Here is a 72,089-nt window from a genome sequence, read left to right as displayed (position 1 = left end):
TGCGGTGCATATAGCGTGTCCATGGACTGATTTTTTTATTCTTAGAGAAATCATATTTTTGCAGTTATGAGTTGACAACATGTCCTACATCCGAAGTGGATGTACTAACTAGGTCTCGTTTATTTATTGGAAATAGAAGGTTGGTGCAAATGCAACGCCGGTTTCCCTATGTGCCGCTATAGTTTTCAAAAGTATAGTCGTGACCATTTAGTGCGAGGACATGGCCCCGAAATAATGGTTGTGTGAGAGTAAGTCTCGGAGCGTTCTTTTTGCCTTTTCACTTGAACGTGAGGAAGAAACAACGCTGCAGAACTGCAAGCAGCACATTTAATGTAATGTCCCGCAGGACGCAAGTTTTACAGCGATTTCATATTTCGCCACAATATTTATAAGCAATAATAAGTAAAATAATAAGTAAAAATAGATAATAATATAATAATATTATATTAATAAATAATAATAATAATAATAATAATAATAATAATAATAAATAAATAATAGATAATAAGTAAAAATAGATGCAAGGGTACCATGCAATGAAGTAGCTGGTACCGTAAATTTTAGACCTCTTCTTGGCGTGGGTGCTTGGCATAAAGAGTGACCTGCTAATAAACGTACTTTGGGATTTCTGAATGTGAAGATCATAGGAAGGCAAACAAATACAACAGAGGGTGCCATTCATTTCTAGCACTTCTGATTTCAGTTACTTATCGCTCTTGGTTTTCTTCAGTTCCAACAATTTGATAACCAGAATTTGCACTGTATATCCATGTGAATAAAAAAGATGCAAAAATTTCTGTGAGAAAATTTCACGGTATTTAAGAAAATGGCATTCTTAGGTTCCAGGGTATTCAAAGACCAGTGAAAACAAAGTGCTTGAAGTATTATGTCTAGATACATCTTTTGCAGCTTTTGTGCATGGCAAATCGTTGTCTAGGAAGGTGCGCGAATCAATGTGGATGTTCCTGAAATTAGAATCTTATTTCGTTACACTTTGAGATTACCGTATGCTGGTTACAAAAAATTAGGACCTCTGCTGACTCAAGTTATTCATCGGAGAGAAAATTGTTTTTTCTTGCAAACAAACAAACAATTTCTTCACGTTCATATGCAGCTTATTTGCAGAAATGCATTTCGAGAGTCTGTCCAGTACCTGTTCCCTGCGTTAATCAGAACGTAGGCTCACAAGGAAAACCACAGGCAGGTTCCGATTTCACGATTCTACGGTTCTGAGGCTGGAACACACACAAACACATGCAGACGTATAAACACAACACATCCACACGGTATCGGAATCAGGCTTTTTCGTCCATCGTCACTTTTCAACTCTACGACTTCACAACCAAGGCAGCTGCAGGAGAATGGCGATGTCCGCGACAATGTTCATAAAATAGCAGGTGTCCACCATAGCTGGGACCAACACCGGGAACTCATATAGTGACACCACACGAATTCAGATTTCGACATACTCAAGTTTGACAGGCGAGCAGCAGAACAAATCATTAACTGCAGTGTCAACAGAATCCTGATAGCCGGCGGAGAATACAGTAAACGATTCGTCCAGACTCGGTACTCTCGTTCCCAGCCAACCGCAAAAAGCATCACCCTGCGGGGAACTATTTTGAGACGCGGGAGCCAAAAGCCTTGGTGGTGGTTGTGATGCTGAAAGGGCTTGCTGTTGTCGGCCTCACGTATGTGGGCAACGTCACGACTGACGCCCTGGGGAAATATGCGTCCTGGGCCGACTTCTAGGGGAACTGTGCCGACATATGTCTGAAAGCGTCTGAGGAAAACCCAGGAAAAACCCCAGACAGCACAGCCGGCACCGGGATTCGAACCCGGGTACCTCCCAGTCTCGACGTGACATCTCGAACGTGGCATCTCGACGTGACGACGTCTCGAAGGCCAAAAGCCTTCGCTGCTCTGAGGCTGCCGTGCCTGTCGACCAATCAGAGACGATTTATTTTGAAAGTTTGAATCTGAAGCGTTTGTATCGCAAAAGCTGATTTTTACGGCTTTACCTTTACACCGTGGATTTTGCGTGATTTATTTCGAGGAGTTTATTCTCGAAGTTTATTTTGCGAAGTGTAAACCAGAGTGATCCCCTTATATTCACGGGGCTGGTGGCATTTTTCCCGATATCGGTTGTTTATTGGCGTAGGAATGTGATCGATGACTTATTTTGACGGGGAAAACATCCCCTTTGCGATAGCTCTGGTCCCGTCTTAGCGCGTCTTTCTGCTTTCTTGATAAAGCACGGGGAGAGCCGTTACAGACAGCGTCCTTGGAGTGCGCAGCGTGTCCCGCGTCCCCTGCTCATTCAAATTTCGTGTTAGGCGCGTTTGGACGTATGTTTGGAGGGCTCTCGCTTGGGAATCGTCTTTTGTCGTGTTTTTGGTGCCCTGGTGCGGCGACTGTTTATTGTGCCCTCCTAGTGATATATGTTTCTGTGTGTACCTGATGTCTCCGGGAGCCGTTGGACTTCGTGAATTCAAGGTTAGTTGTGTGCCTGTAGTGCTATGTTTCGTTCACCTTTTGATTGGTAATGTTCTTAGCATGTGGGGTCCTATAACTTTATCTGCGCAGTGTGGTTAATACTATATTGATTCATATTTTCTTATGCTCTAGCTGTTATCTCAGTGTGCTCGTTACCCTACTGGTTAACTTGTATCGTCACTTAGCGTCAGGGAGAAGATACCACATGTGATGCTCCAGTCACACTGTTGCTGATGTAGAAACTATTAATTGCAGACGATTTTGCCGGATTAATTTCGGTGAACAACACAGATGTGCCAACACGCACGAGACGTGGGAAAATCAACAGATACGTCGTGGAGATGTTGAAAGAGATCAAGTAAGTTAAGCTGAAGTGCGTTGCAGACCTCCATACTGACTTGTATTTCTTCCGAAACAGGTAGAGCATACACTTCACCCATGCGACTATATTATCCATGAAACGTTGTATGACGTCCGACACTATACCCTTCGCAAAAAAAAATTCGGACAAGACTGCAGAAGAGATTGTGCGAAGTATCTATAATCTTTGCATGCTCACTCTTTCAATTCCCATACTTTTAGCCACCAACTATTTTTCTGTACGCCGTTTGCACGTACAGTATGCGCCCCTGCTGGACAAAGAGCGGCGACTCTGGTTTAGTAGTGTAGCACAGGCTGCATAGTGGCCCACTGCTCCAGCACGATTTCTGCTGGTCCAGGTCCCAAATTACGTGTCAACTTGTCCTTCAGCGTCTGGTCTGATGGAATTTTTGATAGGGTATGCATATACGTGGCACTTGCATTATTCTCTTTCTCTTCTTTCACTGTTTGTTCTTCGTCAGGCTGTGAATAAAGTATGCACTCTCATTCTTGTTGCAGGTACACGTTTCCAAAGCTGTGGCTAGAGCCGGCATCCACTCTTGGCGCATGCACAAACAAGCATAGGAATTTGCGCACCTCCCGCAGTGTCCAAGCAAATGGCAATTTTGTGCCTCCCACTTCAGGTCAGCTGCCCCTGTGGAGGCCGGCTCTGGCTGTAGCTGAATTATTGCATCCGTTGCATCTGGCAGATCTCGGAAGTTTGTAAGCATCCATTCGTGCTTGTCATTCAGCTGTGGTCACATATTTTCACACATGGACACTGCAAACACCAGGGTGTAGAGCAAGCCGAAGGTGTAACATTACACCTAAAGGGAGTCAGCTAAAATACCATGGAATTACACCCAAAAGGGAGTTTTTCAGTTTACAGTGTAGAGCAGAAGAGCAGATTGAAACCTTGAAGAAAGTGGTAGCGCATCAGGCAAACGATCTTGGAAAGCTTCATCACCAAGTTAAGGAACTACAGTATAAAAATGTTGACCTTGAAGATAGAAGTAGAAGACAGAATCTACTTTTCTATGGCATTGAAGAGAACAACATGAGATCAGAATGAATCACCAATAAAAGAGATTTGTAAAGCAAACTTGGGGAGAGATTTAAAAACCATTGAGAGAGCGCATAGAGTCGGTCGTTATAAAGAACAATTTAAGCGACCAGTCGTTGTGAACTTTGCCTCTTACAAGGAAAAACAGGAAGTTATGCCTAAAGCGAGAAACTTCAAGGGAATGGCATATAGCGTCGACCAGGATTATTCCATTGAAACGCGACGCACTAGAAAGAAACTTTGGGAATATGCGAAAGCAGTGAGACGCCCGGGAGCGTATTTCGAAACCCTGACCGATACAGAATAGCGGCGGCGGCGGCGGAAAACCCTGAAAACCCGATGCGTTGCGTTGGCGGCGCAGGACGCTGCTTACATGATGGCGGCTGTAGGCGGTGTTACGTTTTGTGGTGTTGGGACAGATGGGATGAGTGAAAAGAAACAGATAGATTTGGCTTGCTGGTTGAGTACGCGTTAAGTAACGCTCAAGTTCTTCCAACATTTATGCTCCTTGTGGTTGAAAGCGTGAGTCCGCAGAGAGCCGGTGTTTTCAGTGTATGTGAGCGATGCTGTGCTGCTACTTGGGTGGTCGTTGCCATTAATACATGGCATGGAAGTTGAAAATGTTCGAATGTAAAAGTGGAACAGAAACTGAAAATAGGTCCATGTGGCGTGTAGAGAAGTTTGAAGTGAATCTGCAAAAGCAAAGGCGCCGTACTGAAGTCTGTGCGTAGCGCGTGCACAAAGACGGTGTGTGTGGTTCTGATTAGAGTCACTAATAGTGACTCTAGATCTGACGTTTTCAGGTTATATTCTTTTTGCCTATTTTTCTCTCGCAGAGAAAGTTGCATGTAGTGGTCTTGAGCGTCAAATCCAAATAATGTGCACCCAGTTTAGTTCATGATTGAAACGTGATTTAAATTCAGGGCGATACTTAACACGAACTCTTCAGACTCTGGGGTGGAATCGGGCATAACACGTAATCAGGCTGTATTTATGATGCATTTCAGTGCACTTCAGATATCTCTCTGACCAATATTTATAAGCTTTTATGACCATAGTGTTGATACAGCTTGCTTTTGTGGTTTCATGTTGGCAAAAAGTCAAGTACACTTGCCTTTCATTACTAAATGTTGTGGATAAATGTACACAGTATGACAAAGAATGTACGCAGGTTTTTATATTGCTATACTTTGTCTTTTATTCAGTGTTTCTGATTGCTAACAGGGAACTGTGGCCTGAACGTGAGAAAACATTATGCATAATATACACATGCATGCCTAAAGATAGAAAGTGCACCAAAATAGCAAGACTAAAACGAATGAAAAGCATACTTCTACAAAAGCTACCAGTAAAATGAAAAACAATAATGAAGTCGGTATCACTGCATTAGTCATCTTATGATGAGGAATCACATTGACATTGTTTGTTTTCTGGAGAGAGAGAAGAGATGCCTTGACGAGTTGGAACATTTAGGTATAGCTACTTGTGTCTCACTTGATATCACCCAACCAGAACTGACCAATTTTTGTCCCACAATTATTCCTGAAATGTGTCTTTTCTCATTTGAAGTGCTAGAACTGAACGAAAGTGTTAATTACGTTACTTGTTGTAGATTAGTTCATTACTACGCAGCTCAGGAAGACATTCCTTTGGTAACTTTGTGAATCACACACGTAACATGAAAAACGGTTAGGAGCAACTAATATTTATTCGAACAAGAACTTTCGTGCAAGAGACTGCACTTCTTCAGGTTACACAACTAAGTGCGACACGAGTATATATACCAAGTGAACAGATACAATAAAACAGGTTTCCAGAACTAAGTAAACACAAAACAACCAGACAGTAATACAATACATCACGTGAGCAACCGTCACATAAGAATCAGGAAAGAGAAGGTGTACGGGTAAATGAGACATTCGGAGAATTGGGGTTCAAAAGATTTGGTGGTGAAAAAACGGGGGCACAGGTGGATGTCTAGCCGTGTACGAGGGGAACACAGCTTTTGTTGAACTGCGTGGGAAGGTACGGGTGACCTTATGGGCTGAAGGGAAAATGGAGCTAAGAATGCTAAGAACAGAAGGTGAATGGAGTAGCTTAGCTGGATGATGGGTTGAACAACTGCAGTTCAACAAAAGCTGTGTTCCCCTCGTACACGGCTAGACATCCACCTGTGCCCCTGTTTTTTCACCACCAAATCTTTTGAACCCCAATTCTCCGAATGTCTCATTTACCCGTACACCTTCTCTTTCCTGATTCTTATGTGACGGTTGCTCACGTGATGCATTGTATTACTGTCTGGTTGTTTTGTGTTTACTTAGTTCTGGAAACCTGTTTTATTGTATCTGTTCACTTGGTATATATACTCGTGTCGCACTTAGTTGTGTAACCTGAAGAAGTGCAGTCTCTTGCACGAAAGTTCTTGTTCGAATAAATATTAGTTGCTCCTAACCGTTTTTCATGTTACGTGTGTGATTCCCTCTTCGCGGGCTCCTTGACAGTGTTTTATTTTTTTCACCTTTTCGACATAACTTTGTGACTTAGCAAATGCCCACGTTCCACGAGGAATATTGAAATCGCCATTTGTGGTGTAAATTATATTCTCTGATTTTATTTTTCACTCAGTATCCCATGGCTATGATGGTCTCTCTGTCTCATGGTCAACTCTCATCTCTGCTCATGGCTGTGATGGTAGTGGACAAAGAGACAAAAGTGGCTATCACCTCAGGACAAACGATCGTCAGTTTCACCCATCACCTGTTTATGGAATACTTCATGCACATACCAGATTCACCACGGAATTGTTCATTCCAGACAACCATTGACCATTACCAATCATAACTAGAATTGCAGCCCCAGAAAAACATGTCTAAGTTAATTTGGTTAGGAATCGTGACAAGATGTATTTGACATGGTCATGCGATGCCTACAACTTGCTTTTCATGTTTGGCTGGGACCACTGCTGGTTGAGTATTACTGGGAGCCCTCTGTTTTGTCAACTATCACATGACAGGTTGCTCTTCTTTTTATTATTTAGGAAAGCTGTCATACAATGGTTTCTACAAGGGGGTATATAGCAAACTTAGAAAGTTGTGAACTTATCAAACCAAGATGGAAAGGTGTCTAGGTTCACATGAGTAGTATAGAAAGAAGTCCTATAGCCAAGAGTTTTCTCTAATCCAATTCCAATCCAATTCTAATCCAATTCCAATCTAATTCTAAGCCATAATTCAGTTATAATCCAACACAATCCAGTTCTAAGCAACACAAGCCAAATCCAAAGCCATCTGATTGGCCGCCATTAGCTCCGCCCACTTCACGTTGATTGGCCCATGCTAAGCCTACTGATCTGATTGGCCGCCATTAGCTCCGCCCACTTCACGTTGATTGGCCCATGCTAAGCCTACTGATCTTTGATTGGCTGCCCGTAGCTCGGCTCCTTTATGCTAATTAGTTGGCTTGGCTCCGCCCAGTTCACGCTGAATTGCCCGTGCTAAGCCTACTGATCATTGATTGGTTGACTGTAGCTCCGCCCCTTTATGCTAATTACTCGGCTCTGCCCACTTCACGCTGATTGGTGCATGCGTATCGCTGAGCACAGCTCCGCCCCTTTATGCCGATTAACTGGCTCCGCTGATTGGTCCATTCGAAGCCTACTGATCACTCTCCACATTTTCCAGACTTTCTAAGCCCTCTGATTGGCCGTCCCCCGTTTAAGCCTACCGATTGGCCCCATTCTAAGCCCACTGATTGGCTGACTAAGCCCGCTGAACATAGCCTTCGTTAGCGCCCGCCAGATGGCGCACTCGGCAGCGACCCTGCTGCGGCTTTATCTCAGACATCCAAACTTACCTCATGCCACCAGATGGCGCGACTCAGGTGCATCAACTCCACGCTGTTCCACTTTGAGGCGTCACACGAGCGAGAGAACTTTGTCGAGATGTGCTGCCACATATTGCGCTCCCGTATCACCGCAAACAAGTTGCGGGAAATCATACGCGAAATCTTGGATGAGTACCTGTCGGCTTACAGGGAGCAATCACTGCGCGAGCTTCAGGAACTATGTCAGGAAGAAATAAGAGTCCTGGAGACGATCATCAATCGCGCTAGGAGCTATGGATGAAAATAAAGATGCATCACACCTCGCTACACAGTCTGCTCGAGTTATTCCACGATGCGCATGCAGTTCCAGCACCCCGCTCGAATTCTCATCTCCGGCGCCTCCATGTGTGGGAAGACGGTGCTCACGCAGAATATAATGAGACACTTCGAGTTATTTAGCGTTCCACCGCAGAAGATACTCTACGTACGAAAGTATGCAGCCGGCTGGGAAAAGGATTTCGACGGTGTGGAGTTTATGGACAGGATACCCGCAGATTGGGATGAGCGATATCCCACTCTCATAGTTATTGACGATCAAATCACGGAAAATGGGGTTCTATCGGAGGTAGAGTCGTTGTTTGTACGTGGTAGCCATCATAAGAATGCGTCCGTGATCCTGATCACACAAGCCTTGTTCTATCACAATGCCGCTTTTCGAACGATATCGCTGAACGCCAGTTATATCGTATTGTTCCGGAACGCTCGGTCCGTACAACAGATTGAAACCTTCGGACGTCAGGTGTTCGGGAAACAGGGGCTCGCCTATTTTCTCGACGCATATAACCAGGCGACGGAGAATGCGCACGGTTATTTAGTTGTGGATCTGCACGCGCAAACACCTCCCTCTCGTAGCCTGCGAACGGGTATTTTACCGCACGACCGGCAGTTCCTGTTTACGGCCGCGAAATGACGGCCGATCTTAGAAGACATCTCACGCTCCTCAAAGTCTTGGCCGCCAGCAAACTGACGCACCGCGCGGAGTTACTTAAAGAGCTCAGCTGCGACGACATTCGAATCCTTTCGGAAATCTGTCTGAATATTCTACGCGGAAATATCCCACTTTCGACGGAACTTCATAAAAACCTGAAGAAACACAAAAAAATCCTCCGCTTCCTTGCTTACAAGTCACTTCATAAGTGCCCCCGGCAGTTGAAGAAATATATTAGGGGACAACGAGGTGGTCTCATTCCCATACTTCCACTGCTCCTCTCAGGGCTATCAAGTCTCGTGGCGGGAGTCGTCGGGCGAGCGATATCCAAAGCCATCGGTCATGGCTCATAGAATAGAAATAGGTGAAGTTCTGAAATCTAACGATTCGGACGATGTAAAAGTGGGCAAAATACTGGAAGCCCTCTATTACTTGCTGAAGCGCGCTCACTATCATCCTCCTCCTCCTCCTCCTCCTCCTCTGGAACCTGTCCATTCGGAGCCTGAATCGGAACCCAATCAATTCGATTTTCATCTTCTACCCTCCGGCGTTGATAAAGCACGTGCGAAATCTGTGCTAAAAGAATTGAAGAAAGTTTTCACCTGGCAGGCAGATAATGTGCTAGTATATAGAGGGAAGCGAATCAATCGCTCAAACATTGTGGCTCTCGTGAGCTACTTAGCACGTCGTAGCGTGCTCATCAAGAAACCCCGCTGGTACAAAAAAGTATCGAAAATTATAAGCGCTCTGAAAATACACCGCATTGCTCGCTGGAGCAAATATGGGGCCCTATAGAAAGATCAAGGAGAAAGGGTTAAGTGGAGTGGATCGGTACCGACCTTATCACAAGCTCACGCGCTCAGAAGCCGTGGAACAGCTGAAAAAAGAAGATGCTTACACCCTTCACAAGCCAGTGAAGAAAAAATTTAAGCGGCGCTCCATCATCGCAACTCACGTGCGGCATTTATATCAGGCAGAGCTTCTGGATATGCGTAAATATCAGAAATTGAACAAGGGCTTCAGGTACATCTTAACGGTCATAAATACGCTATCGAGGTATCTGTACATGGTCCCCATTCACACAAAGCGCCCGCAAGACGTAAAGAAAGCCTTCCAACGAGTTTTCTGTCACGGAATTCCGAAGAATTTGCTCACGGATCGCGGAAGCGAATTTTGGGGTTCCCCCGTTCGTCAGTACTTTCAGTCGCTACTAAATCACTATAGCACGCAAAGCGGAATGAAAGCGGCCTCCTGTGAACGCGTGCAGAGAACAATTAGAGAAAGACTAGCCAGGCATTTCACTAGTACGGGGATGTTTAATTATATCAACACGCTGCCGAAGATAGTGGCCGATTATAACGACTCGGTACACTCCGTCACAGGCGAAAAGCCGAAAAACGTGAACGCCGGAAATGAAGTAGCTCTGTTCAACAGATTGAATCGTAAGACGATCCCACGCGAGAGCAAGTATAAAGCAGGGAACCAGGTGAGGCTCGCGTTAGATTCGTCAAAGGCTACGATCAAAGGTGGACGGCCGAAGTGTTCGAGGTGTCGCGAACGAGAAAGACCGATCCGCCCGTAGTGTACGTGAAAGATTCGACGGGAAAAGAAATACTGGGATCATTGTACGAGCAGGAGCTGCAGCCCGTCCACCATCTTTCCTCGTACGATAAGAGACTCATATCCGCGGTGATTAGAAAGAAGAAAATTAACGGGGTATTGCACTACTTGGTACGTTGGTTCAGATACGCCAAAGATCACGATTCTTGGGTGCCCGCCAGCGATGTCAGAAAATGAATTTTACGTGTATCTGCTCTCGAACGCCAGCATGGACCTGTACCCATCCAACACGCTGAATGACTTCACGATCGCGTTAGATAAGCCGCTACACCTGGATGATTCGTATGTCGTCGGTCTAGAGGGATTTTCCATTCCCAACAGCTTCCTGAACGTGAACCAAGCGCCTGATAACGTGATAACGCTATCAACGGAGAAGTGGCAAACAAAACAGCTCACGTTCGAAGACACGGACACGCTATTGAATAAAATATTCCCCGAATATGGGATAGAGTGGACTTACGAGGAAGATCACTACGTGTTTAAGCTACCGTCGCGCGTGAACTCAGTGAAATTAATCGACAGACCGCTGCATCTCGCCTTTGGAATCGTGGACATCGATGGAGATCATCCGGAGGGCGGTAAAGTACGCGCCGTCCCAAACGTGTTACCGCTCGCGGAGGAAAGAACCGTTATGATGCGAGTTCGCCGGGTGATAGTGATCAATAACGATCTAATTTTAGAACCCCGATCGCTAATTACCGACACATTCAACGAATTCTTCAGAGCGACGAACGATACAGAATCAAGGGTGGAATACAAAGACAACACTTACTCGCTCTCTCTCCCGGCGAATTTCAACTTGTCGACTGAGTTCCTGGACCTCATTCAGGTGAAGCACGTCCGTGTTGAAGGATCCCGAAAGCGCATCACGTGTAATCCCATAGTGAAGACGTACCGCATCCACATAAACACTCGAGAGACGGAAAGTCGGCGCATTTCACTTCCACCGAATTACTACGAAACACCCGAAGCTCTCGTGAGCGCCATCCATGAGCGTCTGCAGCCGGAGGCTTCCCTCACGTACGATGCATGGGCGAGGAAGTGTTCGTTGAGCTTGCGGGAAAACGTGTCGCTTACATTATCCGATTACTTTGCGTACCTACTGGGTTTCGGCGCAAAACCGTATTTGCCGAAAACGATACGGGCGTCGACGAAGTGACCATAGATCTTCCCATTAACTGTATTATGATATACACGGATCTCGTCGCGCCCTCCGTAGTGGGAAACGGGCGGCATCCGATACTGAAATTAATTCCATTCGTATACGATAGAACGAAAGAACAACTGAGTTTCAGCTTTCTTCTCGTTCAGTATTTTAAGTTAGTGCAGCGCGAAATTTCCTCAATCACCGTCTCCATACGCGACGACACGGGTCGCAAGCTACCGCTACAAAATCGCGGTAGATCGACGCTGACGCTGCACTTTAAGCATGTACACTAAAGCGGTACCAATCTACGGATTTGGCGTTCCGACGGTATACAGGTCGCACCTGTACCAAAGGGGAGGCAATTTCTTTTCTCAGCTCGGGCGTTTCGCTATTCCACTGCTTAAACGCGTATCGCCCTACTTAAAAAAGACGGCTGTTGCGGCCTCTAAGCGCGTGGCCAAAAATCTGTCGGAGGGAGACTCTTTCCGAAGTGCGCTTAAAAGATCGGCGAAAGATACGGGCCGTGAAATTCTCCGCGACCTCGGAGGGGCTGGCGGGCGAAGAAAGAGGAGAAAACCGGACGTCTTCGACGGCATAAATCACGCTGATTGCGCAGCTACAATTTAGTTGCGAGATGGACACGATTAACGTCGTACATCCCGACACTCCTCTGTTGGATAAGTCGGAAACGCAGTTATTTTCCGTGCCGGGAACGCAGTGGCATATACTGAAGGGGGAATATGAGGTATTCTACCCAGTCGCTGACATATCCTCCGTCATAGAGTTCCAGCTTTCGAATTTGGGGCATCACTATCTCGATTTGAACTCCGCGTACATAGTGACGAAAATCCGCATCGTACGTGACGATGGTTCGCTACCGGAAACACAGGCTGGCGATTGGACGACCTACGACGAGGTCTACCCCGTCAACGCGTTCGCCAGCTCGCTTTTCAAGAACGTAGCCGTCCTCTTGAATCAGACCATGATTACGAATAATGATTTGTATAGCTATAGAAGCTACTTGGATATTTTGCTTCACGGCAGCACCACGGAGCAAAATACCGTGCATAAAGCAGGTCTGTACACGCAAGAAGAAGAAAACAACATTCGCGCTCGTGGACCGACCGAACGACACAACCTCACACGTGGCGGCAAGACCATCGACCTGGTTTCCAAGATCAACTCGGACATTTTCCTGCAGCCTAAGCTACTCATATCGGGAGTGGAAATTAGGCTTGTTTTTTATCAAGGCTCCGACGCGTTCCGCATTATGAAGACCGATCAGGAGCAGCACATGCATAAAGTGGAAATCATGAGTGCCACCTTGTACATAAAGAAAATCACCGTGTCTCCCAGCCTATTCCTCGGACACGAAACGGAATTGCAGCAGCGCAAGGCTCTCTACACACTGGCCGGAAGTGAATCGCGTATTCATTCGCTACCAGTTGGCAACCTGGATGCATGCCTGGAAGATTTATTTCCAGAGAAGATACCGTCTAAGGTGGTGGTCACATTCGTGCCCACCCTAGCCTACCAGGGAGCATTCAATCGGGACCCGTACCGATTCGTGAACTGCGACATTGAGTCGGCGACGCTCACCGTGAACGGGACGCAGCGAATAGACACGTTCGACTTCAACAATAACCTGAACCACCGAAGTTACTTCAACTTCCTGGAGCAGCTCTGTGAGAAGCACGTCTCCTACGAATACGACCACTACGTTGGAAACAAGTTCCTACTGTACTACGACCTGGATCCCGATCAATCCTCCGTCCACCTGTCACCGATCAGGCGTGGAAACGTTCGTCTGCAACTCAAGTTCCGACGTGCCTTGGCCGAACCCACGACCGTATTGATACTGGCCGAGAGTGTGCGAATTATGTCCATCGATAAGAACAGGAACGTCACACTGGATTAGCGATGTTCGAGCAAGATATCGAGAGACTCCTGAAGTACAACGATTACACTTCGGCACTCTTCCGTGGTGTATACACTCGAGACGACCGTCTGCCCGCGCTGGATAGACCGGGTATAATCGTGGTGAACACCGATCGGCGACAGCAGGCTGGGGAGCACTGGATTCTGTATGCGAAAATGAAGGATGACCTCATCTACTTTGATTCCTTCAGATTGCCACCCATCGAACCTGAGTTGAAACGCCTTATCGTCGACGAATATAATGATGTCTGTATTCAAAGCCTGTATTCTCCAATGTGTGGTGTGTACTGTTGTATCGCGGTGACATTGTTGGCGAAAGGGAAATCACTGAAGAGCATTGTATCCCTGTTTTCCGATAATCTCGCCGCTAATGACCTAAAATCAATAAAGCTGCTAGAAAAGTTGTTTGTCGCTTAAAAACGCCTGGTGTCCTTTATTCTCTATAGCTCCCCCACAAACTATACTTGCTTAGTCAATGAATACACGCTATAGCTCCCTATCATATCATTCTATCAATACAGCTTCCCATCATATCAGCCTATCTTCCTAATCCATTACAACAACGCAACACTTAAAATCAGAAATACATGTATTTTTATTTTACTGCTGATTACATATGGGACGCGGACTTTCGCTGGTCTCGCGGTCACTTCTTCTTCGCGTGAGTAAAGATGATGTCGGGCGATGCGACTCTTTTACCATCCCTGAATCTCTCCTTCTTCTCTAGTTTCAGATCTGGTAATTCTCGCATTTCTTGCAAATCTTCATCTGTGAGTCGCTTAAAACGACTGGGTAGGTACACCTTTACGCGTTTATCGTTGTCCATCAGGAGTTCCACGTACACGGACTCCCCGTACATAGTATCCACTTTGCGCAAGTCCAACACGTCGAGCTTTTCGTTGTTCGGAACAGTGCTCATTTTCTGAATGTCCCCATCACCGGGTTTCTTTAGTTTATCCAGCTTCTCGAAAATAGATGACATATCTCTCAGCGCAAGTTTCTACGCACGCCAAATGAACTGAAAATGAGGACAACTATTACCTAACTTTCCTCATCTTGAAGACAATAGTGAAACATACCTTTCTCGTTGTGCGCTTCACCGAGAGTCAACCGACGGAAGTAGCTTCACAGACCTCAAATGAGTTGTATATATCAAAACTTTTATATAAAGCACCCCTGGAGGAGCGCAAGGGTGGTGCGATTCTGATTTATGATGCGCGCGCGCGCCCGCGAAGGACATTTGGAACTTCTTGGAAACCAAAGTGCATAAGCGAACCCTTTGTTTTTGGTTACAGAAAGCTTGCTGATATAAAACAGATGGCCCAACTTGTTGAAACATGCAGCGCCGCGGCCGAGGCTCCATGACCTCATTTCTTGACAAACGTGATTTACGACCTCCAAAGCATGGCAGTACGCGAGCTTTGATATAAAACACATGGCCCCAACGTGTTGGGATGACCGATGAAGCTCCGTGACCTCATTTCTCCTCCGTGACCTCATTTCTCGGAACACATGATTTACGACTGCCAAAGCATGGGAATATGCGAGCTTTGATATAAAACACATGGCCCCAACGTGTTGACACGTGCACCACGACCCCAAAGGCCCCTTGACCTCATTTCTTGGAACACATGATTTACGACTACCAAAGCATGGGAGTACCCGAGCTTTGATATAACACAGATGGCCCCAACGTGTTCTGACGTGCAGAGTGGCCGATGAAGCTCCGTGACCTCATTTCTCGGAGAACGTGATTTACGACCTTCAAAGCATGGGAGTACACGAGCTTTGATATAAAACAGATGGCTCCAACGTGTTGGGATGGCCGATGAAGCTCCGTGACCTCATTTCTCGGAACACATGATTTACGACTGCCAAAGCATGGGAATATGCGAGCTTTGATATAAAACACATGGCCCCAACGTGTTCTGACATGCAGCATGGCTGCTGGTTTATAAGCCGCGCGATCGCCTCAGCGGGGAACAGTCTGCTTTCACTCGCTTCAAAAGTAAGTTCTTCGCCTCACTTGTTGCACGTTTCTTGCGGATCCGTTTATTTTCAGTGCCTCGGTGTGTGTTCTGCTTTTTTGATCCTCACGATATCAAGGATGAATCGGATGAATCGGACGACGATTCTCGGGACGGCGCACCTCCTACACTGTCTGCTCACGTGATGCGATCGCACCCCGACGTGGATACATCTTTCCTGCCCTTCTTCCAGACTGACAGTGCATTTAGAGGTGTCGTTAAAAGGTACGTGCTATTGGCATCTGTTCACGATCAGGGAGTAGAGGATTTGCGACAATATTTAATGAGTCACTTTCACGATATGGTCGCTATATTGAGAGCGCAAAGAATACCCTTTAGGTTTTGCATTTTTTCGGATGTTTTAATGGTAAAGGAAATTCGTGGGGAGATAATCGCGCACATTGCCCACTTTATGGCGTTTGCTCGCGAAGTCCACAGCGACGGAGCCATCGCGAATACCCTGATGGATGTGATTCAGGAGTCCACGGGACGCGTAGAAAATTATCAGCGGGAAGGGAGCGGGTTCGTGTCCACCGACGTCCAAAACGTTCAAATGTGCATTTCCACCGTGAAAACGAAAAAATTCGGATGCAATGGGACACTTCCCGATCATTTGGCTAAGCGCAGGAACGTGCTAACAAATATTCATTTACCGGCACGTAAGGAGGGTGAGTGTTTTAAATACAACACGCTCGCCCTCCTGCATCCACAGAGTTGGAATACATGGTCAAAAAAATATGAAAATTATGCAGCGGAGTACTGGTGGCCTAGTCGCTTCCCCGTTTCCTACTCTGACCTGGACGAATTCGAAGACAAAAACATGATATCCGTGTACGTATACGAGTACATCGATCAGGGAGTGCACGTGTCGCGACCTCCAAAACTGGAGTATGAAAAGAAAATTCACTTATTGGCTATAGACCAGCATTTTTTTGGAATCAAGTCCCTCGAGCAGTTACTGATTAGGAAAGACAAGCGTTTCGTCTGCGAGCGTTGCACGCACTCTTTTAACAAGGAAGAGAGCATGGCGAAACATCGTCGCCTGTGCGCGGACGTAAACGAAATCATATTGGAATTTTGCGAACCAGGCAAAAACTCTGTAGAGTTTACTAAAATACAGTACAAGCAGCAGTACAACTACGTCGTCACGTTGGACACGGAGAGCGTACTCGTGCCCAGTGGTGTTGGCATGCAGCGTCACGTCACCTCGAGCTTCTGTGCCGTGCTCGTACGCACCCACGACTCGAAGGTGATGCGCATCAGGACGCACCACGGTGAAGATTCTGCGAGGCAGTGCGTCAGAGCTTTGATGGAAATGCGGGACGAGATGATCGCCCTGAACGCCTGCCCCGCGGAAATGGTGCTGAATGATGAGCAGCGAGCACGGCACAGAGCTGCCACCCACTGCGCGTACTGCGGGCCGGAGTTCGCGAAAGATCTACCCCGTGTCCGGCACCACGACGTTGTACTGCCGGCGAGACAAATTACATCGCGACGCTGTGCAACCCCTGTAACGTGGCGTGCACGACGCGGGAAAAACTGCCCATCATGGTGCACAATCTGGCCTACGATTTGGCCGGACTACTGCGGGAATTTCACCTTCTCGGGTGGAAGCGAGCTCCCTTCATCGTGGCCAGTTCCATGGAAAAAATCCGATCATTCGAAATTGGCACCTTCCTATTCAGAGATACCATGCAGTACCTAAATTCGTCGCTGGGAGAGCTCGTGGAAGCCGTCAAATCCATGGAGGGCGCAGAGGCGTTCCAATGCCTGAAGCAGGTATTTGGAGACGACTACAAAATTTTGCTTCGTAAAGGTGTATTCCCGTACAGCCACGTTAGCTCGTTCGCGGTCTACGACGAATTGGCTCTGCCGGCAAAATCCGCCTTCCAAAACGATCTGATGGATGATATAAGCGATGAAGACTATCAGTACGCGCTGCACGTATTTGAACGTTTTGGATGCTCGAATCTGAGGGATTATAATGCATTGTACCTGAAAACGGATGCCCTGTTACATGCTGACGTAATGCAGCACTTCCGACGCCTGTGCTACGACGCGCGCGCTTTGGAATTGCTTCATTGCGTTTCTCTGGCATCCTATTCGTCACAATGCGCTCTAAATTACACGCGGGCAAAATTGGAGCTGATCATCGACGAGGACATGTACCGGACCATCAAATCGGGTGTTAGAGGCGGACTCTGTCAGGCGAGCAGGCGTCATTTACGGGCTAACAACCCGCTGTGTAGTGGCTACGATCCCGATAAAGAGGAGGTGTACATATCGTACATAGATTGCAACAATCTTTACGGATTCAGCATGATAAAGCACCTCCCCGTCGGCGATTTCGAATGGGTCGAGGATTTTAGCTCCGTGGATTCTATGCGTCATCCCACAGATTCGGATGTGGGATACGTGTATGTGTGCGATTTGGAGTATCCAAAATCTATCCACGCGCTGACGCGGTACTTCCCCCTGGCTTCTGAGAAGGCGGTCGTCCCGAAGGAATGGCTCTCGCTATTCCAGCGAGGGCTCCTCGAAGAGTTAATGTATCAGCCGGCGAACAGCAAAAAGCTGCTGCTCACGTGCAGGGACAAGGTCGAGTACGTTGTTCATTACGCGCTGCTCGCTCTCTATTGTAGACTGGGCATGCGGGTGACAAAAATTCACCGAATTCTAAAATTTCGTCAGGCACCATTCCTGCGTCCCTTCATCGAGGACAATGCTGCCAGACGCGTCGGATCGAGCACGACGTTCGAGAAAAATTTCTATAAAATCTCAAATAATGCGGTCTTCGGGCGTACGCTACTAAATAAATTTAATATGCGGGACATTCGAGTAGCCTTCGATGAGGAGACGGCGAGTCGCCTCGGGAGCCAGGTGGAATGCGCGCGAATGGAAATTTTGTCCCCCGATTGCGTCATGTACGAAATGCGCAAAAGAAAAGTGCGATGCGATTTCCCCCTGCAGATTGGCTTCACGATTTTAGAACTGATTAAGTTAACCATGTACTCGTTCTACTATGAAACCCTGTTGAGTAAGCTCACTTGTCCGGTGATTACGTGCTACTTTGACACGGATTCTCTGATCCTCGGCCTATTCTGCAAGGACTATGAAGATCAGTTACGCGCGATCGCCGACGACCATTTAGATTTGTCTTCCTTCGATCGTGATCATCCACTGTACAGCGAGAGGAATCGCGGTAGACTTGGCGCGTTCAAAAGTGAAACGGGTAGCGTACCCATTGAGGAAGTAATATGCTTGAAAGCCAAAATGTATTCCATCAAATTAGCCGGGGGAAAACAAATTGCAAGAGCTAAAGGGGTCAAAAAGAACATTGTGCGCAAACACCTCCTCCATGATACGTACCGCGATACCCTATTCAAGCACGCTAGCGTATCGCACGAACAGGTGTCAATAGTGGGAAAGAAACAGTGCATGTACACCATCAGAAATGTGAAAAGAAGTCTGATGGCGTACGACGACAAATGATACCTCTACAATGACGTGGACTCCTACCCGTACGGAAGCTGCGAATATGGTAAGCTCGAGTGGATGACGTAGATAGCGAGATTTCACCTGGCGTTCTTTCCCCCCGCCGCACAGATAATGCAGTGGATGAGTAGGAGTAGCATCATTTGACCTGTGTCACTGGAAGGATGTGGCACCTCGTTCTCTTCTCGCTCGTCTCGTGCGCGCTGGCGCTGGACGCTGGCAACTGTACTGCGAGCATCAAGCTGGAGAAGGATAAGCACACGTACGCGCACGAATGCCCTGGTGACATCTTGGCCATCAGAGAGTGGCACGTGGTACCTATGCGATCCGGTATTAACCTGAATAGGAACGCTACTGGATCGCTGCGCGCGTGCCTTCACTCGCTGGACGTGAGCGACAGCTACGAAGGTATCTAGTGCACGCGGATGTGCCAGCTCACGGAGGACGAAATTTTTCTCAGCCACTGTCCCGGAGACGTCTACATGATCCGTCACTTCCGTGGAACCATGCCCAGCATCAAAGGAATCAATCTCTCCAAGACCGCCATGCTTTTTCTCAAACATGTACTCAATAAACGTTGAAAGGTATTTTTTCCCTGTCTGTCTGAGATAAAGCCGCAGCAGGGTCGCTGCCGAGTGCGCCATCTGGCGGGCGCTAACGAAGGCTATGTTCAGCGGGCTTAGTCAGCCAATCAGTGGGCTTAGAATGGGGCCAATCGGTAGGCTTAAACGGGGGACGGCCAATCAGAGGGCTTAGAAAGTCTGGAAAATGTGGAGAGTGATCAGTAGGCTTCGAATGGACCAATCAGCGGAACCAGTTAATCGGCATAAAGGGGCGGAGCTGTGCTCAGCGATACGCATGCACCAATCAGCGTGAAGTGGGCAGAGCCGAGTAATTAGCATAAAGGGGCGGAGCTACAGTCAACCAATCAATGATCAGTAGGCTTAGCACGGGCCATTCAGCGTGAACTGGGCGGAGCCAAGCCAACTAATTAGCATAAAGGAGCGGAGCTACGGGCAGCCAATCAAAGATCAGTAGGCTTAGCATGGGCCAATCAACGTGAAGTGGGCGGAGCTAATGGCGGCCAATCAGGTCAGTAGGCTTAGCATGGGCCAATCAACGTGAAGTGGGCGGAGCTAATGGCGGCCAATCAGATGGCTTTGGATTTGGCTTGTGTTGGCTTAGAACAGGATTGTGTTGGATTATAACTGGATTATGGCTTAGAATTGGATTGAAATTGGATTAGAATTGGATTGGAATTGGATTAGAGAAAACTCTTGGCTATAGGACTTCTTTCTATACTACTCACATATTTACTGATCAAGGCAAGAGAGTGGGTTAACTAAAAAAATCCAGTGCCAGTGTTTGCACCCACTTGACCCAATCTTGATCATACCCACACCATCACCAGCCGTATGCATGCATGCACATGGTAAATTACGCTTTAAGTACAACATGTTGCTCACAAATGCAAAGGCAGTGCAGCTCTGTAAAACAGTAGCATGCACTCCCAGGTTATGAAACAAAAAGGGCTCGACTAGACAGCAGTGTCTTCAATATAGTGAAGGTGTCGGGACTTTGGGCACCGAACACGAGGGATGCTGCCTTGGCGGCACTTGTGAAATTTGTTCAGAGCTGTGGGATGCATACAACCTTTTAGGATTCTCTCTGCATGATCCTGGGATAATTGTGAATAGTGGACTTCTAGCGAACATGTGGATAGTACACTGCTAGTGAACATATGACTAGAGGACTTCTGAATAGCGAACATGTGCATAGTGAATCGCAAACTTGCGAGCAGAGCACATGAGCAGTATTTTTAGGGAGTGGGGGGGAAGAGAATTTATGTTAGGAGGAGCAGAACAAGTTCATTTTCTCCCGTATTTTTTGTTTTGTTACAAGCAAACAAAAGGGATTATTTATTCATGTCATTAGAGTAATACTGCAATGTCGCACAGCAATGTCTTTTCCACGAAACCCCCACATGTTGCAGGATAAATTACTTGCTGTTGCAGTTGGACGGCAGCGAAGACCGTAATTCCGTGTAGTACAAAAACAATACAACTGTATACCCCATGTTTTGCCGCTAATATTGGCCATTTAATATTTCAGTGTGCTGTGCACAAACGACATATCAATTATGGTAGCACCATATCGCTAGAGTTACAACTTTTTTTCCCCTATAGGCTGTGTAAGCACCTGCCAGAGAGCTTTTTTTGAAAAGTATTGATTTTTCTGTGCTTAAGAGCATGGTTTTGATGAATTTTGGTCCCACTCACTGCTATAACGTCCAGATTGTAGGGGGAAACTCGAAGAACACACAGCCTCAACAACACAGACATCTATTGGTTAGTCGTATAAGGTCACCAGGGGGGGATATCTTTATTACATAAAAAAATAGGAGGGAAAGGTTAGCTTGTGCCATGGGGGGTTGCTATTCCCAGCAAAGAAAGGCAAACGAAAAGAAAAACAAACCACCAAGGGCAACGCGATGAACATGTACAGTACTATGGCTATCAGGTAACAGTTGTGTTAGTGAGCTTCAGGACATGTCTTTACGCGGGCCATCGTTGCACAAGAAAGAGTAAATATATTGCGTTTTATGATGTCTGGTTCTACTGCCAAACAAGTATAGCCCAGGCAAGTTCACGGCAGTTAATAAGATAGACCTCGAACAACCGGCAACAACTTGTCTGGTACCTGCTAGATTTTAATGTAGGTGTTCTCTCGTTACCTCGAGCTACGATAATTCGTACTTTTGCATACTTCGGACAAACTTCATGTCACCTCCATGCTTAGCCACAGTTTTCAGTGTAGTGAAAAGCTTATTAACTGAATGGCATTTTTCATGCCCTTGTGAAACCCTTCTACTGGAAGAAGATGCTTCCACATGTTGCTGACGCCACCTCTTGAGACACCCTTCTTTGAACATAATGTTCACCTCCAGGCACATAAGGCACTCTTACTGCTTGGGCTTTAGGTGACATCAGACATTTAGTTTTGAGGATTGACTTCTTAAGCTAGTAACCATTGACATGCTTCTTTTGAATATCTCTGCAGTTATTAACTCGTCTGCTTTTTTATTATTAATTAATCTTATTTTATTTTATAATTAATTATTATTATTTTATTTTTATTTATTATTAAGCCTGCTTTTTGTGTCCCCACTTATAATAGCACTTCTTTAGAGGAAAGTCTAAACAATGTCAGCTGCGACATACATTTTGAGTAATTTATGACAATTTAAACAAAAATATGTGATGACCTGGGGTTTGAATTAATGAGTGTACTGCAATTTGGTGTTCTACACAACGTCTTGCAATTATGCCCATATGAAAAAGGTTGTAAGGCCAGTCCATTCGTTTTGCTCCGTTATGCTGCTTCCTTCTGATTTGTTTATTTATGCCCTCAGGGCAGAGCAATGTGATACTTGATGAACTCTTGCTTTTGTACTGCAGCATTTTTTGAAACCCGCAAAAAGGTATTTTAGAAGTTTACGCTGACTGTTTGCAAGTCTTGTAGGTCATGCTTTGTGGTAAACAGACCTCATCAATGGACGTACTCTGAAAACAACATGACAGGATGCAGTCTTTTCGTGTTGTCTTCAACATTTGCCCATTGCTCAGGGTTGTTTACCATGCAGTTTGTCCACCAGCTTGCCTGCATTTATGCTGCTCTAGCAGTGATTGTAGGTCAAGTTATTGTCATGCAACCACATTATTGATGAAAGATGGAAGTAACTGAGAAGGCTAGCCACCTGTAGGACTCGAACCCAAATCTTCTGGATTACCTCCCCAGCGACTTCCAAGGGTCTGTCATCTGAAGGGACAAACCAGCCACTCTCTCTCACTCATCCCCCTTTCACACTTACATTTTTGCTGACCCATTCATACGATGGGATCGAGGCAAGCGGCATCAGTTGAACATGAGACAATTGATGTTCTGAGTCTGGAACACATAGAAAGGACAAATGCATAAAAATACATTATTGTTTGTTAGTTACTGTCATGCTTCCTGCATCTAATACCAGACACCACTTGTCTTTGCTATACTATCTGAAAGACAGATGAAGAAACACTTAAATGTTGTAACACAGTTGTGTTTAATAAAGCTCATGTCTTGCAGCCATAGCAACCATTTTGTTGAGTGAAATGATCAAGCCCACTCATGCTCTGTTATATTTGTTGTTTATTATTATACTATTATTGTTAAATTAATATTAATAATGGAACTAATTATATATTATTATGTACAGTGTTACTATTGTACTGCATAGTCTTATACGTGGTTGCAGAACCCAGCGCAGGTCTCATCCATCATACAGGCTATAAGGCACACTTTTCGTAAAAGCAAGGGATAGTGGTGTGTGTGTGTGTGAGGGGGGATATGTTTTTTATATTAAAAAATAGGAGGGAAATGTTAGCCTGTGCTATGGCAGCTTCCTATTCCCAGGAAAGAAAGAAAAGGGAAAGAAAAACAAACAAGTGGTGTAAGGTTTTTAACAAAAGCTCTGTCTTTTCAATGCAGTCAACTTTTGATCAAGCACAAGCATACGCGATGACAATGAAAACATCATAACCACCAGGTCTGTCAACACAACCTTTTTGTTTACACTGATATAATGTATGTCTGTATGTATGCAGGTGTTGGAAGGTGGGTGCAGGAGAAGAGACTTTCCTCTTGATCTCGGGGCTTTGGGGAAACGGTCCCCCTTTTCGTGCATAAGGATTAGACCTGATATTGTTTCATAAGGCATATTTTTACAGGATTTACATGCATTTTGATTACTACTGGTAATGTCTTTTAAATGAGAAGGATCTGTTATGTGTCATCAATACGTTTACTAATAGAATCACTATCCCTCTGATACCAAACATACCTAAATATGGCCTTACATCATGTGAGTCAGGTATAGAGAAGTCCTACCAGAAGTCTACTTACCACAATTTACGATATTGCAGATTAGATTTCAAAAACTGCAGCTCCAACATGGAATAAACTGCCAGAGTGTAAACACCCCATTTAATTGTTACTCCAGTTTTTGTTGTACACGTCCCATTTCTTTTGGACTTCTTTCGTTAAGGTCCCAGTCTGAATAATTCATAAAAATTTGGTGCTATTGGAGAGCTTTCTTATCGCTAAAGATGAGTTGTGCAGTGAGTGGTTTATTTGCATATGCTCACTAATTCAATAAATATCAACTTTTGGATTTTACTTTGAAGACTTTTGGGCAAGTACCTCTGCCTGCTTGCACTAGACTTCTGCTAGGGTCCTAACCTTGAGGAATTCCCTTTAGCGCAGCCTTGCTAGTGCTTGTATCACATGCTACTGACATAAATTTTCCTATAAGCGAAATGTACTGCGAGAGCTGTGTTAAAGGAAATGCCTCAAGGTTAGCATCCTAGCAGAAGTTTCGTGCAAGCGGGCCAGGACCTTCAGCAAAAAATATTCTGAGAACGAACTGCATTGACACTCAGTGACTTTTTCGAGTTATTAGTTGGATTCTGTTTATGTATTTCTTGCGTGAAGCACTGTACAAATGTGCTCTTGGGCTGCTGTGAGTTTTGTGCTCATCCGCGTGGTTCACAAATAGGGGGCAGAAATTAATGGTCAGATGGAAGATACACTTCGCTTTTCATTCTTCTTCTCTACCGAACTGGTGGACAGCACCCGTGCAGTCTCACCTGCGGAATGACATCATCACCATTGCTGTATACAAGTCAGGTAGAGAAGGATTCCAAAGCATGCCTTGTAGCTGATCCTTAAGCAGTGTTCACACAGACCAGCATCGAGGCGGTGCCATCTGCGTATACACAAGTACCAAACTAGGCAGCTCCGCAGACAAACAATCTCACATCATCTTATTTCACCAAGAGAACAACATTCTCTTAAGAAATGCCAATTGGGATGCTTCTGTGGCTTTGACCCTTTAACAACTATTATTTTTCAGCTACACCTGCACAATTCGTAACCAATACAATCTAATAATAGTATTATGGCACTATGAAACAAATAAAATTGCATCACCATTGGAAGTGAGGGCATACGTCATGAGACAATGCTCCTCTCGCTGACTTTTCAATGCACAACCAATTTCTGAAGGTTTCGTTCGGTGACAGATTCCCTCCAATTTGAGTCGGTCATGAATGTGCAGTTGGTGCAGAAAGTTGGCCTGTGTGAACGCTGTCTTATCCTTTGTTACCTCTGTTTGTGTGACAGACAAATGAACATGCGATAGATACATCAAGCGAGCTGAGTAAGATAGCTTTAGACACTGCTCTGTACAAAAAATGTGTAAACTGCAACCAACTGATAACTTGAAAAAATCAGCAGTTGCCAACATAGTTTTGTTTTTAAATATTTTTCACTGAAGGTTCAGAGCTCCGATACGTAAAACAGACGTCCCAAAAGTGTCCCAAGTAAAATTTAAATGTTAGAATTTATTAGAATTAATTAGCGAGCATATACAAATGAGCCATTGCCTGCACAGTCCATGGCACCGCACTCTCAAGTTTACGGAGGTCTAATCTGCACTAGTGCAACCCAGCCTAAGACATACATAATTAATTTGCCAGTTTCGATTGAAATACATGTGTCAAGTGTGAACAACACACACTTGTTTCCTGACTGTAGGTCCTCTATGCCCACTCCGAAGAAGAGCTCGATGCAGCGACAGCCAGCCCTCAAAGTCAGTCTCACCCATGCAAGTGTCAAAGCAATGCTGCTCGATTCCAATCTCTGTCTCTTTATTACAAATATCCAATCATTACATTATTCTGTATCCTACATTATTCTTTATTTGACACAATATCGTTTTCCTTCAATACAAGTCAGGCCACATCTGTCATTCGAAGTTTGTTGCTGTTGTTGATGTTGCAGAACATAACAAAACTTACAAAAATTTCCTAGAGTATAATAACTATTGGGACCTGTCTAAATGTGTGTGCTGACATTTGTAAGTACTTTGTATCCGTATGGAGATATAATTGCATTGAAATACAGATAGCCTGTGTGTTCCTGCCTTCAGTGTATGTCTCAGCCTTGGCATTACACACTCTACAGCAACACATAGCATGACACAGCGTATTGACAGTTCAGTACAGTGGATCAGATCTACGCACCCTGTTTATACTCACAGCATATGAATTATTAGTGGAGTCTCGTAAATGACAACTGTTTTGACGCAAGAGACTGTTTTGATGTGCTTCAAATGTGGGTCGAGGAACATACTAAATCAGACAGGGAAAGAACGACATTGACATTAACAGTGCGACAGGACATACTGTTCCTTCTGTGACAGTTTCCGAACGTTCAAATTAACAGCTGTTGCCATCTTGCTTTATATGGCGTAACACATTTTCCGAATGTTTGTGTGGTTTTAACTATAACTTCGTAACGTTCCGTCTCATCTACAGTCCAAGGGGTAGTCAAATTTGACCCACTCTTGCTTGTAATCCAAAAACATAGTAAAGAACTTCAAAATTACGTGCGTGTTCCAACCTAGCCTTGTTTTCCGGCACATTTCACCACCCTCCAGCCTGCCCTGTGGCATACCTGTGGGCGATGCGTACAAATTTACAAATAGCCGCCGTCGCCATCGGCGTACGTACAGCAAACGCATCGGGTTTTCGGGGTTTTCTGCCGCCGCCGCCGCCGCTCTTCTGTATCGGTCAGGGTTTCGAAATACGCAGCCCGCGACGATAGCCGTGTAAATCTTAAACACGATAGGATGGTCGTTGACGAAAAAACTTTTGTGTGGGATGAAGAAAAAGGCGAAGTTGTTCCCGGTTCGAAAACACAGTGACGACGACGAACCCAAACAATGCTTCTGCCTCGTGAAATAGTTGCACTTGTAATAAACTGCAGGCGCGTTGTAAATAAAGTTGAAGACCTGGCAGGTCTGATTGAGTCCGTAAAAGCTTACATAGTATTTGGAATAGAATCATGGTTAAATTCATGTATTCAAAACGAGGAGGTGTCTCCTGAAGACTTCAATGTTTATCGAAAAGACAGGACCAGCCGAGGCGGAGGTGTTTTTATTTTAGTTCACGCTTCCTTAAGGTCATCAGAGTTCGATGTTGGTTGTAACACCGCAGAAACTGTTTGGTGTACAGTTAGTTTTGCTAATTGCTCACATGCACTGGGCGTTTTCTATCGCCCGCCTGGATTGGATGCTGGACTATTGCACTTGCTCTTTGATATTATATCCGGGATTCCTAATAGTACTATCATGTTAGCAGGTGATTTTAATTTGCCTGACTTGTGCTGGCAGGGTCCTTCGTGTCTTGCAAGAGTTGGTAGTCATGTAAATAATGAAAGGTAATGAAAGAAAAATGTATTGTTGACACTTTTGGTTTAGTTCAATACGTGAATGTACCTACCCGTGAAGACCATATACTTGATCTTTTTCTTAGCAATTGTCCAAATACTGTTAAATACGTTAATGTTATTCCTGGTATTAGTGATCATGAAGCTGTTGCGGTTACTTTGAATAGTCAGAGTGTACGTAATAAGGTAGCGACGTCCAGAAGTTATTCAATTCAATCCAGAAGAGTCTACTTTTTTGATAACGGGGTCTACGCGAGTATACCAGAAAAACTTTTTGACTACCTGCCTGTGTTTGAGTGCTTGTCCGAAGAATATAACATTCACGAGCTATGGCAGTTATTTAAGAGAAAACTATTAGCACTGGTAAACCAGCATATACCAAATGTGGATTCATCTAAACTCAGTAAACGCAAGAAGCCTTGGGCTAATAAAGACGTATTCAATATTGTTGAGCGAAGAAGAAAGGCCTATCTTGTTTTAAAAAAAAACTGGACGCAATGAAGATCTCCAAAGTTTACGCGATGTTACGAGATAATGTTAGGTCAAAAATTAAAATAGCGAAGGAACAATATTTTAATAAGTTACATGAGCAGATGAAAACAAATCCTAAAAATTTTTGGAAGTACATAAAAAGTTGTAGGAAGGATCCTATTGGAATAAGTGAAATTACTCATGAAGATGTCGCCATTACAGACGACGTTCAAATAGCTAGCGGAGACATCTTGTCCTTTTGACTTACCCTGTTGTCACATTCCGTTAATGCAACTGCTCCAGTTGAGCGTAGCTGGAATCTAGGCACTACTCCAAACGATAGATGAAACGAAAGCATGTGGTCCGGATGGTATATCCCCGAGGGTGCTTCGTCGTTGTGCGCGACCTATATCGTTATACCTTTACTTGTCGTATGAAAGATCACTTTCTACGAGCATTTTACCCGATGACTGGAAGAAGGCGTGTGTCGTTCCCATACATAAGGGAGGTTCCCGGAAGGAAGCCACAAATTACCGGCCAATTTCATTAACGGCTGTGTCATGCAAAATTGTCAAGCACGTTCTGTACAAAGCGATAATGGAGCACCTGATGGAGAATAAGTTACTGACCAGTCAACAACATGGATTTCGTAAGGGCGTATCTTGTGTCACGCATCTTATTGAATTCTATCATGATATTGCAAAAGAAGTGGATAGTGGAGGACAAGTAGATTGTATTTTTCATATTTTCGGAAAGCATTCGACACCGTATCTTATCCGCATTTGTTGTATAAACTTAATATGCTAAACATAGATGAAACATAAATGGATTGAGAACTACCTATTCGATCGTTCCCAGTGCGTTGTATTGAATAGCAAAAGTTCTTCCTATGTAAATGTGACATCTGGCGTTCCGCAGGGATCCGTCTTGGGCCCGCTTTTGTTTTTAATTTATATTAATGACATTGTGAGTGATATTTTTTCCTGTGTCCGCTTGTTCGCGGATGACTGTGTTTTGTACCGTCGGATTGATCATTTAAACGATAACGTCCAATTACAAAACGACATAGAACGTGTCCAGAGGTGGTGTAATGACTGGATGATGACTGTGAATCCTAAAAAGTGTGTTCACGTTCCAGTTACACGCAAGAAAAAGCAATCAGAACGCAGTATTTTATAAACGGTGAGGCCATTGACATAACGAACAATGCTAAATATTTAGGTGTTACGATTACAAGTGATTATTCCTGGAACGCCCACATTGATAATGTGGTTTCGAAGGCGGGAAGGGCACTAAGTCTTATACAGCGTAATTTAAGGTGTTCACGACAATCGTTAAAAGAAACAGCGTACCTGACTTGTGTGAGACCCATCTTGGAATATGCTTGTGCAGTATGGGACCCTTCCCAAATAATACTGAGCAATAAACTAGAAAAAAATTCAAAATAGGGCAGCCAGATTCGTGTTGAGTCGCTACGGCCGACGAGACAGTTACACGAGAATGAAAACGATATTAAATTGGGAGTCACTCGCTTCCCACAGGAAAAAAAAAAAAAACTTCGTTTGAAATTGTTATATTTAATAATAAACGACAAAACGGGAATTAATAAAGATACTTATTTACAGAGACCACATTATCTATCGCGGCGACTAGACCATAACTTTAAAATTAGGGATATCCATGCCAGAACCGATATATATGCAAATTCTTTTTTCGCTAGAACCATTGCGCAGTGGAATCAGTTGTCGCAGTCGCAAGTCTGCTCTGCAAATATTGATTTGTTTGTTGCAAGTTTGTAACCCCCTACTATACGCCTTCGGGCTATGTAGGGTACGTCTGGAATGAAGAGTAAATAATAAAGAAAAGAAAAACGTCTGCCACCATGGCTCTGAAAGAATTATTGGGCAGTACTCTGGCCGTGCCTGAAAACACATCCGTATCTGCAGTGGTGCACTGTTAAAAGAGAACTTCACCACATAGCACACTCATAGCCAACCATCATTCCGAATGATATCATTATATGTATTGATTTGTTGAAAATGGCAGGAGGCCTATCTGGGACAGATTATCTTGTCCCAGATAGGCGCCTCCCCCCTGTTTTGACAAATCAAGACTCAGAATGATAGTATATTACCTGGGCGTCAGTGGTACTTGAGGTACAGCTCAAAGCACCGAATTTTAAATATATAGTATACTTAAAGTAAAGTACATAAAGTACTGGGAATTGTGCCTTAGAGTACTCGCCAATACGTCGCAACTGAGTGAAGACAGTGATATTGACGTACTAAAGGAAAAAATGGGGATATGAGTTTCGACGGCGTCGTACTTGCTACACTAGTACGGTTACACACAGAAAGTACAAACAAATGATGAGATGATGAACAGAGATGATGCTGGAGTTCAATATGTAGCTCAAAAGTTTCGACCAAGTGAGTGTAAAATGTGGGAATCGCTGGGGCACTCGCAGCACACATTCCGCGAGTCATTCAATATTCATAATCCCGGTTGTAGTTAAGGCAGCAATGTGAGCAAGCTGGTAGACATCTTGAAGAGGAAAAACTTGGAATGTATGTGCGTGGAAACAACGGGACTAAGGAAGTGTTTGTGTTGCGAATTTGTGCTTACCAACGCGTTGCTTACATCGGCTAAATGCCAATGTAAGCATCTTTTCTTTTAATGCCAGTTCTGGAGCCTTGCTAGGTAGTGCTCGTCCATGATTATGAACTGTAACAGACTACACAATTTCCGCTAATAGTTGCTCAGGCAACCAGCTGTGCTGTTGGAAATATTTTGATTTCCTGATTTGTTTCTCCTTGCATCTCTCGTTACACTATGAAAAAAGAGGGGAGCACTCCACAACTGTCGTTCAAAAATACTGCCGCCAGACACAAAACTTACGGATCTTTTCCATTTATCTGTCTTGACTTCCGGTTAACTACTTGAGTACTTAAAGTCCGGTACAAAGTACACAGCTAGAAATGTATCTGTGATGCTCAACTTTGTCTGCTGATTCCAACGTCATATGCTGCCTGTTCGTATTCCTCGACATTGCTGTTTGCGGGACATTTACGGGGCCTTCGGCACTCGACTGGATAAACAAGAGGGGCGCGTTAAGTAGCGGCTCTGCAGAGTGTGCTCCGTCCACTCTGTGCGACTCGTTCCGGAGCCTCTACTAAGAGAGCTTTGGGAGTGCACAAGACGCATGCACGTGGCGTGTGGAATGTAACTAAATAGGCCTCTGGGTGTCACTGAATCTTATCTTCCGGTATACAGCCGTCTTCCGATCCGGGTGCCTGTAACTTTAAAAAGAGTCATTAAGGTGCAGGCGAGTGCAACCGGAGAGGAGCGTGGAGAGCGCAAGGAGCACTCCGACTTGTGGGGAGCGCGGGAGCGGCACACTGCGCAAAAGGAGATACGCATCCCGCGTAGTAAAAAGCACCGAGCTCCGTGCGCTCCCGAGCTCCGTGCGCTTGACCCGGCCAGCTCACGCGGCCGAGGTCTTCACTATCAATCGGGCGAGAACGTGCTGGATTACATCTTATAACCGCAGTGACAAAGTTCTCGCTCTTGATTTGTCGAAAACGGGAGGCGCGTACGCCGTTTTGTGACACTCACGCGCTTCTGCTAAACGTCACAAAAGGGTGCGTTCACTGCACTTTCCACAAATCAGAAGTAATAACGCTATCATGATGTGGAAAGTTTGCTCCTCATCACCTTGTCACGTAGTGAAGTTCTGTGCTATGAAAACGAGCTTTCTGACAGTGATTTATAGGCGAATAAATTGTTAGTACTGCAAGAGGTACTCGAGATGCCTAAGATCCTGTGGATGTTAGATGGCGTTCAGGAAACCCGAATGATGTTGATAACAATCAAGTAATATAGGGGACAATTTCCATTCAGTGTACGAAGCTTCTTGGGGCTACACCTAGACTAGAAATGGCAATTCATCGAGATGTCATTTACTGAGACATTTTTTGCATTATTCTTTTCGTCATATCGTGGAGGTGAAAGACTCTCCGTTAAAGAAACCATCACATCCGGAAAGAAATGTATATGAGACTGATACGGTAATGTCTGACACAGCCTCACAATCTACCTGGATAATAGAATAGAATAGAAGTAGAAAAAAAAAATATGGAAACGTATGGTGCACTGGTGCGACCAGCTGTTCCAGGGCGCTTAAAGCTCAGCTACGCCGATTTTCGAGTGTTACAGAATGGAATGGTACTCACACGATGTGTTCATAAGGGAACACTGATTATGGATGCAAAATAGTTACCCCAAACTCCTCGCGGTTTTCCGAAAAAGTGAATTTTTAGTTTCACTGACATCCCGTCTTGTGCCCCGCAAACCCTGTGTCGACGACACATTCGTGGTCTGCCCGCGCTCCGGCTTGGCATGACTTTTGGCTTGGTTTCTTCCGCCAAGCCGGCCAGTTTCTCTGCCGAGCCGTCAGCTGCGCAGATTCACATTGGGGAAGTGATAAACAGTTCGCTATTAGGGAGGCAGTATATTTCTGGACTTCACTAAACCCACGAGGAACGTGAGTTTTGCTTCCTTCGACTGCAAAGCATTTGCTAGGCCAGTACAGACTTCCTGGTGTGATTCGTGTTCTGTGTGCGTGCCGATAATGCGTGAGCGTTTTGCTCCCTACTGCAAGAACACTTCAGCATGCAGTTCCAATGTTTCAAACCACAATTTTCCGAAAGGCGAAAGAGAAATCTATTGACTGCAACAATCTGTTACAACTCCGACTGGGTGCCACCTTCGAAAGCAGCGATTTGATCTGTTCATCTGGCTCATACGAATGTTACGGAAGCAATGCGCAACTTGTTTCACAAGAAGCCGAAGATGTCTCGTCCGGGATGCTGTGCCAACCTTATCTGCAGCAGGAGATTGCAGGGGCAGGACTAGGCAGCAGATAAAGGTAAGACACGTAATGTTAGACAAGTCAGTCATGCGGTGCAAATTGCATCACGTAGAAGAGAAAAATACGCTATCTGTCAGTTACTGCTTCATCCTTTTGAGATTACGCCCAAGCGGGTGTATTCTCAGTACAGATTTGGAATTGCCTTATTTGTTAAATGATTTCGCAGGCACTCTGGCACCACCGAAAAGCTTGCAATCCACGTCTCAACTATCACCGTCTGGGTTTCAAGCTGAAGGCTGTCACCAGTGCCAACCAGACGCCCCTTCAAAATTTCATCTGTTTTTGTTGACGGAACAGTGACATCTGGTACTGAGACATTTCATTTTCTAATTAATCAAATGCATTCCCTCACTTGTGCTCGACTTCTTGTGTTCGTATACCCTTGCCGTTGCTCGCTAGCTTAGAGCAACGATGCATGAGGTGTTTGTGTTCTTACTCCAGCGCTTTCAGAGTACATTTAAGCAGTATCATCGTATCATATGCACGGCAGCACATCTTTTGTATTTTGAGTAAGGTATAAATTCAATGTTGGCTCAGCTGTTGTATTTTGGTCACAAATAAGGTGTTCTTCCAGAGCGCTCAAGGGCAGTTTCATGTGTGCAACAGCACATACTTTTTCTCAGTTTTGACTAAGGTAAATCGAAATCTTCCAGTTGATGTCTTTCGGTCATAAATTATGTTTTTCGAGACATTCAAACAGCACCATGTGTGCAACAGTACATACTTTTTCTCTGGTGAAGTAAGGTAAATCTGTCCGCCGTGGTGTTCTGGCAGTGCAGCAGAAGCTTGTGTTGCATTCAAGTGGTATCATGTATACAAAAACTTGTTTTATGTCTTTCTGTAGCTGCTATACTAATATTGTGAGTACAGAGACATTCCTGCAGAACATATCGGAGCATCTTGTGTGCTATTGTTTGTATCATCTGCAGCAGTATATTGATAATGTTAATTATTCAATGACTTCAGCTAACATTTACATTCTTACTTCCAGGTAAACCTGTCACGCAGACGCCCTACCCCTTGGTATGCATAGTTCAAGATTGTACCGAAACAATCCACCTGGAGCATTATTCTTCAATTGGCAGTGGCATTACTATCACAACAAACCACATACTGCATGTCTATGGTGCGTGTACAATGCATCAAACCTATTCTCAGGTACAGGCCAGCTGGTACGCAATTACAACATGAAACAACCGACACAGAGACCGTAGTCATGCCTTTTCCTCCGCGCCTCGGGTTTCATGTTATTATCCTCACATGCAGCTGAATTCGCCTGTGCTGTGCAGCATGAGCAAAAGCAGATATTGTTTGTGGTCACATGACACGGAACATAAATACAGTAAAACCTTCCTATGTTGGACACTCGCGGTGCAGCCGAAGCGTCTCCTACTTATAGAGGTGTCCGAGTTACAGAATATGACGGCAAGAAAAAATGGAAGAGATCACGGTTGTGAGAAATGTCCCCCTTCTTCAATTTAAGGTCGTTAGTGATACCTGGTGGTGGTGCCTGGTAGTGGTACCTCTACCCATTCTTCACTGATAATTATTACTGACTTTAGTATATTCAGTTCCGTTCAGATTCTACTCAACGGCATTACCTCTGGAGCTTTTCGAGCAGCAAGGACTTGTCTCTGAAGCGTCAGCCCACTTCTCATAGCTTTGGCGCAGTGCTCGTTCAAAGGCTCTAGACAAACTGAAGACAAGTGCTCACACAAAGAATTACAATGTAGACTGACAGCACTTGTTTTTGGACTCTAAAAACTAAAGCAACAAAATGCTGAGACCAGTATAGGGGAAAACAGGGGCAAAAGTCAAGGCCACTGGCTCATTTTGGGTCTTTTTGGTGCAAAGATGGGCCGATATTGAGGTAATTTGGCCAGGGTTTTGTCCGACTTTGCAGGGAAAACCCTATCCTACTTCCAAGATAGGGAGGTGTCCGACATAGAGAATTTCGTCCCCATGTAGTTTCAATGCGAGACTGCCCTTGCAATGAAATCATGGGGAGTTGTCCGAGGTAGGGAGGGGTCCGACTTTGGAGGTTTTACTGTACTATAGAGCATTCTACATCATGTAATCTAACAGTTGTTTGGATATTTTAACCATGGAATTTACCCTGCATGCACCATACCATGTCCAAACACGAACAACTGCTAGAGAGCAGCATGTACTGTTTCCGTATAGCACTCATGGCTTGCGTCCTGTGATCGGAAACAGTGGTGTCGTTTTTCTGCTACAGCCAGTAAACTACAGTAAAGAGAAAATGGCTAGGAAGCAAGCGAACTGGTGAAGATGATGCATAATGTAAAAACCCCGAGACTAGGGAACACGAAGGGACAGACACAACACGAAGTTTCAAACACAGCTGAAAATTTTACTTCAGAAACAAGAAATATATACAAACAGAAGGGAAGGAAGCACCTCCTGTTTTGACCTCCTGTTTTGTTCTCAACTGGTGCTTCCTTCCCTTCTGTTTGTATATATTTCTTGTTTCTGAAGTAAAATTTTCAGCTGTGTTTGAGACTTCGTGTTGTGTCTGTCCCTTCGTGTTCCCTAGTCTCCGGGTTTTTACATTATACAGTAAAGATTTAGAAATACTGTGTCATACCATAAAGCACTATGGGAAATCGCAGTTTGAAAAACTGGAGAAGACTGTCATTAGAATGGGGGACATGTTCTACGGTGAAATTTTTTACAGTGTGTGCTGTACCACGTAATGCACTGCAGGCCTACCACAGTATGGTAACGCTCTGAATACTGATTTGCTCAAAAAAGGAATGTGTGCGTTTCTTGTACTAACTTCCCCTTATGCAAGGTTGTAGAAAAATGTTTTCAGCTAATGGGGAGGGAGAAGACATCATTCTGGAGTCTCGTTGACCTACAATGTGTCGTGTGTGAAGGTCATTTTGAAGAGTGTAGGTGGTACAAGACAAGTGTGGTAGGTGTTCCCACATTCTTGGCAGTGTTGACTAATAACCATAATAAAGTAGAGAGTACATTTGTTGCTTCATGTATTTGTGTTATGGCGAAGTATATAGAAATACATCTGTCTCAACATGCAGGTGCCAAAACTGCTTTTTATGCCCAAACTATGACAAATAGTTGTCTGTTCAGCACCACTAATCATGTGCCGGCCACCATGACATGTCTGTGACATTCCCAAGTTATCAACATGTCCCATAGATGTGTTCAATGCTGAAGATGACTGTGTACCTTCTATGGATTCTTGATTCAAGAAAAGTACTGTGTGATTTGCTAACAGCGCCTGGCTGTACCTTCACAATTCTAGATAAAAATATGTAAAGTTTGCCGAAGGAAACATCATGAAGGTCCATAGCGAAAAACCCTGAGACTAGGGATAGGAAAGGACATACACAATGTCTCAACATAGCGTGTTTATGTCCCTTCTTGTATCTCCTCTTCAGATCTCGCCATCATGGACACTATCACCAGCTCGCTTGCTGTTGAAGCGTTCTTTCAACGATAAGGGTCACTTTGATGGACTGGATGGCAGTCAACATGCTGTCAATAAAAAGAATAATGGAAGGAGCTCAATATGATCCTTAGGCGGTGCGTGGTCATTGCTTTCTGACAAATGGTGACTTAGAATTTCAGGACAGTGCCTGCAGTGGTAGTATTCTTGTGTTCTCACCCTTGACGCCCATTGTGTGTCATCGGTCACCTGTGTAATCTACTAATATGCACATAGCTAAAACAAAGTATATTTGTATTTTTTTTAATACAGTTGGTACAGCACATTGTTTTTTACATGTTCTTTGGAAAATATAAATAAAAAATTCTCTACGCTGCAAGTCTCCTGTCAGCTTTACAGAGCAGCTTGGAATTTCACTAGAAGCCACGTGTGAAACCTAGACCAAACTAGTGGTGAAGGTCCATATAGGTCATAGATAGATACTATTATTATTATTAGATCATAGATCAGGCTTAGGTCCTGGTTGGTAGCAACGCATTTGAATCTTATTAAAAATTGGCGCAGGAGGTGACCAACATAACTAACCAACATAACACCAACTGACTTTCACAAATTTTGTGGTGTTATACTTTTGAAACAACATTAATCCGCTGCAGTGGTCTTTTCTCCTTTGTTCCTTTTAACCTAGAAATATTAGATCTTCGTCATCACCAGCCTTAGTTGCTGAGCATGCAGTTATTTACGTTGAGCACTGCAGTTTCATATTTATTCCTCTGGACAAGCAAGCCTGCTTCCCCATTTTGATAAGAGTCTTTCAGCTTTTACAGAGCATTTGTGAACAAGGAAAACATTTGGACTATTGTGTATTTTGCTATGAAGTGCACCGTACAAGGCAGAGGACACCATCAACCATTTCCACCAAGGTTATCAAATTTGTGATAACGTACATATGCCTTTTGTCGCTGACTAATTTGGTGGCAAAGTTACTTGAGTGGCAGTTGTGCAATTTTAAGCACATGTTTAAAAAAATAGGATATGGGAAGTGCTGACTGGTTGAACATGTGGAGTACCCAATATAATAATTGGGGGTTTACGTCGCGAGACAACTGAGTGTGGAATACACAGCACAGTGTAATGTTCCTTATTCTGGCAATGCTAGCATGGTTCAAGAAGTGGGAAACGTTGCACTACCCTTAATAACATCTGTTGGGCCCAGCGAACAGGATACACATACCCTGATCTGAAGACACGATGCCTAACTCAAAAGCAATACGAGATCGACCCGTACGTGTTTATTTGCGAAACTATTATGAATGAAATATGGCCTGTGTGGTATAGAACAATGCACACACTCAAGTAAACATGCAAAATATACGTATAAGGGCTCTCGACCTATGCCGCGATGCGCTCTACGAGATAAACAACACACTACAAAACTACATACAACAATTTTTGTGCGGGGCAACTCTAATGAGCACTTTCATATAACCGACGAATGGTTCAACAAATGCAGTTCGAGTGGTCACGATACATTCCTACGTCGTTCATTACAGTCGCGCTATGATGCTGCACAATATATGTATCTCGTGTAACAAGCCTGGCAATCGCACGATATGCATGGGCAGAAATACGGCCTTCTTTCTTTGAAGACCAGTCCTCTGCAGGTATATGCTGAAACGATCACCAAGTCTCACGTTGTTGCTCAATCGCTCCCATTCCTGCACTTGTAGTAAAAGCAGCAAATGGGTTGACGTGAATGGCAGCTGAACGGTTGAACTGCGTAGTTCTCGAGCACATAATCACAATTTCACGCCGAAAATGATGTTGAGGTGAGTTCGCGGTTGTTGTTTCCATCGTTCAATAGTTCTCGGGATTACCTCGGACGAAACGCTCATCGTAGCCGGCGGCCATAACTGGATTTCCTCGCAAACGGGAGAAGACGCCAGGGAAGTCAGAGAAAGCCTCAGCTTTCATCCAATCAGACACACGATTCTCTATCTACGTAGATGGAGCAGGTTTATCCCATCTACGTCACAAAAATGGCTGCGCCCATGGCTTGTTTTGGTTTCTTTGATGAATTAATTTTCGTAATAGGAAGACAAAATTGAGAAACGAAGTTGCGTTTCGGGGGCAGTTGGGTGTGCTCGTTCTGAATATCACAACCGTTTCAACACATCGGGAAATCGGCGTAGCTGACCTTTAAAGTGTGAAAGCAAGCACCGGACAATCTAAAAGATTATTTCAGGACGTACGTCCTTGAGGCAGTTCGTCAGTGCATACAGCGCAGGTTGCTGGTGCTGCCTTTGCCAGCTCCCCAGTACCTTCTCAGCACTAAACGGTCGGTTGTCAAGTTTCGCAAGGGCGTTCTTCAGTGTTCGTCGACTAGTGTCGAAGCGTCGGCAGGTGACCAGCACGTGCTCCGTGTTCTCCACAGTTCCGCAAGCTGCACAGTTGGACGATCCAACGACACCTATCTTATGAAGGAATGCTGCTGCGTACAGGACGTTGAGTCGCAGGCGACGGGTAACGTACCCTAACGGCCTTGGCATCTTCGATGGAAGGCAGTATTTGCAGGAAAGATTGATTCATGACGTCACCTGTCCACATGGAATTAGAGAGGCGATAACGTAAGGAGGCAAGCAAGTACTTTGCATCAGGTTTGCGTGAAATAGATTTTATGAGTAATTTTTTGATGGTGAGGAATTCGAGCAACCTGGTCCGCCTTCTCATTTCCACTGATACTGCAGTGCCCTGGGATCCAATGGATGATGATGTTGTTACCTTCTATTTCGGCAGAGTTTTATGCTGCGATAACACTGTAGACGACCGGTGTAAGTCGTCGAACCTGGCTAAATTTATCTTCGGAAAACAGCTTTCACGTTAAATAAACCAGATTTAAAATTTTGTACCAGATTTAACCAGATTTTAAAAGCAGATTTAAAATTTTGTGTGTGTAGGCCAGGTACACCAGTGGGGGCCCGGGGCAGGAGATTGTCTCAACCAGAACGAAAAGAAAATACGAAGAGATATTGACGTCATTTCGCGTGGTTCCGGAAGTGTGGGTGAGGGGAATCAACTGAGACAAACAATTATCCCATACTAGCTAGCCGCAGTTCGCCGAAGATCTTAATCGTGTACTTTAATAGTAGCTTAACTGAAGCGTAATTGCTTCTCCTAAAAGTTCATAGCGTACAGCGACACTGCTACGACATTTATCGCATCACTTGTCCGTCGGTATTATCCAGTGCCGTAGCCACGGAAGGGGGGGGGGGTAGGGGGGGCTCGAGCGCCCCCTACTTGCCACGGACCGACCCACGCAAATCGTGCAAATGCGACAAGCAAATAATATATGGAGGGGGGGGGGGCGGACCAGTGTGACGATCGCGAAAGTTCTTGCAGTTGATGGCGCGTGTATCTAAGCAACACTCTTGAATTGTTCTCAAAGTGTGAGCTTTTCAAACTTCTCCCAATCTTGTGTCACCGCCTCATTGGTCATGACAGCCTATATGTAATCGTATTCTGAACGTTCGAAGAACATTTTTTGTTTGTTTCATCCGCATTTTGCGCTGTGCACAAGTATGTGTGTGTTGTCGCACCCAGGATCAGCGGGGGGGGGGGGGGGGTAATAGGGCGAGTTTTCGTATCGAGCCCCCCCTAACTTGAATGTCTGGCTACGCCACTGGTAGTATCTCGTAATTATGCCGCTCTACGTGTGACCCTTCGGGTTTGTCCCGCACTGCCAGGTGTAGCGACGTCTCACCGCAGATTCGTCGGCTCCAGTCACCTGATCTACATGACGTGCACTATATGTCATCACTTCCACTCCACGTTCGTGATTGGGAAATAAACGGCAGCGCTCCCTCCTTAGTTTTCCTTCTTCCTTGGTCGCCGAGTTCATCTGCTCCACGTTCACACCGCAATCCCAATTCCACAATGTGCGCTCAGTGAAAAGTGCTCGATAAATACGCTGCCTTTGGCTTATGAGTATCAATTCTGCCATGGTGTTAGCACGTCCGGCTCAGTGATATTCATGACATGATGACAGTGTCTTCGGGACTTGCAGACGTCCGCCCGCCCGCCGGTCGCCAGAGGGGGCCCCCTGATTGGACATTTGAGTGTGACGGAGGATTGGCCAGGGGGTGGTTTAGGGGGTTCAAACCCTCCCCGGAATTGTACCTTTCGTTGTGCAATTCGGAGAGGGAAACCCCGGGGAAATCCCCCCCCCCCCCTCCTTGTAAAGTCCCCCCATAGACCCCCCCCCCCCCCCCCCCCCCCCCCCCCCCCCCCCCCCCCCCCCCCCCCCCCCCCCCCCCCCCCCCCCCCCCCCCCCCCCCCCCCCCCCCCCGAAACACTTTCTGCCTACCGCCCTGCCGTGTGACGTTTTTGTGTGATGTCCAGAGCAGCACCAAGTCAGCATATTTTCAACGCCTGCTCTTGCATTGCATCAAATCGCACGGAAACTACTACGCTCTTTGGCGTATAACGTTTGACGTTACTGTCGAAGAATAAAAAAAAATACGGCGTTATAGTTTCGGATTCAACCTGGACGGATGTGGCAGTCCCTTTAAAGAACAGTTTCAGCTTCAAGGGGCTCGCTAAACGGGCAGAGGCGGAATACGAATGCGAGTGGCTGATGTTTGAGCACGCGCTGAATGCTATTATTGATCGATTCGTTGATTGGTAAAATAACGAGAACGGAGAATCACTGATTTTATCATGCGCGAGTTATATATGAATTTTATGGCTATTTACTAGGAAGAGATCCTAGAGGTTCAGGAAGAACATTAGGAAGCTGCACTCGCTTATTTCGTTTTGGATATGTGAGTTTACGTTTATAGTTTTTATGTGAGTTTATTCATTTTTTCGGCAGAGTGTCGCCGTCCAAACCATTTAACGAGATTATTTTTCGTGCCACTACAATACGAACCTTATGATCAATGTTTAGTCACGAGTCTACAGACAGAACACCTCACCCCACTTGAATTATATTGTGTCTGAAGAGATGGCTTCTGAAGTAAAGTGCATCTCGATGAAGCCATGTGCTTGTGCGCATCAAGTGAATGAGTTCCGCACAGTGATTTCCATTGTAGCCGTCCTGGTAGCCAAGTAACAAGAAGTAATAGAGATATAAAGCAGAGGCCCCTGACCTTAGACGACACCATTCATATAGGGCCACACAAAAAAGAAGGAGGTAATTACCATGAAATGCCCAATAAGATATACACAAAAAATACGAGCGCTGTGGTATGTTATTGTGGAGCCCTAGACCCGTCTCTCTCACCACCTGGCCTTCCGCGACATTACGCATCTCTTCTTCACCGCATGCAGCTGAACGTTCCGTTTACCCCATGCAGTTATGAGGCAGCGCCTCGGCCGTGTTCTGTCCGACCTTTCCGCGACATGCAATGTGCGTGCTGACCTCCACTACCTCCTTATGAACGGTCCCGTCCACCAGTTGGAACGCGAGATCTTGCAGCGCGTGATGCATGCAGACGTCCGTCGCCCTTTTACCCCACGCAGCGCCCGGCCTGCTGGCCGGCATCGCCCCCATCTCATCATCGTCTGTGTATCTGTCTGTGCCTTTGTCTGCCTGTCTGTCTCTGTGTGTGTGTGTAGCGGCCGATGGACAGCGACGAAGATGGCCACGCGCCTGGAGCACCTGCCTCAGTTCCACCGGCGCGGCCATGGAGATAGGCCACCGTCATCGCCTCTCCGTGGCATACCATCATCGCCGGTCGGGGCTCATGTTGAGGAAGACCATCGTCCACTATATGTGTGTGTGTGTACTATTCGTTCCTGAAGAACTCCCATTTGAGTGACTGCGCAATTTCCCGGAGGGAGATATTTCGTACACATGTTCCTGACAGCTGAGAGGTCACACATATACAACCACCTTTGTGACGATTTTGTGGCGGAGTCGCACTGCTTGCTTTAAAGGAGCTCTGAAAGCCATCTCAAAAATTTTCCGGTCCGAACGCGTTGTGGAAGTAGGTAACTTAACTTGATGACTAACACGAAAATTTTCTCTGTGCGCGATGTTTTTCGTAGAAAAAAAGACACTTGAACATCGCCGCGCGCGTTCCCACTCGACTCGCTCCTCCGGGTCAAACGAGGATGAGAAGGAAAAAACGTCATTCGTGACGTAATAAAAGTCGAAAGCGGCGACCGCTCTTCTATCTGGGTCAGTTCTACCCGGTTTTCTTTCTTTTCGTTTTCCTTGCTTTCTCCCTGTCGTGAACGATGGAGGATTTCGAAGTGCCTGCGGAATATCGGCATTTGATGCCACTATCTGAATGGGAAATTCGAACTCTGCAGAGGTGCAAAATAATGAACTGTACGCCGTATGGCGATACGCCTTACATGACGCCAGGCGCAAACTTAGCTGGCGTCGTCGGTAACCATGTGGCAGCCAAGAGAAAGCGACGGGACAGCTCGGATGATTGGTAAGTTGACCATAGTTGCGGTACTTTATGACATTGCTTAACTGTGTTGATCTCTGCAACAGGTGCACATGTGGAGTGTGCCGATCAATGCAAACACGGCGCGAGGACGTCTGCTGCCGCAACGTGCCAGCAGCTGTCGAAAAGAAGCCGGAGGGCTGTGTCACGACGGCGTCGGAGTTCCAAGCGTCGTGCTTGACCGACGTCGTTATACGGCTAGCCCTCCAATCACTTGAAAATCAGGGTGTGTTCATGAACACGCCGCTTCACGAGTAAGTTCACAACCTTGACTAATATTGAGTAAATGGTGCAGCATTGTGAAATGCGCGAATCGGTACAATGACAGCGTTCAGTTTCACTGCAAAGTTAGTGTCATTTTTGATGGTTCATCATAAAGATATAATTGGGAACATATGATAGAACACACACAAAAAAAAGAAAAAAGAAAAACTGAGTATGCGTGCGGGGCCACTGTTACCCAGAATCACGCCAGAAACGTCCTAATGAACTTTTTATTAGTTGTACTCACAGTGGTAATTATTATTCTGCAAGCAATAAGTCATTCACAGATAGGATCACAGTTGTTTCACGATATAAAGCCTCGAATTATTTTATTATCATTCATAGATACGTTCATGTGCACTTTGTAATGGAGAAGTCAGATATTGCTACAAGTCACTCTGTTTAGACACAATAACAAACAACTATGCACATTACTCACTACCAAGAGACAAGAACAAGTTTTTTGCATTCATGCCTTGCTTTTATGAATTCTTTAGAACAGGTTGTAGTTTATCAAGGACTGGCAGTTCATATGATGTTCTGATATGCCTGTTGAGCGAGAAACATGCCCTCAAAGCAAAATTCAGCATTCACAAGTAGGCGTGTTCACTGGTACACGAGGTCTTGGATAGCAAGAGCATGTTTACACTTCAGAGAAAATTCTGTCTTTTATGCACAGAAATGCCTCAGGAGCAGCCTGTTGTTTGTAGCAACAGACCTTTGATGTGTATCATCACAATCAGGCCCAGGGATACAGAAATATATTCCCGTCACACACACTCTCCAAGTTGTTGTTACTGTGAAAAGCTTCTCCCTCGATTTGTCTGTCGCAGTTCCTTAGAAGATCATTGCCCAACACAAAGGAACAGTAGCATGTACCTCTGTACCAAGTATCCGTGAAAAAGTGTTCTCAGTAATCTGAAATATATAAGTACATAGTTATTTCTTATATTACCCACATCTTCCAGATCATATAAAACTGCAGGCCAATGTTCAGATCAGCAGACACCAGTGTCGTTAGTTATCCAGATGCATATACCAGATAGTCTTTTGAACTAGTATGAAGGGAGACAACATATGGTGGGTGTATGGAAACCATGTCTGAAACTCATGGGGGAATAAATACTGTAGGGCTTTCAACAATACATTTGAAAGTGGAAATTGTAAGACTCCAACGTACCAGTGAAACACAAACGCAGCTGCATTACCATTTCATAAAATTTTTTAGAGTCTTCAGATGTCTCCACATGCGTTCTTCCAGGCCATCCATGACGATGCTCTCATGCGCAACAAAAGTCAAAGGGAAATTGTAAGACTCCAACGTACCAGTGAAACACAAACGCAGCTGCATTACCATTTCATAAAATTTGTTTAGAGTCTTCAGGTGTCTCCACATGCATTCTTCCAGGCCATCCATGACGATGCTCTCATGCGCAACAAAAGTCAAAGGGAAATTGTAAGACTCCAACGTACCAGTGAAACACAAACGCAGCTGCATTACCATTTCATAAAATTTGTTTAGAGTCTTCAGATGTCTCCACATGCGTTCTTCCAGGCCATCCATGACGATGCTCTCATGCGCAACAAAAGTCAAAGGGAAATTGTAAGACTCCAACGTACCAGTGAAACACAAACGCAGCTGCATTACCATTTCATAAAATTTGTTTAGAGTCTTCAGATGTCTCCACATGCGTTCCTCCAGACCATCCATGACGATGCTCTGATGCACAACAAAAGTCAAAGGGAAATTGTAAGACTCCAACGTACCAGTGAAACACAAACGCAGCTGCATTACCATTTCATAAAATTTGTTTAGAGTCTTTAGAGGTCTCCACATGCGTTCTTCCAGGCCATCCATGACGATGCTCTCATGCGCAACAAAAGTCAAAGGGAAATTGTAAGACTCCAACGTACCAGTGAAACACAAACGCAGCTGCATTACCATTTCATAAAATTTGTTTAGAGTCTTCAGATGTCTCCACATGCATTCCTCCAGACCATCCGTAATGCTCTCTTCCAGAGGTGATTGCATGAGTGTCAGAGTAATATAGGTAGTCACTGTTTCTCTGAAAGCTACAGATGGAAACTGCCATGAAGTAAATGCCTTGTCCCCAGTGCGTAGTATGATAAGCTAGCCTTCCACACAGATGATTCTATCGGTCTTGCGGTTCAGTTTCACTCTTTCGTAGTCACTCACCTGCAAGCTGCTTTCTGAAAGCTCAAATTGAAGTTGTCAAACAAAATGTGTCATCTCCAGTGTCAAGTTCAATAAATGACATGCTGGCCCACGGCCATGAAGCAGCAGACCTTGTAGGAGAAAAATACAGTTCTCGTCATAATGATGTTGTTCCGTTTGTTACAGGAGGTACCGCTATGTTGCCTACCGGCAGTGTGCATCCTGGCTCTGGGGGCACCTTGGCGAAGGGAACCGTCATGTGCTGCCATCATGTGTTGTGTGGGCAATTCGGGAAAAGTTCCCTTCAACGTACTACACTGGATTTAGACCTACACTGTAGAGATAAAATTGATGTACCGTAACTATTTTAAATACATACTTTTGTGGATCTATGTTACATTGTCAACTCATTTTATACAAAGGAGCAGTGAAACAAAATTGCTGTTTGTTAGTTTTCTCCAGTGCCAAGTCTTGTCGTTGTCGACATGTCGATAGTTGACATTTAGCACTGTAGTATGTTATAAAAGAAACAAGGAAAAGGGTGCAGGCTAGCTGGTATAGATTCATGAAGAAGACCGAGAGACACGGACACAGAAGAAACAAAAGAACCTACGTGTGTCGTCTTCTGTGTCTGTGTGTGTGTGAAGAAGTCTTCATGGATAGTATGTTATGTGCTATGCACTTTTGACAATACAGCATCTGGATGGTTCACGTACTTTGCGAATCTTCCTTGCACATGCAGCAGCGACACATCTCTAGACGGTGTTGCCTGGCCTCAACAAGTGCCCTCTTGTCTACAGGGGGCTCGTTCTTCGTTAGACTAGGCAGTTCATCGGGAGGGTTTGCAGCCCATGCGTCATCAAATGTAGGCCATTTATGGCAGAGCTCTACCACCTTGTCCAGAAGCTTGCGAGCATAATCTGAAAACAGCAACAAAATGTGCTCATGTTTTTGAATTTAATATGGATAGGCTGACATGGCACCGGCTCAGTACTTGTGTCTTGTTCGTGGTTCACTTACTGAAGGTAGGCTCCTCCTTGATGGGCAGCGCAACATACTCTCCAGAGTACACCTTCGATCGCTTCATTAGGTAGCGCAGTTCTCCATCTTCTGTGAAAGCATGGGCCCTGTTGGAGTTTTCATTGAAATGCAGGATGGCTAGCTGCGTCCTACATGTTCAATGGAGAAAGTAATTATCCTGGTGCCTTATATGTAAGTGTACTTCATAAATTTGTGATACATTGGCATGCACACAAATAATTTCTAGCAGAATGCAGCTTACTGATGAGACCTACAAACCTGCATTTCATAGTTTTGGGGCCATACCCAACAGACTTGGAATCAAACCGGATGAGAAGGCTGTGGAATGCTTCCAAGTTTGATGTCTGAACATCAGGAGAAAGCTTTGGAATATCCTTCAACAGATATTTTGCCAGGGTTACCTCTGCTAGCTTCTTCTGAGGCTGTGACCCTTCAGAGGAATATAATATATAATTACATTTAATACAAATGAGAAAAACTATTGCATGTTGAATAGCTCTGTTGCAAGTTCATTTACCAGGAATGAGCCATGGTCGGTCGTTCTCGTCCAGGACAGGGTGCAGACAGCGTGGATATGGGCCTTCATGGCCATCATGAATGTTGCACACATGATTGTTAAGGCTCTTCCACATCGATAACACACGCTCTGCATCTCCTTCGCTGTGGGTGACACAGTAGTACAGATGATTCACAACAGGCTTTGACCATAGCTCAAGTGCTTCGCAACCTTTTCCTTTGCTGGCACTCATCAGCTTCTTTCGAATGCCTATACAGAAGAATGTGAAAAGGAAAAGTAAGGATCTCATAGCAGGTTGATATTTGTAACTAATTTCAGTGTACCTGTCTGCTACAGTACATACCTTTGGAAACGTGCCAGACATCAAACTGGTGGTTAACCTCTGGGTGTGATGTACGCATGTATTTCCGTACACTGGGATGCCGATCTGTTGTCAAAGACCGTACACCGACGTTGAAATCATGCAGTTCTTCAAGGCCACGCTGCAGTGCTTCCAGCTCCATGTGGTAGCTTGATGCCACTTCATTTGACTGTTGATAGATAAAGTGAATAAGTTTTATTGTGGACATCTGGTTATTGTTAATATTTCACACAAAATGTATGAAGTATACGACGGTACTATATACCTGAACCTGTACTGTATGGACAACCTTGTTCAGCTTCCCATCATAGAAACTGTACGATAGGTACTTTGCGTTGTGGCCCGGAGAATCGCATCTTCCATCAGTAGCCAAGTCGGTTTCCTTGCCCTGCAACTCAACCAGGAGTGCCGCTTGGTGCTGTGTCCATACCTTCAACAAAAGCAAAGTTCAGTAATAACTAGTAATAAATATGAAAAAAAATATAAAAATCAGAATGGTTAACTTGCAGTCGAGTTACTAGTTGTGGTAGCAAGATACATAACTGGCTACATTTTTTTCCCAAGTTATGTCATTACCAGAAAACGTACCTCAGTTATTGCTGGTAGAAGGTATCCTCGCTGGTAGTTGAAAAACGTGTGATCACAGAAGATCTAAAAGCAATGCGGACACATTGTAAGCTCTTCTGCTCATTTTACATGCGAATAATTTCTGGGGACCGAATGCAAATTATACCTTGACATTTATCAGTTTGAGCATCCGCAGTGTTGGAGTGGGACTTGCTCCGCTAAACAGAATTGCTGCAGACAGCAGGACGTTTCCAGCAGGCTTATTTGGTATGTATGGCTGGCTCTCCCAAACAAACGTATGACCATCTACGCAGCAGGACTCAACTCGGAGGAGGGAACCAACACAGCTGAAGCTTGTAGTACATGGGTTCAAGCATGTGGTGCAGGAACGAAACAGTTCTTTCAGCTTGCTTTCGAATATTATATATTTTCTCTCCTCCTGGGGACTGACACTGCTGGCTTGAGGGCTATCACTGCAAGAACTTTGAATGTAACATAGAAAAATGTGGCACTTTGAAGAAGTCAAGCACTTACCCAAGAAGGCTGTCGTGTTGTGGTACATAGGTGGTGTCTGCTGGATTGTCAGTGTCACCGATAGTGGTCTCTGTCGCATCATTCATAACTGGTGTAGAGCACCGTTTTGGTTCCCATTGAATGCCTGAGTGCTGTGGCCCAGGTTCACAGAAGTCTTCACTTGTTTGAGTTGACGATGTTTGCAGAGATTTGGCATTATGATTTGCTTGTGTGCCTATCAGATGAGAAATGTATCAGCTACATGTTGCCATCATAGTCCCATGTTTTTACATACCGACTCTCCTAGTTTGGACAACTGTTGTTTGGGTCCACTTCGACTCTCTTGGCAAACTGTACTGGGTCCCTTTTTCTTCAGTCAAAGGTACGCTGTTGGGCTGCCTGCACCCACAGTTCATGCACTGTAGGACGGTTGTAGGTGTCATGTCGGGCTTCATGAAAGAAAGGTATAGACACAATGACATACAAGTATGATAATGATAATATATGTGTCTCTCTGTGATACTCATTTTATATTTGACACATATTTTACAAATCACATAGCTGCATGTATGCTGTGTAGTGGTTGAATGATGTACTACTCATAATCAATTAAGTTGGACCTATGTTTGCTGAGATACTTACACTGGGAGACTGAGATGTAAGCACAGGGGAAGCAGGTTGGGTGTGAGATGAATAACCGCTCTCTTCATTTCCAAAGGAAGAAGCCTGTGGGGCAACATTACAAGACAGCAGCATTTACATACAGAACATATATATGTTTACATTGCCTCTGTATTGCACCCTGGTGCTAAAACTCCCCAGTCATCATCATAAAAATATAGTGGTTATTGTTACATTGCACGGCAAAAAAGTGAGAATCCTTACGTGACTGACTAAGCTGGCACATGCACTGTCACCGTTTAGGCTGTCACCTTCTGGTACACATTGTTCTGCCTGTATTTGAGGAAAGTGATTGAAATTTATAAAATGTGCTAAGCAGGTGCACGATACATATATTTCTAGTATGTACCGTTGCAGGCACGTCACAGGCGACATACGTACCACGTTCTCTTGCGCGGCGGCAGCATTAGGTAGGTTCAACGACGGCGTCACTTCGGGTCTCAGTCTATGTTTGAATTTTCCAACTCCGGAGCCTTCAACAAGTGACACGTTGAGTTCGTAGTCGTCCGGTCGAAAGTGTAGAAAACAGACGACGATTGCAGCGTTCGATGGGACGTCATCACGTTGTATCAGTCGTAGCCATATACTTCGTGCAGGTTCTTTCCGCGGTACCGTGTGCCGACGATATTTCGAGCGATTACATACACTGTTTACGCACCCGCGAACACCGCACGCCTGCGGCATCGCGACTGATTGCCGTGAACAGATAACAATTCGTAAGTTGCAGGATTGCTGTGGATCGTGCCAGACAACGTGCCTCTACGAATATACCACCAGATGAATGACTGAGTAACTACACCAACGTTGCTAATCGAGGCGGGCGAGCTAGTGATTATGGCGATGCGGCGTTCCTCTTGAAGCGTACGCTGAAGTGTTGCGCAGTTTTGTACTAATTGTCGCTACACAACAGAACAACAGCACCCTTGTTCGTTTACTGTACCTGATAAATCAAAGAAAAAGCGAAAAGAAACACTTCTGCAGACGCTGCTTCTTACGGCGTGGTTCAGAGAAAAAATAGCAGACGACGTTTCTCTAACCCAACCAGCGGCTGCACCTTTCTTACGTCAAAATGACGTAACCGGCTAGTCTGCTCGTTCCGGTCATTGCCACCGTTGCGCACGGTCGCGATTTTTAAAATCGAATTTTGCGATATTTGTGCGTCTGTTGATTGAATTATTGCGCGTGGTGCATTTTAATAGGCAGGATAACCGCCTGGTTTAAAAAAGTGGTAGTGATCGAAGTGCTTTCTGAGCTCCTTTAACATCTTGCTTGTACACCGAGCTATTCGAGCTATATGTGGCAGTGAACGATAAATAGATTTAATTTGCGAGTAAAATCGCGGTAAAATGTCTCGGGACGACATCTGGTGGGAAATAATCACTAAGCTGTCAAGCAACGGTGTCATATCTGTCCGACTATCTTGCGCTGCTCGTGATGACTGCGTAGCCGACTTCGCTTCTTTTAGACTCAGTGTTGCGCGCATCCAATGTAGTTTTTGCGCCGTAGTTGACGACAACGTTGACAGTTGGTGGTGACTGCGACACAGCGTTGCCCTACGTCTTCAATTTTAATTTTCTAAAAAAAACTATAACCGCAGCTAGGACGAAAATGGGGACGTTAGAGTAATGAGGGTCATGATATCCAGCAGATAAATTTTATTATATTACAGCTTTATGCTGCTTTACTGTGTTTCCAAGCGGTAGCTCGGAACTCAAGTAATGGTAAATAGACGCTGACACGTAGTTTTTGATTTTTTATTTGACTATAGGCCTACAGGGTGCTGCAAAATCCATCAGCCAAATAGAGTAACTACAAACAACACCGAAGACACTCAACAGGTTACGCAAAACAGTTACACGCAGCAACAATTGCCAGCGCTGTTCGGGACAGACACCTGAACCCGCCAGCGTGTACACGCATGTACTCTTGGGTTGCTCTGGATGACTTTTGCGTTAAGTGGATCCACATGGCTTAGTATGGGCCTACATATTCAGAAAGGCTTCCAAAAGATATTATTGCACCTACTGATCGATAGTGGCGAAAATGACCGTTTATAGTCAAGGGGACAGTAACAAAGACAGCTTCAAACAGTATTACTATGCTATTACTATAACACATCTCGTGCACATCTTCTCCATTGTCCGCACTAGCAACCGTACGGATCCACGCCTTCAGTGTTTCTAAATCAGCTACGGGCTCTCGCGCTCCAGTTTGCCAAAATGACTTGAACCGTGGCCAAATCCGGTTCACCAGCGCTGTGCCCTGAAATCACTTTTAGAGCTTCTAGCCACCGTAGGACAATACAGCCAGCAATGGGGTAGAGTATCGTCGCTGGCCGATGAAACTCCCCACTTGTTGTTGTTTCCGAGAATACACTCAAAAGCCGATCATTAGGTGGACTTTAACGATCACTGTTCACTCTTAAAAATGAACTTCACCGCATAGCACGCTCCTAGCCAACCAACATCTCGAATGATATCATAACCTGCCTTGATTTGTGGAAAACGGGGCGCGTACGCCTTTTTGTGACAATTATGAACAGCATAAGTGTCACAAAAAAGGCGTACGCCTCCCGTTTTCAACAAATCAGGGCAGATAACGATGTCATTCGAGATGATGGTTAGCTAGGAGCGTGCTATGCGGTGAAGTTCATTTTTAAGAGTGTTTCTGGGCGACACAGAGGAACACTCCGTGGCTGATATACCAGGTGATGCCGTAGCGTATATATGAGTAGCGTATATGTATAGCGTATATAGGATATAGCGTATACAGTGGCTTATATAGCCAGTTCAAGGAATCCTTTCAAGTCGACGAGGCATACACTAACACTCTAACACTAACACATTTTACCTCAGCACGGTTAACTTCTACGCTCACGGGCTCAAGGAACCATTTTTTCGAATCCAGCATTTTTTTCTCCATGACGAACAACGCAAGAACGACGCGGACGGACAGGGGTTATTCATCCAACACGCTCTTCATTTCCTGGGACTTCTTTCTCCATAGGCTCTGGTGCTCTGCAAGCCAAGCTACCAGTCTCTCACCGAGGTATGCTAGGAAACTGACGAGTAATCCACCAATGAGTACGACGAAAGCGGGCCTCAAATCGCCCACCGTGAAGGGAGTGACCCCCTGATCACCTTGATTAGTTGTTTCGCTGTTTCTTTTATAAGAACTCTTGAAGTCGTCCAGGGACCTTGCCCTCTCGTACAGTCCGGCCTCGAATCCTTGTGTTATCAATTTCTTGAGGGCTGCCTTGTAAGGTGACCTGCGTTGTACGACAGGTCCAGAAGGCGTCTCACCGTCAATGACCTCTTCAAAGCGGAGAGTGTCTTTTGGGGCAACCTTCATCCACCCGCTCAAGTCCTCAACTTTTGTCAGATAAACTAAATGTCTTGCAAGAGGGGCAAAATGACAGAAACATCCTGGTACATAGCCAACGCCTACGCCCTTCAAAATCATCTTTTTCCAGATGTCGTGGGGTGTGCGGTAAATACATATACACACACTCTTGTTACCGCTGTGTCGAAACAGCGACGCCGTGTCATAAATTCCATCTTCTAGTGGGACACTTCGCAGTAGAGACGTCAGAGATCCCTTGTAGACAGTGGACAGCGTCAGCACAAAGAACAGCCACGACACAAGGATAATTCGAATAGACGTCAATGTCTGATGATCAGATGCCAGCAGCCCCGGACTGGCAGTCGAAAAAAGTGACGTTGTGTAGAAGCACGACAATCTGTAAAAGGTGGGTGATCTTCCAGTAGCTATTTTGAAGACGAGGAATGTCATGGCAGAACAAAACAGCACAGCACAATATACGCACATCCAGACTCTGTAGCTAAATGGCAAGAGAATGACCACTTCTTTTGCCTGTGGCGTCCGAGCCTTTCCGAAGAGTACGAAATAACAGGGTCCAAAGTACGCGGTAGTGGTGCTAAATGTCCGGTAATCGTAGTTGTACGGGTCCAGTAACACGTCCGTTGCATTTAACAGAAAATTATAAAACTGCGACATATCCGGTATAAATGTCTCGTTGTCGTTGGTTGGATTCAGTCGTGTCTCTGAGAGGGTTGCGTGTGGATCGACGCTGCAGTTCTTGTGACGGAGGTGTTCAAAGAGAGTAATAGAGTTTGTGTATCCACATACAGGACCATGGGCGCAGTCTACTCTAAGTGTCCCTCCGTTGAGTTCTAATGAGGCAGGCTCGGTAAATTTTCTGGCAAATTCAGCCTTCGGTAGCCGTGACAAAGGAAGCTTCCAAAAGGGATACGGACTAAAATCCGGTGCTAGGAACGCTGTACTATTGATTAGAAATATGTGCGAAAATGTACTTATGATGGTGGGAGTGTGAAAATATGCACTCGATACGACGTTGTCCGCGTACAGAGTTATTGACGGCGTGCGTGGTAATATCGTTAGATAACGTACTTGTAGCCTTCTGAAATCGTCTAAGCTACAAATCACTTTTAGTGCTCGCGAAACATTCCACCGGAACTCGTCACTCTTGAAGTGTTCCTGGACAGTGATGACTATCTGGTGACGAAGGAACTGCGTGAGACGGGAGAAGACCCAGCTGTGCTGAGCTGCACATTTGGGAGTCATTAAGATACCGAGACTGTCGCCGCCGAAATGCTTGTTCATGTAGTCGATGAACCTGGCAGATGTAGTGAACTTCTCCCATGGCTCTTGAGAGAGAATGACTTGCAAGATCACCAGAAAGGTAACGAATGCAAAAGACTTCATCTCGAGACTGTCCGATCGTCGTTACTGAGAAAATGTGAAAGGCAATCTGCTCTAACGCCGTCCAAGACACAAATGGAGATATTTTCCGCAGGTGTTGCCAATTGATGTGTTCGTGTGCGCAGCATGTTCCAGACACGCCTGTTTTATCACCACCGTCTCCAAACAGGCGCAGATCAGATCGAGCAGATAATAATAATAATTGGATGTTTACGTCGAGACAACTGAGTCATCGAGCAGAGTGCTGTCGAGGAAGATAGACAGCGCCCTGGTATCTCACAAATACATCACGGCTCCATTATACGGTTGAAGGGATGTCTAACGGCGAATTTGACTGGTCGATGCGGTTAGAGCCTATATTAGCCGCGTTTACGTGAACTCGATCGGACCGGGTCGAGTTGGTTTGTCGGAGCAAATCCTCTCCCATGAAGCCGTGTCAACCACTCTTAGGAAGGACTGATGTGAGGAGATGCGATAAGTCAACTCGACCCGTTTTTGTCAAGTCCATGTAACCGCGGCTGCAGTATTGTGCTTCTATACACATTTGCCATCATGGCTCCGAAATAATTGTTGGGCAATATTTTGACTGCACCGGAAAATACCGACGCTAGTGGGTTGGCGAGTGACAATTCCACCTTGCCAAATCTTTTAGTGATTGTATGTGTTATCTGCAGTGATGGGCAATGTACCCAAAATTGTACTTAAAGGAAAGTACAGAGTACCTGCAAACAACTGGACTAAGGAAGAGTGTGTGTTCCGAAGTTGTGCTTGTGAATATGTTGCTTACAACGGCTACTGTAAGCATTAGGAACAGTAGGAAAATCAGTATATGGACAGTAGGAAAATCACGCCCGGCTCTCCAGCGCCGCCTGCAGCTCGCTTTAAACAATATCCATACGTACCTGACGCACCTCGGGATGGACCTTTCACCCGAAAAGTGTGTCGAGCTCCCTTTCACGCGTAAAGCTATGGCCAATTTCCCACTTTGGCTTGGCTCAAAGAAGCTAGAACCAGTACGCTCTCACCGCTTCCTTGGCGTGGTAATCGACTCGGACTTGCGCTGGGCTCGGCACATTAAACACCTTGAAACTAAAGTGCAGCGATGGCTCCCCGCAATCCAACATCTTTCTGGTCCAGGATGGGGCTGTGATCAGCGTTCCCTGCTCGCGGTTCACGCGGCATTGGTGAGGGCAACTGTGCTTTACAGCCTTCCTATTCTGCACAGGATATCAACAACTTCATTAAATACGCTTCGGTCCCTGTTTGCTCGAAGCCTTCGTCGATGCCTCGGAGTTCCACGAATGGCTGAAACACGACAAGTACTGGCTGAAGCTGGTGAGCTCCCGCTTGAAGTTCTCCGTGAACGGGAAACGGCTCGGCACTACCTCCGTTTGCGTGCTCACATTCCCCGCCACCCGCTACTCAGGAAAATTCGATACCGCCCTGGAAGCGACTTCTATCGAGTAGCGCAGAGGACACGCCAGACTCTCACTGGCTTCATAACTAAGGACACTATACCGCCGGAAGCCCCCTGGTCTCTCCCGGTACCGCCCACGTTTGTACGCCTCCCAAACCTTCTGCAACGAAGAGATCAGGTCCCCCCTCAAGTCCTCCGAGCCCATTTTCATGCTCTGGTAGACGAGAAGTTTTCTACGTTTACGGCAGCATATACTGATGGCGCATCCCGAAACAACAAGTCCGCCTCAGCTTTCGTCATTCCATCCGAAGGCGTCGTGCACGGAAGACGCCTTTCACATCCAACCTCCTCCACAGCTGCGGAACTCTATGCCATCCTTTTCTTTCTACAACACATCGCTGATTTTCCACCCCGGGAATGGGCAGTCTTTACAGACTCCAAATCTGCACTTCAAGCAATTGAAACTTCCGGCATACGAGGCCCATCCGCACCCCTAGTCACCGACGTGTTAATGGCTTACCACACTATCTACGCCGCAGGCCACAGGCTCGTTCTCCAGTGGGTTCCAGCCCATTGTGGTGTCGTGGGGAACGAGCAGGCCGACAGCGCCGCAGAAGCAGCACTCTCGTCTCGGAACCGGACCCGTATTGTTCTGCTCAGAGGAGACCGCCGTTCAATTCTGCGACGTCTAGTGACACCCCTGGCTTCCCGCCAACTGACAACCGACATTCTTCCCCCCTCTATGTTGAACAGAGTTGATCCCATGCTCGCTTTCCGCATGCCACGAAACACATCTCGTCAGGATGCTGCATTAATCCACCGCATGCGCCTCGATGTGGCCTTTACAGCTCAGTGGCGTTACCGCTTGAGACAAATTGATTCTCCCACCTGTTGCCACTGTGGTGCTCTTGAGGATCTGGAGCACATTCTTCTTCATTGCCCTCACTACGAACCTTCCCGAATCACACTCTCCGAGTCTCTTCGTCAGCTGGACTCTCGCCCTTTCTCCCTACCGAAATTGCTTGGTCCCTGGCCCAATCCAGCCCAGCAACGCTCTGCGCTCAAAGCTCTTCTGACATTTCTGGACACCATCGGACTTCGATCGTTATTGTAAAGGGGCTCGTTATTTTATTCCCCCCATTCCACCAAGCACTGGGGTAGAGTATCGCCTGTTGCGATGAAACTCCCCACTCTCCTAGGCCGAAAATAAAGTTGTTGTTGTTTGTAAGCATTATTTTGTAAATGCCAGTTCCGAAGCCTAGCTAGGTAGTGCTTGCCCATGGGTATTAATTGTAACAGACTGCACAATTTCCGTTAACATGCAGTTGCTCAGGCAATCAACTGTGCTAGTGGAAAATATTTTCATTTCCCGATTATTTGCATCTCTCGGTATACTGTGAAAAAAAAAAAAAAAACAGGAGAGCATTCCGCCCTCTCGTTCAAAAATGCCGCTGGACACAAACTTAGATAGTTTCCACTTTTCTCTCTTGACTTCCAGTTAGGTACTTGTGTACTTGATGGAGAAATATTGGACAACACTACTTAAAGTGACAGTCGCATCCCGAAATGGGTCTATCAAATTGATACCATAATGTTTGGTATCGTTCATTGGTCTATTTGACCAATTTTCATGACTGGGAACTGCTTAGATATTAAATAAACGAATTTTAAAGATCAGAGCCGCCTCCGCAGCCGCGGAGGCTGCAGCGGGACCGACATCAACGTGACGTAATTATCTATGCGAACCAGAGGGCTGCGCTGGCTGGGAGCAGTCGACCGTGTTGTTATTGTCTCCAAGTTCGTCTGGTCTGCTTTCGACACTTGTGAATAATGGGAAATTCGCTGACGTTTCTTTCACGTCTGGAAGCTCCGAAGTGATCATGTCAGGCGGTGCACGTTGTTACGGTCCTGGTTATATGAAGACGCCCACAGCTAACCCAGAGGTGTTTCAGGAGCCAAGGGACCGCGAGACGAAGCGAAAGTGGGAAGATGCAATTTCCTGTGCAAACCCTGACCTACGAGAAAACTACGCGTCTGTTCTTCGCATTTTTCGGACGACGTCTACAGTCCACTGACATTAAACGAATGCGCGTAGGGATTCCAGTAAAAAAGAAAGCGTTTGAGTTGATACCGTGCCGATATCCACTGAAGAAAGGCAACTACTCAGCATGCCATTGCCCCAGGTAAGTGACATTTCGTTCGCAGCCTCAATGGGCTATAATGATTCGAAGATATGGTGCTACGACGGCGCTTTCACGGAATTCGTGTGTGCCAGCTAGGATGTACGGCCCGTCGTAAAACAATACCATGAGCAGGGGCTCAGCCACAAACCATGCGAGAAAGATGTATAGCTGTTCCAACCTGCGCACTCAGTAGTACTGCATGACGCTTTTGCAGTTAAGATTTGCGTGAAAACGTAAAATGCTGTATGTGCGCACTTGGAACACACCCACTAGTTCAAATCGGTGCAGAATAAGTTGATTAATTTCAGCTAGGGGCATTTGATCTTATTTATCGAATAAAATCAGTTGATCAGATTAGAGGTGTCTTTTTCCCACAATAAAAAGTGCTTCAAATTGAATTGTGTTCCATCTATGGCACAGAGCATAAATAGTACTACCTTATTAGCATGAACTAATATTTCTTGTTCAGAGCAATATTGGATTATCACTGCCTAAAACAGTAGACCGCATAAGGCAACATCTCCGCTGTAGAATGTGACTCATCCAAATAGTATTACAGTGTCATTTTATCATGAATTGATGCCACATTACGATACAGTTACACTTTTCAGAAACCCACAACTGTCTGCAACCTTGCCTTGCAGGTACTCAGACCCACTTCCTGAAGCCATGTAGGGCAAACCCCCTACCTTCTAGCACCCTCCGACATAGTGTCAGTCGTTCTTGGGGTACGCAGAGACGAGCACAGCTAAAAGTGTGCAGCTGGCATCCTTTGGCGATATCAGCTGTTCCACACCAGCACCTCGAGATCCTGATATAACAGCTGCGTCAACGTGATATGGTGAAGCACACGTTGTAGAAGCAGAATTATTTGGCGATCCTACTGCTGATATTTGAAGGGAATTGCCTCAGGACGAGAGCCGCTGATATTTCGAACAGAGACTATTCTTCTTGGCAGCATCCTTATCATTGGCATGATATTTAAAGGGTTAGGTAACCCTTTAAATACCATGCCAATGATCCAGACGGTACCTAGGAGAAATATCAGCGGCTCTCGTCTTGAGGCAATTCCCTTTATACTTCCTTATACTGGTTCGCTGGATTTCTACCAGTCTACGTAGTGCTGATGTTGTGCTGATGTTGTGTTATTTCGGAAAGGGGAAGCTCAGATCCTGAGGGTCAGTCGAGCTGCACCAAGGCAGATTAATTTCCTTTTGTCATGCTGTACATGTCACATCACTGTGGCATGTATAGCATGGCAAAAACAAATTAATCTCCCCTGGTGCAGATCGGCTGGCCCTCAGGATCTGAGCTTCCCCCTTTCCGAAACAACAGGGAGCTCAGATTCTGAAAACCAAGTTTAAGTCCTGTGCTGGCAGATCTCATATCTGAATACACTTTGTCTAGTGAGGAGTACAAAAAAGAGTTACAGTCACAGGCTCGCGAAATCTCGTGTGCATGTGATGTAGGACATACTTTCCACAGTATGCCCATAAGCTATGCAGATGCTCATCTACGTTTTAGATTAAATCCAAAAGAATGCTTGTATCTCATGGCTGAGTTGAGATATGTCCCGTTGGATATAAGGAGGTGCAATAGTAAAATTTGGAGTTTTCTCACAGAAAAATAAGATGCAATTGGCAACACTGAAATAGATACAATTACGTTATCTGGCGCAGCGATTAATCGTAACCTCTCTGCATCTAACCATCCTATCTGCCGTGCAGTAATATTTTGAGACCTGACGAACTAGATTTTGTTTCCTTCTTAAGTCGAACAAGACTATGGAACCGTAGTTGGAGGGCCCATCTTGCACCAACAGCAATACTCACGTCATAATAACAACAAGAGGCACATGGCTGAAAGCAACAACTGCCTGCAGTTGCGGCATCCAGAGAACATGGTCAAGCCAGCCCTGGGTAAAAAATAGGTCACTGAGAAGCACCCTCCTGTGCTGCAGCCATTCTCTTTTAGGGCATGAATGTTGCAAAGGCGCTTCGCATGTTTGACATTATGAAAGTGTCTACCCTGACGAAATCACATGCAGTATTTAAAGGCGCAAAGCAGGATTTCTTATTTCTTGCTGTGAATGACATGAGTGCATTAATGTGGTACAACTTTGGACAGTACAAGTCTTATGCTCGTAACTGTTTCTATTTCCCACATGTAATTAAGACTTAAGCACACTGAGAGGCGAAACTTTGATGCTGTCTTATGTGTATTTTGTTGAGGCGTTGTAATATTCTGCACAGGGCTTGTAATTCTAATTCTCCCATAATATTTGTTTAAATACTGTGGTAATGATGAGGACAGTGCACAGAAGGGAAACAGTCAAAATATTGGTAGCTGTCCTCCAGAGGCACTTTCCTTCACATTTCCCAACCAATTCGCTGTATTTTTTTACCAGTTTGCATTTATGAACAAAGATGTCCAAAGTAGCATCAAGGAGAAATTGTTTCACAAACTAATTGTTATTGCGGATATATTTTGTGGGAGTTAGTTGCTGTTTCATTTGCCTCTCACTTGTACTCCTGTTGCATTTCAGGGATGCGTTAGGTTGACCCTCCCCTGTGCACATCTGATGCCCATGCGCCTTGGACCTCCTGGCTAGGCTGCTAGATCTTGGTACATTAACCCATCCCACAAGCAAATGGGGACCCAGGGCCCTGCACCTGAATGCATCACTGTGAAGTTGAACATGGTGGAGAACCCACAGGGACAAGTACAACAAACACACACAGCGTTCAACTAGCATCTGGTTTATTTGCACAAACACCCCTAGTCCAAATAAATCTGTTACTAGTTGAACACTCTGTGTTTGCTGTCCTTGTCCCTGTCCATTCTCCAATATGTTAAGTTCAAACAGACATGTTCTACTGTTGCACTGTAAAGTTCTCAAGATAAAGCAAAATTTCAGTCATGCTTTGCTTCTCCTTTTATTGTGCAGTTCAATGTACATCTACACCGCATTACAGAGTTGAAACAAGACACGGACAGCAGGAATGAGACAGGTCTCAATGTTATGCGCCTGACATGAGTTACAACTGGACTGATCAGAAAGATTTACTTGCAGCTTGTTAGTTTACAACACGAGATTGCTGTGGACCAAAAGGATGCAAAGAGCAGCAATTTATATGAAAGAAACCTGCATAAAATGGAATATGTGAGCGAACACATGTACACTCACATAATTTCCATGTCCTACGAATACAGGAAGTCATCTTCAACCAGCAAGAGACAGGGACACAAACATGCACAACAAGACTATCTACTTCACTATAGCAACTACGTGACAGAATACAACGTATCTTTTACTTGAAGAAAAATTTAAGAACACAGGCGCAAGACCTGGAAAATCTGGGATCCCTTCTGGAAAAACTGTTCGCACCTTCTTCTAGTAATCTTTTACTTAGTTGCTAGTAAAGCTGATTGTATTGCTGTGCGTGTTCGTGTCCCTGTCTCTTCCTGTTGGAGGATGCTCGCTCAGTAGAAACTACTCCACTTCGCAAGGTTGCTCCGAATACAGACAAGTAGCAAAAGTCATAGTGTCACCAATATACAATATACCCGCACTCGACACGTCAATTGTGTAGCCAACAACCAGGGGGTGTGGATTTCAACGTAACCGTGCAATATCTGTTCTTTTTACTAATATACGCAATCTGCTAAAGAAACGCGACGAGTTAAGCCATATCATCGATACCTGTGACGCAGATATTGTATTGCTGACTGAAACATGGTTGTCCGCAAAAGTTCCGAACAAGGAACTGTTTCCAGGCGTTAGAACATACAATGTGTACCGTGCCGACAGAGCATGTAGGTTTGGAGGGGGTGTGCTTATTGCCATAGCAAGTGAACTTGAATCCTGCGTTGTTGATGTAGCCTGTGAACTTGAAATTGTCTGGACAAAAGTGGTGTGTGGTTATCGCAGAGTCATTCTTGGTATCTGTTACCGGCCACCTTCATCGAACCCTGCATTTGTCAGTAGTCTACATGATGTAATCAACATTATTACTGTTCGTTATCCTGGGATACCAGCTTTCCTTTTGGGCGACTTTAACTTTGCGAACATTTTATGGTCAGTCACACCACCTTACATTGTGCCCATTCTCATCAGACAGTTACGGTTTCTTCAACCTATGTATCGAATTTAACTTCGTTCAGCTCGTTAATGTACCAACTAGAGTCACGCCTGCAACTTCATCCATACTTGATTTAGTGTTGACAACTCAACCTGACCTAACCCAGACAGCACACCATCTCCTACGGACGTCCGAAATAGATCCCAATGTCCATATCCGAAAACTGACCTCCGTGGGACTCTCCTCGGATATTTGTGGAAGGATATCCGTAGCCGTATTTCCGCAGGAGGTCCTGTTGCGGCCGTTTCACGGATTATCCGAATCAGCTCCGTGATGGGATGCTGTACGGATCATGTATTTGAAGAGAGAGAGAAACGCGGGACGATGTAACACTGCAGAAATTCGGCTTTCCATGAACCAACTCACTTTCTCAAGCTACTTGACTAAGAAACAGAGACATTACCTCTACGCCGACTTAATACACCAAACAATTTCTCATTTTGCCGTTGTTTGTGCACGCAATCGAATTAAACTTAGACAGCTCACCCTTCATTTCGACTCACAGGCGAACAGGGCTCTCGCATGTGTAGAAGCTCGCGAGAACACCAATGTACAGTGTCTGTTCCCTGTTTGGAAGTGAATGCAACTTCATTTCCAAAGCATTTCGGCTGAGTGGCCCAATCTCTTGTTGCTGTTTCTTCTTTCTTTTCTTTTTTATTTTTATTTATTTTTTATTTTGAAACGCCGAGCTGATTTTCCCTCAAGGGAAGCAAAGCGGAGCAACAGAAAGTGAAACGAGCGGCGACGGTGGCAGATGTTAAAAAAATGGCGGAAACACGCTTTATATTTTACTACAAAGCGTATACTGACTTCTGAAAAATAACAAAGTGTAAGCAGGACAGTAGAGGCAGGATAGGAGGGCAAGAGACCGTTTACTGAGCGACGCTCAATATTCGAAAGCGGCGGGTGCTAACCCAACGATAGCGAAGCGGCTGCCCGTTGCTCGTCTTCTTCACATCTCCCCCGGGGCAAAGAGGGAGCCATCCTGGCGATCGCTCCGGTGTTTGGGGACGGGAGGACACACGGTTTTAGCCGGGAGACGTGGATGACGTCGGAGCCGCGGTGTCGGGCGTCGGGCGGGGAGTGCACAGGCTCAACGGCGTAATTGACATCAGAAACCCGCTGCACGATTCTGTAAGGGCCGGTGTAGCGGCATGAAAATTTGGGGGAGAATCCGGGCTTCCGTCGAGGTACCCAAAGCCAGACCAGATCGCCAACTTTGTGAGACACAACACGGTGCGTCTCATCGTAGCGCTGTTTCGCTGCAGCTTGGGAGTCGTAGGTACGGCAGCGGGCGATTTGACGGCATTCCTCGGAGCATGAGGTCGCCTCTTCAAGTGTCGGGTTGTTGGCGCTACAAGGGGGATACGGAAACATGGTGTCGATGGTACAAACGGGGTTTCGGCCGTAAAGGAGGTAAAATGGGCTGTAGCGTGTCGTGGACTGGACCGCCGTATTGTAAGCGAACGTGATGTAAGGGAGAATGGCATCCCAATTGTCATGTTGCGCCGACACATAAAAGGCGATCATGTCGGCGAGAGTGCGGTTGAAACGTTCTGTGAGACCGTTCGTCTGAGGATGGTAAGCGGTGGTAGGCTTGTGGACGACCGCGCAGGCACGGAAGATGTCGCGCAGTAAAGTGGCGAGGAAGGAGCGACCACGGTCGCTGATGAGGACGCGAGGGGCGCCGTGGCGAAGTAGAATGTGAGATATGAAAAAGGCAGCTATTTCCTGAGATGTACCAGAAGCGAGGGCTGCAGTCTCGACATACCGTGTGCTGTGGTCGATTGCAACGATTACCCAACGCTTTCCAGTAGACGATGTGGGAAGAGGACCAAACAAGTCGAGACCGATGCGATCAAAAGGTAGTTGCGGCGGCTCAAGAGGATGAAGGAGGCCAGGGCTAGGAGAGGGCGCAGGCTTCTGCTGTTGGCAAGCCAAGCAGGAGTTCACGTAGCTCAGTACAGTGGAATACATGCGGGGCCAGAAATACCGCTGACGGACGCGCTGGTATGTTTTGTAAAAGCCAAGGTGGCCCGCGGTGGCATCGTCGTGTAAAGCGCGAAGGATGCGCGCACGGAGCGTCCGAGGAACCGCTAATAGCAAGCGCTGGCCGTCCGGGCAATAGTTCTTTTTGTACAAGACGCCGTCCGACAAAACAAAGTTCCGAGCCCTCTTGAGAAGTTTCTTGTCAGATGAGGCGCCTTGACCGTCCAGAAGAGTTATTAAGGAAGAAAGGTTGGGGTCCTTCAGTTGTTCATGACGCAGAGAGCGGGCATCGTAGGACGTGAAAGGGCACACAGAGGCCACGCACGCAGTCGGTGATTCCGGAGGATCTGCAGTAGCATTCCTCGGGAGGGGACAGCGGGACAGGGCGTCGGCATCACAATGTTTCCTCCCGGATTTGAACTTGATGGTGATATCATACTCCTGAAGACGGAGAACCCAGCGGCCGAGTCGTCCAGATGGATCCCGCAATGAGTGGAGCCAGCATAACGCGTGATGGTCCGTCACGACATCGAAGGGTCTACCATAAATATATGGGCGGAAGTGGCAAACGGCCCAGACGATCGCAAGACATTCTTTGTCAGTGGTGGAATAGTTCTGCTCAGCTTTCGTAAGGGTGCGGCTGGCGAACGCCACGGCGTGTTCCATCGGAGCTCCAGGCAGGCGTTGTGCAAGCACGGCCCCGATACCCACGCCGCTGGCGTCTGTATGGATCTCGGTGGGAGCGGACGGATCAAAATGGCGGAGAACAGGTGCGGAGGTCAACGTAGATTTGAGGCGTTCGAAGGCTTCCGTGCAGGCCTCTGACCACAAGAAGGGCGCGTCCTTGGAGAGTAAGGTGGTTAACGGGGCTGCTAGGGCGGCGAAACCACGAACAAAACGTCGGAAATAAGAGCAAAGTCCAATGAAACTGCGAAGCTCCTTGAGAGTCTTGGGTGCCGGAAATTCAGAAACAGCTTTGATCTTCTCGGGATCGGGGGAAATGCCCTCGTGGGAGACAACGTGGCCTAATACCTTGATTTGACGGTAGGCGAAATGGCATTTTTTGTGGTTGAGTTGCAGACCGGCGGCGACGAAGCAGTCGAATACAGCTTGAAGACGCTGGAGGTGGGTGGGAAAGTCTTTGGAGTATACAACTACATCGTCCAAGTAGCAGAGACAGATGTTCCATCGCAAGCCTCGGAGCACCGTATCCATCATTCGCTCAAAGGTAGCTGGGGCGTTGGATAGGCCGAAGGGCATGACGCGGAACTCGTACAAGCCGTCGGGAGTGGTAAACGCGGTCTTTTCGATATCGGATGGTTCCATTGGTATTTGCCAGTAGCCTGACCGGAGATCGAGGGAAGAGAAATACGTAGTGCCTTGAAGTGAATCCAGTGCGTCGTCAATGCGAGGCATGGGGTAGACGTCCCGGCGGGTAATTTTGTTAAGGCGACGATAGTCAACGCAGAAGCGAATGGAACCATCCTTTTTGGTGACAAGTACCACTGGAGACGCCCAAGGGCTGGAAGATGGCTGTATGACTCCTTTAGCTAACATGTCCTGGACTTCCTTTTCAATGACTCGCCGCTCGGAAGCAGACACGCGGTAAGGTCTCTGTCGGACTGGCCGAGAATCTCCGGTGTCGATAGAATGCGTAACACCCCTGGCAACTCCTTGCCATGGCCGGCCGATGTCAAAGAGCGAAACATAGTCGTGAAGAAGGCGAAGCCTTCACAAAAGTAACACGCGCTCGAGATACGCGCTACATCCCTGAGAGCTCCTGTTTCTGTCCGTATCTCCTGGTTATGTCCGCAAAGTGCACGTTCGTAGGAAGATCGAAGCCCGGCCAAGTGGATCTCCGTAGTATCTCCACTGGAGGAATTTCATTATTCTGCGGATATCCGTATCTCCGTGAAAGTATATCCGACGGACATCCGTAGGACAGAATTTTCTGACTGGGAAGTGACCTGACCTAACCAGGCCTAAGTGATCATCGTATGATTCACTTTATTCTCAACACCTGTACCGAACCACGGGCCACAAGAAAATGACACAAGACAATTCGGGGTTTTGCGAGAGCAAACTATGACGCCATCAACAACGGTTTGCTATCATTTCTGCATAAGTTCCTGGATGGTTTCGAGAATCGCTCGATTGATGTCAACTGGTTCATGTTTGTAAATGAAACCCAGCGCATTGTCAATGACCACATTCCACTTCGTCGTATCAAATCATCACCCCGTTCGCCGTGGTTCAGTAGAGGGCTGTGTAGATTACGGAACAAAGAGAAGCGTCTCTACCGCGCAGCTCGATTGTCTAACTCGTGTTCCCGCTGGGCTGTTTATCGCCAAGCGGAAAGTGAATACAAAACATTGTTTAACGACACCTCGAAGTCCTCCTTCTTTCGAAATACTCTTCCATCAATGCTTACATCTAACCCGAAGAAATTTTGGAATGTTTTTAAAAATGCGACTAACCATAATAAATTTGAACTTCAGCTGCCCAACGGCGAACCGGTCTCTCCATGAATGTGCTGACCATTTCAATGAGGTTTTCAGCAAAGTGTTTTCTAGTTGTATTCCTGACTTGAGCAATGTATACCCCTGTTGTAATTTTACACCTATGAACCCGATTGCCATCAGTGTGCCTGGCATCGTCAAAATAATCGAGTCTTTGAAGATATCTTCATCATGTGGTGTTGACAGCATTAATTCAAAGTTCTTCAAAAATACCAAGATGTACAGTTCAATCATCCTGTCCACAGTCTTCGAGCAGTCTTTGCAAAGCTGTACCCTGCCTAACGACTGGAAGATTGGAAAGGTGGGTCCAATCCATAAATGAGGTGATAAATCTCTCGCTAGTAATTATACGCCGATATCACTAACTATCATATCTTGCAAGATCTTGGAACATATCATGTTTAAATATCTCACAGAGCATCTAGACAGCCATGGTTTCTTTTCGCCTAGCCAGCACGGGTTTAGCAAATCATTTTCCTGCGTAACACAACTGATTTCGCTAACACATGACTTACACACCTATTTGGATCCCGGATCACAGGCGGATTGCATCTTCCTAGATTCTTAAAAGGCATTTGATAAAGTACCTCATTCCCTACTTTTTCGCAAACTACGCGCCCTCAACCTTGACCACCAGGTACTAACATGGTTAGAGTCATTCCTTTCCAATCGCACCCAGTACGTAATAGCCAATGGGCGTGCATCTTGTCGCCTTCCGGTCACTTCTGGTGTTCCGCAAGGTTCGGTCCTTGGTCCACTTTTATTTTTAATGTACGTTAATGACCTCCCAAACTCCCTGTCTTCACCTGTCCGTCTCTTCGCTGATGATGGTATGATATATCGAGAAATTAATAACAGCGCTGATACAGCTATTTTGCAGCCTGATCTATCACAAATGTTTGCTTGGTGTAGGCACTGGGGAATGGAACTTAACCTTAACAAGTGCAAATACATGTCTGTTTCTCGTCAACGCATTAGTTCCACGCGTTCCTACCACATTAACAACTTTCAGCTAGAATCAGTCTCAGCGTACAAGTACCTAGGTATAGTATTAACAACCGATCTCTCTTGGAAATCTCACATTAAATATGTCACAAATAACGCAAACCGCACTCTTGGATGCATTTGGAGAAATTTTGCAATGTGCTTAAGTTAACACTATACAAAACCCTCGTCCGACCGAGATTAGAATACGCATCATCCGTCTGGGATCCCGATCACTCCACTTTAATAGAGGAATTAGAAGCGATCCGAAATCGTGCAGCTCGTTTCATTTGATCAAACTACGTATCCTCGATGAAGACCCCACTGTCATTAGAACCATTATCAGCGCGTAGAAAAATTGCTAGATTATCCCTTTTCCACGCCATTTATTTCCATAACCCTACCTTAAAGGAACAGTTGCTTTCCTCACCGCCATACATCTCATCTCGCATTGACCATCAATTCAAGGTAGGAGTCCCGCATTGTTGTACTAATTCGTTTCTGAGTTCTTTTGTACCACGTACCAGTAATGATTGGAACCGCCTTCCGTCGTCGGCCTCTTCTGTTAATCCTAATTACTTTCATAAGATCATTGTAAACCATGTGTAACCACTCCCATCTGTAATGCTATGCCTTGAGGGTATAAATAAATAAATACTGCATTGTAAAAAAATTGGTATCCATAGTAAGGTAAGTTATAACATGTAAATGGAATATGTTATCCTTCTGAGTCTGTTAGTACCTTCTGTAGCGAAGGCCAACCGCAAAGTAATTTAAGGATTTGGTGTACGTGACGAGACGCACTGTCGCGGTGTACCAAAGGGAAGACGGGTCCCGTGACCTTGAGTATCCAACCCTCCCCAATATGACGACGTCCCTACCTGTCGGGACACCTCTTTGATGCACAGAAGGGCTGTAATAAGGAAAGTCATTACGGACATGTATATTATGTAAATAAAGGCTACGTTGGGCAGTTGGTCCACGAAAGAGACGACGAACGAGTTGCTATCCTTTTTCGCTGGCATAAGTGCCGGACTACACTCGTCGACGTTTTAGGGATAAGTCCATGTAAGTTTGCTACAATTTCAGAAGTGGGATAAGTCCCCTTCAGCCCACCTGTCGCTATACGGGCGACGACGACGTATCAAGTACGACGAGCGACCGAGGACCGACGATGCCACCTGTACTGAGAAGCAGCGGTTCAGTATCAACAACGGCCGACGACGATGACGGAAGTACCCACAACGACACTAGCTACCATGATTCTACGGAGACACCCCCACAACAGGAAACCAACGAGCGACCGGACAACAGGATCAACTAAGCCAGCTGCTGGAATATCTGCACTTGCAGGAGGCAAGACGTGACGTAATGCTGCAGGGACCCATCGCGAGGGCCGTACTACCGGACTTGTCCAAAGAGGTTCAAGCATTCAGCGGCGACGGCGACGAACGGAAAGCAGAGGAGTGGCTGAGCACCTTTCATCAGCTAGGGGCACAGTGCAAATGGGATGATGACGCCAAGCTCATGCTCGTGCAGGCCAAGCTCACCGGCCCAGCGGCCCGGTGGTACGCCAGTAAAGTTAGTGAGTGTAAGACTTGGGACTCCTTCGAATCCTCTTTTAAGAAGATGTTTATGCCGGACATTAGCGCAGTCACCCGTTTCGATGACATGAGAAAAAGAGTGCAACAAAGGGGTGAGTCTCTGTTACAATATTTCATGGACAAGGTGCACCTATGTAAGAGATGTAATTTAAATGACGTGGAAACGAAAGAGCAGGTTCTGCTATGTACTTTAGACAAAAATGCGTACCAGATGCTTATGCCAAAGACGCACACGTGCCTCGAAGACGTACTTCACGACATGAAAAGATGCCGGGAATTGGATCAAGAACGTAGAGAACTACTCGGGATTAGCGCAGCACATGACAGGGATCGAAGTAACCCTCCCAAAGCAGAAATGAGGACGATATGCGCCCGCGAAAGACTATCGTGGTAGGATGAAGTGTTTTAACTGTAACGGATATGGAGACCACCTAGCAAGGGACTGTCCAAAAGATAAGCGGGCCAAGTTCTGCACGCGATGTAAGCAGTATGGGCATGGAAGGCGCGACTGTAAAGAAGCCGTCACGAATTCAAGGGAGACGCTTTGTGTGGGAAAACCTAGCGCTGATAAATACACCAATGAGGCGACGATTAATGACAAATATGTCGGGACGGCCTCTATCGACCAGGGCAGCGCTGTAACTATTATTTCGGCGTCTATCGTTCTTCGCACAGGCAGCGTTGTGCAACCCGCGAACGATAGCGACGTATTGTTTGGACTTGGTCAGGCAAAAACAGTTCCACTTGAAAAAACGACTGTCAAAGTAGCCGCCGACGACGTAGTAGCATCAGTGTAAGCGTACATCGTGGGGGATAGAGTGATTTGCTACGATATATTGATCGGGCGCACCTTTATAGATCGGGACGATGTCGTGATGATAAAGGCAAAGGACCAAATGATGCTCTATGACAGAAACAAAGACGGTCATTTCAAGAATTTCCAACTGGAGCCTACAGAAAGCAAGCAGAGGTTGCAAAGCATAGAATCGGTGGAAATACCACCCAACACAGTTCAGTTTGTAAAGGCATGTACCAATGCAGGGACACAATCATCGTTGGTCATACTGTCACGCAAGAATAGCGACCACGAGTGCCTTTCACAGCTATGTGACGGGGTGACCGGGGTCCCATTGGCTAATGACAGCGATTTCCCACTTTTCATAAAGAAGGGGTTTTGCCTTGGAAGGGCCGTCGATGCACAGGTAGAAATTGCGGAGACCGCTTCCGGACTCTGTGAGGATACGTCCGACGAAAGAATTGCTTTAGCAATACGGCGAGGCGAGACCGAGGCCATAACGCCCGAGGATATCCAAGTCGGTCCAGACGTTCCACGGGAACAAATGGACACACTCATAGCGAAGCTAAACATGTACAGGCCCTGCTTTGCTAAGCGACTTAGCGAGTTAGGGAAAACGAAGACTACATCAATGCTCATTGAGGAGGTCGAAGGAGCGAAACCGGTTTACAGCCGACCCTACCATGCGACACACGAAGAGAGGGAAAACTTGAGACACATTGTCGGCGAACTAAAGGAGGCCGGCATTGTCCGAGATTCAGTATCGCCGTACGCGAGCCCTGTCATACTCGTAAAGAAAAAGAATGGAGAGTACCGAAAAGTTGTTGATTACAGGAGAGTAAATCAGCAGACAAAAAAGGATAGATTTCCTCTTCCATTAATCGATGATCAATTGGACAGGCTAAACGGAAATAACTACTTTACGACGTTGGATTTGGCCAACGGATACATGCAGGTGCCAATGAGTCTGGAGTCTATCGAGAAAACAGCTTTCATCACTCCCGATGGACATTACGAATATGTCTACATGAGTTTCGGGGGGGGGGGGCTATATATAAGTTTAATAAAGAGGAGGTGGCGTCCACGCAAGGAGAGGTCAGCCAGACCTATGTCGGCTTGCTACGCCCTGGTGGAGCAAAAAAAAGGAAAAAGAAACGGCCGGTTTCTTTGCAGTGGGGGCGAGTGCCCAGGGCCGCGGTTCTCAGTTCACAACGTAACGCTCAGTTGGGTGTCCTGTAGGTATTGCAGGAGAGCCCTTGTAACGGCTCCCTGCTGTTGGCGTGCGACGTGGCCGAGAAGCACGGCCAGTGAGAGCGAGCCGTGTCCCAGGCGTTGGAGGCGATTGGCGAGGACAGCGCGGGCTGCAGAGTACTCCGAGCAGGTTAGTAGGAGGTGCTCAACGTCTGCTACTGCGCCACAGGTAGCGCAGCTAGCTGAGCGACGCTTTCCGACCCTGCACAGGTATTGCGGTGTATATGCGACGTTGAGTCGGAGCCGATGCAGCAGCGTTTCTTCTGCGCGGACGAGCTGCTGGTATGGAGCGAATTGCATTGTCGGGTCAATGGACTGGATATACGCATTGGAGCGTACAGCGTCTTCGACAGAGCGACGCATTTCGGAGGCACACCACTCGCGGATCTTTATAAGACAGGCGGACGATGTGAGCGGCATACTAGCTGGCGGGCCGATGTCTTGGTGGGCACGCCTCGCGGCGGCGTCCGCTCGGGAGTTCCCACTGAGGCCTATGTGGCTGGGAACCCACTGTAGCCGCACACCGTGGCCAGAGGCGCAAAGAGAGTCGCATGCGGCGATGATAGCCGTTTGGAGGTCGCTGATGATTTTGGTGCCGTGAGAACCCAGGATCTCCAGGGCTGGCTTGCTGTCGGTGAGGATCGTCCACTCTGCAGGTGGGGAGGACGAGATGTGCTGAAGGGCCATATTGATTGCGAATAGCTCTGCTTCCGTGGAGGACGTCTCGTTGGGGAGCTTGGACGCTCTCTCAAAATCTTCGTGGGGCACATAAAAGGCTGCAGCTGCTCCACCAGGTATCACTGACCCATCAGTATAGACGGTCTGCCTTCCGTGGTGCAGCGAGGATAGGTGTTCCAGGGCAAGTTGATGAGTTTCGGGCTCTGCAATGCACCCAGTGTGTTTCAAAGACTCATGAATACGGTTCTAGGGAACCTAAGGTTTGACACCGCAGTGTGTTACCTTGATGACGTTCTGATCGCGAACAAAACCATCGAGGAAGGGATGGAGCCGCTCGAGAAGGTGCTGCAGGCTTTTAAGACAGCAAATATCACACTAAAGCTCGCAAAATACGAATTCTTTATGCCTGAAGTAACATTCCTAGGATTCAAGATCACACGAGATAGAATCCGACCAGCCCCAGCCAAGCTAGAAGCTGTGAGCCAGTTCCCCAGGCCAAGAAACGTACACGAGGTACGGCGCTTCCTTAGGGCTCACCAGTTATTTTCGAAGGTTTGTGCCACATTACGCATTGAAGGCACGACCGCTTACGGAACTTACAAAGAAGGAGAAGGAATTCGTCTGGAGCGACGAACAAGAACGAGCTTTCGAGTCTTTGAAGTAGGAATTATGCAGCGCGCCAGTGCTAGCGTTGTACAGTCGCACCGCAGAGACAGAAGTCCATACGGATGCCTCTCAGGATGGTCTTGCGGGGATGCTTCTCCAAAGGGGTAACGACGAAGAGATGCATCTCGTCCACTGCGTCAGCCGGCGGACTAGCGAGACTGAGCAAAGATATCACTCCACATGATTGGAGCTAATGGCAGTTGTGTGGTCAATCGAGAAACTGCGAGCGTTTTTGGTGGGAATCCACTTCACAGTGTATACAGATTGTCAGGCGATTGTATATATGAACGCCATGAAGACCAAAGTGCCACAAATCGCGAGATGGATGGATTTCGTTCAAGACTACGAATTCACCATACGACAGGAGGGAAGGCACAAAAATGGCCCATGTTGATGCTTCAAGCCGTGCCCCATGCAGTGG

At 46.0% G+C, this 72,089-nt stretch overlaps 5 long non-coding RNA genes across 5 annotated transcripts; all 5 read right to left on the bottom strand.

The window, feature by feature from the left end:
* Positions 1–43,056: 43,056 nt before the first annotated feature.
* LOC135374678 (uncharacterized) lies at positions 43,057–44,632 on the bottom strand. Its single transcript, XR_010417066.1, has 2 exons — positions 44,021–44,632; positions 43,057–43,758 (listed from the first exon to the last, which is right to left on the bottom strand). It is a non-coding gene; the product is annotated as an uncharacterized LOC135374678 (long non-coding RNA).
* Positions 44,633–44,683: 51 nt separating this feature from the next.
* LOC135374670 (uncharacterized) lies at positions 44,684–45,745 on the bottom strand. The gene is made up of 4 exons (XR_010417062.1): positions 45,733–45,745; positions 45,225–45,350; positions 45,038–45,147; positions 44,684–44,913 (listed from the first exon to the last, which is right to left on the bottom strand). It is a non-coding gene; the product is annotated as an uncharacterized LOC135374670 (long non-coding RNA).
* A 71-nt stretch (positions 45,746–45,816) lies between these two features.
* Positions 45,817–46,348, bottom strand: LOC135374672 (uncharacterized). The gene is made up of 3 exons (XR_010417064.1): positions 46,316–46,348; positions 46,037–46,185; positions 45,817–45,936 (listed from the first exon to the last, which is right to left on the bottom strand). It is a non-coding gene; the product is annotated as an uncharacterized LOC135374672 (long non-coding RNA).
* A 404-nt stretch (positions 46,349–46,752) lies between these two features.
* Positions 46,753–47,279, bottom strand: LOC135374679 (uncharacterized). Its single transcript, XR_010417067.1, has 3 exons — positions 47,201–47,279; positions 46,918–47,104; positions 46,753–46,823 (listed from the first exon to the last, which is right to left on the bottom strand). It is a non-coding gene; the product is annotated as an uncharacterized LOC135374679 (long non-coding RNA).
* A 30-nt stretch (positions 47,280–47,309) lies between these two features.
* LOC135374671 (uncharacterized) lies at positions 47,310–47,756 on the bottom strand. The gene is made up of 3 exons (XR_010417063.1): positions 47,669–47,756; positions 47,524–47,586; positions 47,310–47,365 (listed from the first exon to the last, which is right to left on the bottom strand). It is a non-coding gene; the product is annotated as an uncharacterized LOC135374671 (long non-coding RNA).
* Between the last annotated feature and the right edge of the window lie 24,333 nt (positions 47,757–72,089).

Source organism: Ornithodoros turicata, unplaced genomic scaffold (assembly GCF_037126465.1).
Source record: "Ornithodoros turicata isolate Travis unplaced genomic scaffold, ASM3712646v1 Chromosome97, whole genome shotgun sequence".
NCBI lineage: Eukaryota > Metazoa > Arthropoda > Arachnida > Ixodida > Argasidae > Ornithodoros > Ornithodoros turicata.
The sequence above is the reverse complement of the archived record's forward strand: the minus strand, read 5'-3'. Positions and strand labels throughout refer to the sequence as shown.